Genomic DNA, 60,948 nt, shown 5'->3' with positions numbered 1-60,948 from the left:
GGTCTGCCGTGATTTAACCTTTAAAATATTTTAACGTTAACTAAGCTTTTGATGTGTCAGAAGATTCATCTTCGAAATCTATGGGTATTTATGTATTTACGCATGATGGCAAAGAAACTTATAAGTTGCATTAAGAAGTCCTTTATTATTTCTTCTCCTAGGATTTAAGTTTAATAAAAGGCTTCAAATTGTCATAATCTTGGTCGAATTCTCTTTGATCAAATTCTCATGTTATCAATATCTATTATATAGGAAATTTCTTAATGCACTCTATATATTACTTAAGCATCATGTGAAAATTCAAAAATGTTCTTCAGATTTCAGAGATGCATCTTCGAACGCACCTCATACACCACAACTCATTCGTTTTTGAGTCACAATCCATTTTAATAACTTAAATTATTCTGAAAATGCATTTTTGAAAAGTCTCCAGAAATGTCTTTCAAGAACTCACATAAACTTGTATTTTTTTAGTTAACGCTGGTGCTATAATAGTCTCTGCAATTATGGCATTGTATCTCTTATAATATTATGTCTAGAATATATTATTTGTCACTGTAATTATAATGCAATAAAAAAATCAGAAACATTTAATGAATCATTTAACATAATTATTTATGTTAAGAAAAACTATTTGTTGATATAAAAAATATTTAATAGATAATTAACTTAATTAAATAATATAATGCAATATGCAGAGTCATCTCAATTTTATGGGAGGCCATGTGGAGAATAGTCGTAGTTTAATCATGAGGTTCTAAATGAACATGTTTAATCAATATATAAACATTTATGAGGCTCTATCTATTTAATCACAAATTATAAGTGACTGAATGTGTTGAATAAGCTCATTTTAATCTAAGTGGAACTGTCTTTGGTTCCATTGCAAGTTTTGATCAGGCTGATAATCTTCGCAAGGCTGGAAAAATTAATATTCAGTATAGAAGGTACTATTCTAAAAATTATAATATTAAATTTATATTTACTTTTTCAATTGATCAATTTATATTAGTTTTAATATCTTCATTTTTCAACTTGTAAGGTTGCATGCTCTTTTGGAAATTCAATAGTCGAAAATTCCCTTCAACTTATCTTCGGACGCAATTCATACAATCAATTCATTTATTTTTGAACCACACCTCATTTTAATAACTTAAATTATTTCGAATACATTTCCGAAATATCTCCCGGCATAAACTTGTATTTTTTAGTTAACACTGATGCTAGAGTTGTCTGTGCAATTATCACACTTGATAAAATGATTTGATTGATTTATTTCAACTTGTACAATACCACCAATTCCATTTTCAAAAGAATTAAATCAATTCGAGAGAAATCAAGTTTGGGAACCTTATCCTAGGTCAAGTGATAAGCACATGATAGGTACCAAATGGGTGTTTAAAAACAAACTTGATGAGAATGATATAATTGTTCGAAACAAAGCAAGATTGGTGGCTCAAGGTTACTTTATATTACATTTGGACATAAAGATAAAGCCCCCTCCCAGATCTATATGAAAAAATAACTAGCCGTACCAAATGAAGCCTTTTCTAGTATATATACATTATATTGTCAACAAAGAAGAATCACCAAAAATGTGTGAAAATGTTATCTAGAAGAAATCATTTGACATAAAGAGATGTCTTACACTGGGATAAAAAGTTCAAAATTATTTCTCCTCATCACTGGCTTCGTCTTCATATGTCTTCTCCTCCTCCCTAATTTCTCCATCACTCTCCTGCATATCAACAGAATTTTCTCTTACCGGACTTGATTGCCTAATTATTGGTTCCTCGTCTTCCGATTCTGATAATGCCTGCCTCCGCCTGCTAATGGTTGAGGAAGGTCCAGCCTTGAACAAAAATAAGAAGAGAATTATTTCAACCAGCCGAAAACTGACCAAAAAATTGAAGTTATGATTGTTGCCCAATATATAGCTGAATTATTGGAAGAACTACTGACTCTTATTATCATGATTCATGATCTATAGAAGAAATTGGCTGAACTAACTACCAACTTAGTTGATGATGAAATTCATAGACAATGCACAACTATACATCTGTCATATGGAAAAATAATATTCCAACAAGAGGATGGTGTGTGAATAACAAGATTTTAAAAGTCATAATTCCAATTAAACAGTAAATTACCGGCTCATCATCTTCATCAGAATCCTCAAGTCCAGCTGCTGCAAGAAGGCCGTGGGGATTTTCCTCAGCATCATTCGTCAGAGCTTGGGGCTCCTCTCTAGAATTCATATCAGCATCTTCATCCTCCACTTCCTGTTCATCCATCATATCAGCCTCTGCTTCTTCTGTGTCATTCCGTGATTTTGAGTGCTTATCCTTCTTCCTCCTCTTCCCACCTTTTCTTCTCTTTTTCTCACCAGTCCCACCATCTTCATCGTCTGACCTATCCCTCCGTTTTGAATGTGTGCTGCTCTTCCATTGTTCCTAGAAATGCAAACAGAAGCTTAGAGTTTCCAAAGCGCAGTCGGATTTTTGTTTTGGATAAAATGTACGACAAAGGAGCAGAATTCACAAAGAGGACATATTTCTTTTGAAAGGAGAAATATGTCTAAGTAAAATATTGTATGCGCCATCATTATAAAGGGGCAGAATTAACACAACTCGTATTGTATGTCTTTATAAAGGCGAGGGATATCTCAAACTTAACTCATTTCCAAGTCATATCGTATTCAATGCCGGACTCTCAACATCAATATATTTACTCCCAAGTAACTTTTGAAATACCACAAATGAACTCTTACCTTAACACGGTTAAAATGTTCCTCCTGTTGTTGCACTTGTTTTAACTCGTCCTCATGCTTTCTTCTTTCCATCTATTTCAAATTAAAATACAAGAAAGCAATTTATAAGCAGAGCTTTAGATCTCAACTAACGTGATGTAGCAGTTACTGAGAAATTTAGAAAAATATACCTGAATTTTCCTTTGCTCTTCAGCCTTGCGCCTGGCTTCCTCAGCCAAAGCAACCTGACGAGCAACTTCTTGTCTCTGGCGTGTTTGTTGTTCCTCACGCTCAGCTGCTTCAAGATGAACTTTTGCAGCCGAAAGTAAGTGGCTGCAGTATCCAACATGAGTGTCAATCTTCTTCTCATCAAATCCATGGATATGCAGGTTGGAAGCAGCAGACAACTGACTAAATATACGAACAGCATTTTGCAGCCCTGCAACAGTTGCTCTCACCTACCATTAATAAATCAATATCAGTTAGAAAGCAGTGATCAAACTAGGTCCTGCATTAGATTAGTCTACTATATTTATAAAAAAAAATAAAGGGTAAATAGGGAAACACTCGACAATAAACAAATGTATGACAGAACTATCCCCTATGTTGATATTTGTAAATACATAGTGTTAGAATATTTGTATATAGAATAGTCCCACATCGATTATATCATGTAATTAGTTGTAATCTCTCTATATATAATAAAGTTTCCGTAGTGCTTTTAAAACATACGGTTTAACCTAAATGTCTCTTAGTCTCTCCTAATTCAATATGGTATCTAGAGCCTATTAAGAGACAATTTTTTGCCGTGCTTTACCTGGTTGACCCACTGTCTTTCGGTGATAATTTTTTTTTCTTCCCTCTCTACCTCTAGTTTCTTACCGAGTATAACTTCCGCAAATGGTTCTCAAACCCGATCCCAAGGGATTGGTACTGTTCAAATTTTACCATCTCTCTCTGTGACTTCTGTCCTATATGTACCAAATTGTCCATTTAATTTCCTGTCAGTCAGTCGTTTAACTCGTTCTCTAAATTGTTCTATCACCTTTACTAATAGTAATGTTACTCTGCATGATCGGAGTTCAGGACAGACGATTGGCGTCGGATGTGAGTCTCAAGGCCTCTACTACTTCTCTATGTCATCTACCACATGCTCCACCACAGATTCTCCACTCATTATACATGCACAGTTAGGTCATCCAGGTCTTCCCAAGCTACAAAAGTTGGTGCCTAGTCTATCTAAATTGTCCACTTTACATTGTGAGTCTTGTCAGTTAGGGAAACATACTCGTAGTCACTTTCCTGATCGAGTCAATAAACGGGCTGCGTCCCCTTTTGCTTTAGTTCACTCCGATGTTTGGGGTCCCTCGCGTACCGTGTCGACTTTTGAGTCTAGATATTTTGTAACTTTTATTGATGATTTTTCACGTTGCACATGGCTATTTTTAATGAAGAACAGATCTGAATTGTTTTCTATTTTTGAACAATTTTATCGAGAAATAAGAACCCAATTTGGTTTGTCTATTCGTACCTTAAGAAGTGACAATGCACGTGAATATTTATCCCAACAGTTTCAAACTTTTATGTCATCCAATGGTATTCTGCACCAAACATCTTGCCCTCATACACCCCAACAAAACGGGGTAGCCGAACGCAAAAATCGGCATCTTGTAGAAACCACTCGGACCCTACTAATCCATGGTAATGTTCCTCTCCGTTTTTGGGGGGATGCGGTGCTCACAGCATGTTACCTCATAAATCGCATGCCCTCATCTGTCCTTAATAATAAAATCCCTCATTCAATCCTATTTCCAAATTCTCCTCTCCACCCAATTCCTCCTCGAGTATTCGGGTCAACGTGTTTTGTACACAATCTCTCCCCTGGTCTTGATAAACTAGCAGCTCGATCACTAAAGTGTGTCTTTCTTGGTTATCATCGTTCCCAAAAGGGTTATCGTTGTTATTCTCATACTCTACAACGATACTTCATATCGGCCGATGTTACCTTCTTCGAGTCTGTTCCATATTTCGGGTCCAACCCAGTATCTCCGGAACCTCTTCAAGAAAGTACTTCCACACCTTTTCCGACAGTTATTAATGTCCGGCCTACCATTATCCCCCACCAGTCTATGGCTCCTGACCCCCCTACTTCTCGACCACTTCAAACATATCAGCGTCGTCGTCCAACGTCTGTCGTCCCCGTCCCTGAGGTCATACCTGTCCCTGAGGTCATTGCAGACTCTCCTCCGACGCCTCCGCCATCACCGGATCCGATCTTACAACCTGAGTTTGATCTTCCGATTGCCCTTCGAAAAGGTATACGTCAAACACGAAATTCGTCTCCACATTATATTGATTTATGTTATCATCGTCTTTCCCCTTTGCAGTATACTTGTTTGTCTTCTTTGTCTTCTGTTTCTATTCCTAAAACTCCAGGTGAAGCACTATCTCACCCTGAGTGGAGACAAGCAATGATTGATGAAATGTGTGCTCTTCAAAGCAGTGGTACCTGGGAACTGGTTCCTCTACCCCCTGGGAAATCTTTAGTAGGTTGTCGTTGGCTTTATACAGTGAAGGTTGGTCCAGATGGTAAGATTGATCGATTTAAAGCTCGCTTGGTAGCCAAAGGATACACTCAGATTTTTGGATTGAATTATAGTGATACCTTCTCGCCTGTAGCCAAGATGGCATCTGTTAGACTTCTTCTAGCCATTGCAGCCATTCGGCATTGGCCTCTTCATCAACTTGACATCAAAAATGCTTTTTTACATGGTGATCTTGAAGAGGAAGTATATATGGAGCAACCACCTGGATTTGTTGCTCAGGGGGAGTCATTGAATATAGTGTGTAGGTTACACAGGTCTCTTTATGGTCTTAAGCAATCTCCGAGAGCTTGGTTCGGCAGATTCAGCGCTGTAGTACAACAGTTTGGTATGGTCTGTAGTGAAGCTGACCATTCTGTTTTTTATCGTCACTCAGCCCAAGGGTGTATTTATCTTATTGTGTACGTAGATGATATTGTCATAACTGGTAGTGATCAGCAGGGTATACTCCAGTTAAAACAACATCTCTCGAATCAATTTCAGACAAAAGACCTTGGTAAACTCCGCTATTTCTTGGGTATTGAGGTAGCCCAATCTAAAGATGGTTTGGTGATTTCTCAGCGGAAATATGCTATGGATATTTTGGAAGAAACAGGTTTGTTGAATGCCAAACCAGCTGATACTCCTATGGATCCAAGTGTCAAACTACTACCCAATCAGGGGGAGCCTCTATCTGACTCAGGAAGGTATAGGAGATTGGTTGGAAAGTTGAATTATCTCACAGTCACACGTCCAGACATTTCTTTTGCGGTTAGTGTGGTAAGTCAGTTCTTAAATTCCCCTTGTCAGGAACACATGGATGTTGTTATCCGGATTCTGAGATACATCAAATGTGCTCCAGGAAAAGGTTTAGTGTATGAAGATAAAGGACATACTCAGATAATTGGATACTCTGATGCTGATTGGGCAGGGTCACCCATTGATAGACGATCCACCTCTGGGTATTGTGTACTTGTTGGAGGAAACCTTATATCCTGGAAAAGTAAGAAACAAAACGTAGTTGCAAGATCAAGCGCCGAGGCAGAGTATATGGCCATGGCAATGGCAACATGTGAACTTATTTGGTTAAAGCAGTTGCTCAAGGAACTTCAAATTGAAGAAGCAAGACCAATGACACTTATTTGTGATAATCAAGCTGCATTGCACATTGCTTCAAATCCAATCTTCCATGAGAGGACCAAACATATTGAGATAGACTGTCACTTTGTTAGAGAGAAGATCGAGTCAGGTGACATCGTCACAAGCTTTGTCAATTCTAATGATCAATTGGCAGACGTGTTTACAAAATCTCTGAGAAGTCCCCGAACTAATTATATATGTAACAAGCTTGGTGCATTTGACTTATATGCTCAAGCTTGAGGGGGAGTGTTGATATTTGTAAATACATAGTGTTAGAATATTTGTATATAGAATAGTCTCACATCGACTATATCATGTAAATAGTTGTAATCTCTCTATATATAATAAAGTCTCCGTAGTGCTTTTAAAACATACGGTTTAACCTAAATGTCTCTTAGTCTCTCCTAATTCAATGCCCTACAAAACAAGCCCTAGTAACTTCACAGCTTAATCAATGTTGTTGTAAAAAGAGCATATTTTGTGATTTTATGTAATAATTGTACTCGGCCCCTTAATCAAGCCCGTTAAGTTTTGAATAGTCTGTAAAAACAAATTAGTGTGTGTACTCTATCCAAAGATTTGAAATATATCAGAATATCTTCCACAAATCTCAATGAGAAAACATGGCGGAATGGATAGATTCAAGACAAATCTCTACAATCACCTAGCTTTGTTGCTCAAGGGGAGACTAGTCTTTCACATAGGTTATAACAATCCTTACATGGTTTGGAACAATCATAACTTGGTTTGGCAAGTTTAGCAAAATCAGCCAACAATTCAGCATATTTGTTGGGACTTGTGAGGCAAACTATTTTGTTTTCTTTAGATGGACACCACTGAATCAACTTATTTATTTTGTGTATATATTAATTGTCATTTTAGGTAACAACCAAGAAGGCTAGAAGGCATTAAAGACATGAAGAAGTATTTGTTCAAAACACTTTGAAACCAATTAGTGATGTCCATTGCGCTATGTCCTTGGGATTGAGGTGACCTAATCAAAGATGAGTGATGTTACTTCTGAAAAGAATTATATGCTTGATTGTTGTTTTTGAATATCCTGTAAGAGAGATAGGAATGCTTAAATATAAATTTGTCGATACTCCTATCAACCTAAATGTGAAACTTCTGACTAATCAAGAGGGTCTTATTCTGTATGGTTCCTTTTAAGGTAGACTGTTCTGTCTTCTTTAGATGCTCACCATTGTGTATAAAGAGGATATGTCATTGCGACTTGAAGCAACATTTGTTCCAAATGTTTCCAAACCAATGACTTACGTCGATTTTGTTATTTCCTTGGGAGTTGGGTCTAAGGTGCTTTAATCAAAGATAAACATTTCTAATTCTCAAAAGTAATATTCCCTTCATATACGGTAAGACAAAGGGATCTTTAACTATAAATTTGTTGATACTCCTACTAAGTTACTAACCCAAATTTGAAACCTCTACCTATACAAGGGGAGCCTTATCCTAACCCATGAAAATACAAAAGATTAGTGGGAAAGTTAAACTTTCCTTACCTATCAGTATAGCTAGTTTATTGAGTCTCCCTTTGATAGTCATCAGAATAAAGGGCATGTAAGATTAAAATATATCAGGAGTATTTTATAAAATCTTGTTATTTAAATTTTAGAAGATCTAAGATTAACTCTTAGAATTGATTTTCATATTTTTTATGATTTGTTTATTGAATTAAATAAGGAGTAGAATTCTACTTCTATCTCAAATAACACTACTGAAATTACAGGAAACTTCAACATAAATTCACCTCCATCCCTAAATATATGACCCTCTAGAGTTTTTCCTTTTTTCCTTTTTATAGACCCCTTTCAAACTTCCAATTGCATTAATTATTTCTTTACCGCATGCTCTTAATTATTTTATATCTGCTTCTGCAATTTGTAATAAATATTCTACAGAAAACATCAACTTATTCTCTCTCCTAAAGGATAAATTTGTAAAGGCAATATCAATTGTCAACAAACCTAATACAACAACCAACTTTCTTACTTCCTTACTTCCTGTGATTTACTTAACGGGGTCCTATATTTAGGGAATGAGGTGGTACTACATTAGGATAAAGTTTTCCACAATCAAACAAGGCATATATTGTCGTTACATATTTGTATTTTTAAAAACAACCCTAGGGTCGAACTAGACATCTTTCTTCACATAAAATAATTTCATCTATCTATAAGCATTTTAATCAAAAATTAATGAACGTACTAAAAAATATTGGATAAGAAAACAACCTCATCTGCAGTCCTCTTGGCCTTTTGAAGGGTTGATGCTGAAAACTTTTGCATTGCAACCCCTGCATCAAACCTTAATGTGTAGTTTGAGGGTGCCAAATGGATGGCTCTCTGTAGAGTTTTAATACAGTCTTGCCACTGCTCAGCTTCATAATAGGTACGAGCCAAGTATAGAAGTATTTGTGAATCTGTGTTATGATAAAACTTCCGCAAGCAATTCTGATACTGCATATTAAGCAAGGTCAACAGCACACAATTGCTGTCATAAAGACTTAAGTAGGAGCTTAAAGGGATTAGAGGATACAAAATAAAAGTAAGACATGCTCACCATTTTGACAGCCAAAGCAAAATTCCCCTGAGCAAAATAAACATGAGCCAGATTTATCCAAACGTCAGGCATCTGGACAAAAACACTGCCGCTGGCAGCTTCTTGAACCTATCATATCATAGAGTAATAAATTGAATTAATTCCAACAAATAAAAGTTTGTGCCTTATATACTCTAAAAATAAAGCTGACATCACAGAAACCTGAGTAAAGATATCTTTTGAAACATCAAAATGGCCTTTTTCCGCAAAAACAACAGCAGCACCATTGGCAGCATATAAATTAGAAGAATGCTGAATCATAACCTACAAATATTTGAAAATAAACAGATCATGTCAAATAATATAATTCTATTGTTAGAACAGGGTCTAAATGATGTAGAAAATATTGCAACATAAAATATACAAAACTTGGGGGAAAAGTAAATAAAGCAAGCGTATTAAATCAAGGTAGAATATACAAATAATCTCAGTACATACCATGTGTTGATAAATACTATCTTCCTCAAATAGAGAAAAGAAACAGTGAAGTGACAAATTCATTTATTTTGGTCCAGGAATATCTCACAGAAAAGCTTAAGCTGACAAGCGAAGAACTAGGAATGGTATATTCCGCTAACAAGTAACAACCCCCTTATGTTTCAACCTTTTGGCTTAAACAGAGATAATATACAAGCTTGTTTTACCTTTGTGCTGAAATTTAGCTTAATTGTGAATAATGGAGAAAACAAGGACCAAATTCTTGACTACTTGTTCATAAAATGCATACTATCGCAGCAGGTGGCCGCTATTTCTGTAGCAGAGCAACTTTTTTGTAGTGTCTGTACTGCCTGCTAAAGCGACCAAAATCACAGCTGTTTGAGACCATGACTGACTGCCTTTTAGAAAAAAAAATCAGGTTACATTAGCCGGTCTTTAACTTGAATTTTGATGTTTGGTTACTTTAAGCCTTAGATGCTTAAACCTGTTTGTTTTCTTGACTTTTTTGGTATTTACTTCTATGTTTTGGTTAAGACTTGTGACTTTTTATTGTCAATCATGAATACTTAGTATTATTTAATTTTCAGCATTTATATAGTGTTAATGATTTAATATTTATAAAAATTTAGAATAGTGGTTGTACTCTCCAAGGAGCATAAGCTGCTTGGTAGAAACTATACAATGCTGCATATCAAATAGATTCTATTTGTATGCATATCAAGTTGATGATATGCCAAGATCGATGAATTTCTTAAACCAAATCCATAAGTCTAGGGATCAAAAGCTTTAGAAGGGACCACATACATGGAAAAGTGGCTCCCATTCTTATATAAGTAAGAAAGATGAGAAGGCTCACTCTTGTATAAAGCTCCTTGGCCTTTTCCAAATGAGTAGCTTCTAGCTTTGGATTTCTCTTTTCATTGCGAACTGCAGCAAAGTAGTTCCAGTTTCCCTATATTCATTCCACAACCAGTGTGACAAAAGAATTATAACAATAACAAAATAATGAAGATAGCTGTATGTATTTTCCATTGATATTCTACAAAATGCTGTAGCAACAGGATTAAAAGGATTTAGCATACATAAACTATTAAGTGAAATGTGCACTGAAGAGTAGACTTACTAGTGAAAGTGTAGCATATGAATCCTTCCCATCAGTGGCATCACTAGCTGCCCGGAGAGTTTCTTTTGCCTTCACCCAATCGTCATTTTTCAATTCCAGCTCACCCAGCATAGATAATGCATTTGGACACTTGTCATTCACCTTCAGGGCATCATTAACCTATGAAAGAGAACATTAAATAGTTTGGTTATAAAACTTATAAAGAGAGGACTACTAGCAACACGCTCTCTAACAAACACTTCCCACATACTTTGTTCTATTAGTTAAACTATCTGGGTCCCGCTAAATTATGTGGGCCCCTATATATTTGATGAGACTCACATGAATTTCAACCAATAAGGAGTGTACTGTTAGCATTACTATTATAAACAAAACTTCAATATCTTGGATTGCTCAAAAGACACCCTCTTGGCAGTTGGCACTTTATTTTACAGCGCTGAAATATTTACATATCAAATACATAAATCCCTAAATTCTAGGGATTGATATAGTAATATTTTCTCATTCTAGTTGTATTCAATTCCTATTTACATGGGATATCAGATCAGTAATATTTGCAAACCATATCAACATTAACAATATCTACAATAACAAAGGAAAACAAGGAGCTCAGAGAATAATAGTAACCAGTTCAATGCTCAATAAAATGTTGTTCCGAGCCTTTGCAATAGCAGCTAGCCTCAGATTCGCATCAATGTAGTCCGGGTACTGGAGATACAAAAAAAAAAGCCAGTCATAAATCACATCCTAGTAGTACTACTAATAATAACATTTCAACATTTAACGGCCCATACCATGTTAAATTAAACGATAATAGATTGCTTCATTATACATTCATGATTTTAATAACATTTCAAACATCATAGTAGTACTACTAATAATAACATCAGCAATTAAAACATATAAAACTATTGGTTTGGTGAATATGAATCCAAGTATTTCCATAAAAAAGAAAAAATGTGAATCCAAGTACCGAGAGTTAACCTCTCAAGCACCTCACAAATCAATTCTCAAGTTATACCTTGAACAAGATTAGGCGATATAACATGCTTGCAGTTCCAGACTCATTTAACTGCTCAAGTAATCTGGCCAGATTAAACAGTACTGTGACTTTATCCCATGGTACTTCAACAAGGTGACCGTTACTTTCAAGGTCGTGAAATAATTGCATGTCCTTGAACTGAAGAGTAGAAGTAGCAGCATCAATGGAAGACTTATTTGCCTCGCTAAAGAAAGAAAGCCAAATTCCATCACTAAGAGCTTCCTTAAAAGTTTGTTTAGCAAGCTGAAAAGTAAAATAAATCAGAGCTTTCAGAGCTTAACTGTGTGGTAATGGGTCATAACATGAGAAATGATGCATGTGAAATAGCAGTACAAACCTCAAATTCTCCCCTTTCAAACTGAATGACACCAATATTATTGAGTAATTCAATTGGTACTTCCTGGCTTCCCTTCTTAAAAAGAGTGCGGGCCTGTACCAGGTTTGCAAAATCTCAATTACAACAAATTCTGAAAATTCAACAATGAAGTGTTTTTTAAAATTTCATAAGGATAACATTTGCTAACCACAAAAGAACAGCAGATGTTAAGTTCTTAGCCCCCTTACAGTTTTGAATGCATCTAGTGCAGCTCCTGTGTCGGACAAAATTAACAACTCTCCTAGTTCAAGAAATGCCTGTAATACAGAGAGAAAGTTCTAAGATTCTATAAAAAAAAAGAACTAGATGAAGAAATTGATTGCATCATAAACTTCAATTTTAGAGACATGAAAAGATTTGGATTAATTATTATTAATAAGATGTAAAACAGAACCATGTCAAAAAAAAGAGGAGTTCACAAAAACATTGATGTAAAAAACACTTCACCAAACACCAAGAGACACAAAATCTGCAATACTTCCAATTCACAAGATTTTGCTAATAGTCACGTATATAAGATAAATAATAATAATAATAATAATAATAATAATAATAATAATAATAATGATAATAATAATAATAATAATAATAATAATAATAATAATAATAATTGACCTTTATACTGTGAGTAAATACATGCACAGCAGAGAATATAGCAACAAGATATTTATGTTGCTTTAACATGCAGTAACTTAACATCAGCTTTTCTAATTTTTATTGGAACCGCTCATTGGACCTTTATAATAATTTGAATTTTGACTTAATTGTACTTTTAGTCCCTCTACTGAAATTGATGTGAGAGTTTGGTCCTTCAATAATTTTTTGAGTGGATTTAGTCTCAACTTTTCAATAGTTACTATTGAGTCCCTAAATCACTTTTCATTTTTTAAAAACCCTCAAACTCACATAATCAATTCAAAATCATAGCAAACTGAATCAATTAAATTGTTTTAAAAACAATTTCTACTTAAAAACCCACCAACTAAACAATCCAATTTTATTAAATAAAAAAACCCAGATTATCTCACTCAAACCCTAATCACACATCTTATGAAACCCACTAATTATTATCAAAGTATCACTAAATTTAAAATGTATGTGCTTTAAAAATTATTTTACTTCTCAAACTCATCACAAAATCTTTGGGAAAAAAGACAACTTAAGGGCTTTACGTAGAAAACAATTGACAGTACAACCATATTGCATGTTTTTTAAGTAGAGAGTTGATCAAAATTAAATGAAAAGTAGAGGCGCAAAGGAAACTCCCAAAAGAGTATTTAAGCCTAATTTTATGTCCCTTAATTAGATGTGTTAAGAGTCCCATATCGGACAATATATGGTCTGAACATGTGTTTATAAGTGGGGGTAGTCCTCACTCTACCAACCGGTTTTGTAGGGTTGAGTTAGGCCCAAACCACACATTCTTAACAAGATGTCTCTTATTAGGTGTTCTTGAGATTAACTATCCCAAACAATGAATATTTATTCTCAAATATCAATTTCTGTATTTTCAAAGAAAAAATATTAAATATCAATTTTCATTTACAAAGGCATAAATGACAACTTGTAAACTAAAAATGTTTTATACACAAGGCAGATAGTCCAGAAGATCAAACAAGCCTAGCAACAAAGACATGGTACATGATAGAACAGAGACTAAGAAACCCAGAAAATAAATTCTAGAATAGAAATGAAAGCTGGAACAGGATTAAAAAAAATAAGAAAAAAAAAAAACAGATTCCATAAAATTGTTAAACAAGGAAGCAATGCTTCTTACAGAACCACTGAATTGTCTATGGAGTAAAACTTAAGATAACTAGGCTGCTTTTTACTTGGAAAAGCAATCCTCACCATGGTAAAGCCTTATCTACCACCACTACCCAATATTCTCACGTTCCCTTAACCACCACCACCCCCGTCCTCTCCACTATATGGAAATGACTCCATCTCTCCCTCTCAAATCTTCAATTGCCACCTATCATTTTTGTTGCGCCCCCCTCTAAGTATTTTCTCTCCTTCCAATTTTTGTAGTTGATGTTAATTTCTTTTTTTTCTTCTTGGATCGACTTGCTGACCCACTCTTCCTGGCCTGTTGAGCTCCTCGGGGTAGGGTTGAAATAGCAGCCTTGTGACCCATCCCCTTGCTCACTTGCTCACTTGCTCCCTTCCCCCCCTTTTATTCCTTCTATGATAGACTTGTTATAATGGGTCTATAAGTAAAACACTTGGGACACTAGCAGAATTTAAAAAATATATCTTCGCAGAAAGTCGTTCAAAAAATTATATCAGAAGCTTTACCTGGGCATCACGGGGATCAATTTTTGTAGCTTTCCTAATAAATTCAAGGCCCTTGTCAGTCTGTCCAAGCTGAACATATATGTACGCAAGTGCCTGTAAGAAAAGACAAAAAAAAAAACACAGATAAGGGAGAAGGGAGAAATAACACAGTGCCATATAAAAAATAAAGATAATCGAGTCACTCTGACAACCTTTTGCTACATACATAAACAAGATTGAGTCTACTAATTAATATTTTTAACTAACATATGGAAATTTAAACTTCTATGTAAATTGTTTCTTATATTTGAGTTGGACCTAACTCAACTTCACAAACCCAGCTTAGAATTCCACCCTCATGGGTGTTCAAACTTTTATGTACATTATTTCTTGAATTTGAGTTGTGGGTCTAACACATGTTTAGAAAACCAGCTTGTAAGTTTAGGACTGCCCAAGCTTTATAAAGTCTACTAATTAATATTTTTAACTAACATATGGATATTTAAACTTCTATGTACATTGTTTCTTAGATTTGAGTTGGACCTAATTCAACTTTACAAAAAAACAGCTTAGAATTCCACCCTCATGGGTGTTCAAACTTCTATGTACATTATTTCTTGAATTTGAGTTATGGGTGTAACACGTGTTTACAAAACCAGCTTGTAAGATAAGGACTGCCCAAGCTTTATAAACACTATTGAGGTCGTATCTCTAAGCAATGTGGAACTAAATCTACATATTCACACCCCACACAATGAAGGTGTTGGAGGTTGCAATGAAGACAACACAAATGCCACAATTAGGTGGCTAGGGATGAACCGCAATAAAGACGGAATTTCCAACCCAAATCCTCACACTCAGTTCCAAAAGAGCTTGAAGCGTGAAAGAAGTGTGAAGCCCAACAACAAATCTAGAATAGGCTCTGATACCATCTAAGAATTTGGATTGGATCTAACTCAACCTTACAAAACCGGCTTAGTAAGTTTGAGCTAGCCCCAACCTTGTTAGGGTGTAATTATTTTATTTTATTTTCAAATTATTTTATTTTATTATTTAGTAATTTGAAAGGGAAAAGTAAAATCTAATTATACATGTCAATTTAAGTTTTTAAGAAGATTAGCAACTTCCCAGCAAAAAAGAAAGAAAAGAAGAGTAACAAACCTTTTTGCCATATTTTTATCAAGCAAATTTTTTCCATATTAGAAAGAGAGAAACTTTTTTTCTTTTAATGTTTATGAGAACTCGAGGGTTCCTATTTTCAGAGCTTATCCAAAATCCGTTGGACAACCTGCTATCAGTTTTCACTATTGAGATATAGATAGTCATGAAATTTGCAGTGATTGCTCTGGCATTTTATGGAATCTAAACCAATTTCTCCAAACAAAAGGACATTGGATCAAATTATATTTTTCAATCATGCACCTTAAGTTACAGCACACTTAAGAAATTATATAAAAGGGTGAAAGATATTATCCTTTCAATTTTAGTACTCACTTTCAATGTCTCACAATTATCCGGGTACACCTCCAAAACCTTTTCAAAGTTTGAGAGTGCACTTCTAAAATCTCCCAACTTAATTTGTACTTGTCCCAAACCTGGAAAGAGCATTAAAAAGTTAAAACAGTGGGAAGTTATCCCTAACCTATAAAAATGTCACTGAGATGATATTAATATCATAATAATGCAAAAGTTATAGCAACTTGTAACAATCTGTTAGCCTTCTTATATCATAGCAATGGGTAGTTTGATGTCAGTTATCTGTAGCAGTTATCAGCTATGTGTGTTTCTGTTTTAGAATAAATAGAGAAAGGAAACGAGAAACTGATTATGGAATAGTTTTTGAATGGTTTTGGGAGGGAGAGACCAAGCTCTCTAATTCTTGGAGGGAGAGACCAAGCTTTCCAATTCTTGGAGGGAATTTATCCCTAACTTTGGAGGGAGACCAAGACTCTCAAATTTCTTGGATTAGTTTACGTGTGAATTATGTATTCTCTATAGTATTTGTAACTATGGGTATGTTGTAAACATATTCTACCATAAATAGAAGTCAGTTTCTACTGTAAATATTTTAGTACTAGTTGCTATTGCAATCATGATCAATGTTGTCAAACTCAAGATCCAGCCAAGGATATATGTTGTGAGTTGTAATATTAACTTGGAAGTGAAAAAAGGATAACAAAGATACAGAAAGAAATTAAAAAGAGTGGTAAATAAAGACTAGAGGAAAAAAACTTAGTTCGGACCATAGTTCCCTCAGCAAAATAATTAAAAATAACAAATGAGAGAGATAGATGAGGAATGGGCCTGCATGACCCAGTTAGAAGTAAAAAACCTAGCTGTAGACACTACACGGAGAACTTCACACATCTCAAGCGCCGCCAGTCCCCGTCTTGTTGCAGTCGCAGATACTAGAAGCAGAGGAAGATTCCTCAACACAGGCATTGCATGAAAGAGGTGTGTTGCAGTTGCAGTTGCAGTGGGAGACGGAGGAAAAATGGGTTGTAGTAATACTTACAGATGAGGTTATGGTTGGCAAAAACTCCTAAAGCAAAGAAAAAATTGTTTTTCTGAAATTTGATTACACTTCAAAACCCAGCCCGGAAAACTTCACAAAAATTACAAGGAATTGGGAAGCATTTGATCCCACAGTTTTCCTCGCAAATCAACGGTGATCTTTGGAGCTTTTGATCCCATTAGTGTCAGCACGGAAATAGGGGATACGATCATAGAATGGTGCAATTTGAGTTGCCTTGCGATCCCGACAACATTGATCATGACACATTTTCATACCATTGAAACACACTAACAGAGCTAATCAAATCGCAATAGCAATAAAGTCTGTATAACTCCTAATCAAAGAAGCCTTACAATGTTTAAAGCGTCATTAGTTCCATAACTAATAAAATCTAATCCATTTACAGGCATATCATAAAGTTCCAGAAACAGTTAAGAATTTAAAATTTGATCAGCAACTGACCATAATAAGGAAACACAAATTCATGGGGCTTGCTAATTTCCTTGACAGATGCCATGTAATAAACCCCAGCTTTATCGTAGTCCCCCTGTGGTGAAGAAAAAATTTAGTGCCACCAGCAATGCTAAGCCAAAGGTTGGATATTTCAACCTTCCTAAAAAAAGGCCATTTAAAAAGCCAAAGGTTCACAAACATTTTCATAGTACAAAATTATATTAAACATGATTTATAAACATTTTCGGAATCATCTATAAAACACTAGGAGATCAAGAGGATAGCAAAAAAAGGCCTTCCAGAAAATATGTGTCTCAAACATAAGAGCTCTGTCAGATATAGGAAGGGACTAGCAATAACTAAAACCATCAAGTTGACCAACATGTTGGAAAATATCTGGCCTCAAGGAAATTATCACTGCACACATAGAGAGTGATAATACTAACACGGATATTTCACAAGAGCGCATATGGAAGATAGACACTGTTAAACATCTCCCACACTAATAGATACATAAACTTTTTTATGAAAGCCATCTGAGAAACATGGCAGACCAGAGAACCTTCTTACCCTGTAACTTATTCTCCTTCAACCCCTAACAAGGTCAAAGAAACCAAAGATACAGCTAAATTTCAAAATGTATAAAAGAGCGGGGTAAAGAGAAGTTCCAGACCTTGCTATGGTAAGAGCGTGCTAAATTGTAATAAGAGTGAGACTTTGTTGGACCATGATTAGTAACAGATAATGCAGTTTCTGTCAGTTGCTCAACCAAAAAATGTTGACCAGTAAAGAAGAAATGATTTGCAAGATAATTTAGAGCCATTGCACAGTACGGGTATATCTCAAATGCCCTCTGCATTTTTACCATTCCTTTCCTAATTCCAACAGCTGAAAGATGTTATACAGTATAATTATTAGTCCACTAAATTAGAAGCTAATATAGCTAAATAGATCATATACATATGAAGTGCACCAGAACATGATAAAGGCAGAAAAGGCGAACCTTCGTTAGAGCGCAAGTCCATTATTGCAAGTGCAACAAGAGCCTCGACATTTTCTGGATCAAGCTAAAAAAAAAATCATGAAGCAAACACACGTCAGTACCAGCAAATATGCTGAATGGTTGAGCCACTAGACATTAAGAGATTCACTTGCCTGCAAAACTCGCTCAAATGCCTGCCGAGCCTTTTCAAATTGACCCAATTTGTAGCGACATAGACCTATGCCAAGTCTAACAGCCGCAGGGCAATTGGGATACACTTGCAGTGCCCTCTTTAGGTTGCCATGTCAAAATAAAATAAAATGAAATAAAGAACTAGGATCGAGTAGTGTTTATAGCATGTTAGAACTGTCACAGTTCAAGTAATTTGCCAGGCATGATGATAACATCAGGCTTTTGTACCCTTAATGAACATTCATATCTTTCAAAGAAAAAATTTGCATGGCTTAAGAAAATTCACAAAAAGTAAATATCTATCATTGAATTTCATATCTTTAATCTGATACATAGAGTCCCTTATTAGTCTTTCACATGACAACAATCAAAAAGATGGGTTCCAGCCCGCTTAAAATTTGGCATGCATGTCAATGGTGTCATTAGAGTTACTCATTCCAAGAATGATTTCAAAGAAATTAAATCCTATAAAAGTTGGTGAGTGATTTAATGCTGATTTAATTTAGAAGTGCTGATATATTATATAGATGTAGTAGTATATAAGATAAGCACGCGGATATATGAACTGTTAGTCGTACATCACTTTTATAGTAAAAGAGAGGCTACATTACCAACCTTATACAACTCGAGGGAATCAGAATATCTTCCACGGTTGAACTCAACACATGCCTGTAGAAACAAAGTTAAAGGTTGTATAATAAATGTAGAACACATATGCTACAAAGACACCTAAAACTGGCTTTAGGTTTTAGTGCTCACGTTCAGAAAGACCATAAGATAAGTTATTAAGAAAGATCTTGAGATTAACGATTTGGAAAGAAGCATGGTCCTGGATAGAACATTATGGCGCAAATTGATCCATGTAGTTGAACCCACTTAGTGGGATAAGGCTTGGTTGTTGTTGTTGTTGTTTATTCAGAAAAACAGATACACGATGGATGGAAACATCTAATTTTCAAAACCCGAGAAAAAACAAAAGCATTTGAATTCCTAGATAGAAGTGACCTGGTAACACACTGATAGTTGCTTCCTTAATAGTGATTAATGTGCTATAAGAAGAATTGGAGAATACATTCCAACAAACCAGTACAACTGACCCTAAAATGAGGATTGTTGGGAAAATTGCCAGAGAGAAATATTGATAGGGGAACCATAATTTAACATGAAGCTCGATTAAGATGATTTTATGGGATTTATAAGATAGAGGAGAGGAAAGGAGCCTTAGCTTATAAACCAAAATTGTCGGTGCAATGCACCCAGATTTATAAGATAGAGGAGAGGAAAGGAGCCTTAGCTTATAAACCAAAATTGTCGGTGCACTGCACCCAGTGGTTGAAGTGTGTGTGTGTGTGTGTGTTATATTTAACCAGTAAAAATATACTATAACTGCTTGATAAATAATGGGTTTTTTATTTTACATTGAGGAGATTAACAAATTTTCTTTAATTAAAAAATAAGCGGCATAGTTGTCAAAAATAAATAAATACTACAATAAATATTTCAAAATCCCTATAATTAATTCCAAAATGCTTATTTAGAGTGTTCGTAATGATATTATTTTTTCTTGTGCCACATAAAACACATCAAAGAAGTGGAGAAAAAAAAGTATATTTCTAGTTTGAAAATGGTTTCTAAGTAGATGAGTGAGGAACTCATGTACTTTCTGTGATTGATTGATTTTTGAACCCTATCCTATAGTTTTTGAACCCTATCCTATGGCTTAACCAATACAACTTGTAAGCATTTCACAACTCTAACATCTAGGACTGTGGGTTTTTAAATTGCAGATGCTAAAATCTTTCGTGAATACACAAACTTAATAACTTATCTACTACTATACCTGGCCTAAAAGGGCCGGGACATTGTCACGATCTCCATCTAACACAATCTTAAATGCAGCAGATGCCTGTTCAACCTCACCCTTTGCTAACAAAAGCTGACCTGTAAGAATTAACCAGAATTAATTTTATTAAGTATAAATAGTGCACGACACATTCTGACAGCTAAATTCGGCTAACTTACAAGACACTATCAAAATCAACAAATATAAGCTAATAACTAGCTTGCACAAAAAATAACAGACTACACCCTGAGTTTATCTCCGTCGGAGTGTTGTCAATCATGGATCACAGAAATAGCAGTTTGTTCAAATTTTGCTATGCAACAGTGCTGTAGTGCTGCTATTTGACAATGTTTTGCACTAAACAGCTAATGCAGGACAATAGTGATTTCAGATTTGTCCAAATTCAGCTACGCTATAGTGCTGCTATAACCGCTATTTGACAACAGGATGTCTACAGAAAGCCTAAAGCTATTGCTATTGACCAATCCAAGATAAACCTATAAAGAATTATGTTGCTCATTGTGCAAATCCTATTATCAATTGTATTAAAAAATTTACATATTCTAATGCATAAGCAAAACTAAACATGAGATCAACCATATGATGAGATCCAATGGAATTCTTTCAAAATACCACAGAAAAAAAGAAATTTTAAAACATGGGTTCTATAAATATTGTATCAAAAGAGAGATTCTAAGTTAAGTTAGTCTGTCTACAGGATACCTAAAGCTGTTGCTATTGCTATAACCCAATCCAAGATAACTCTAGCGGGAACAATGTTGCTAATTGTGCAAGTCCTACTCAAAATCGTATTAAAACTTACACATAATCCACAAATACATAAGAAAATGTGTAACTCACCTTTTCCAACCCAAGTAGAGGGTTCATGCATGTCTATCCTTGATGCTTTATTGTAATATTGTGTTGCCAAAATGAAATGCTCCTCCTTCTCTCTTTGTTTTGTCTCTATTTTTCCAAGGTAGCTATAGTAAGCCCCAAGGGCATTTAAGATAGCAATCCTCTCATATCTTATATCAGCATAATAATCATCAATTTCTGCATAATTAGTCCCAAAAAAGTCAACACGGTTGGATTTATCAAACTAAATAGCAAATACAAACAGCTTGATACACCAAACCCATCAGTTCCAGAGCCAGTGTTTAAACAATTAAAGTTAAAAGCATGTGCACCAAAATCTGTAAAGGAAGTATACCTGGACTGGATCCTTCCTCCAAAATCTGGCGAAACTGATCAACTTTTCCCTGCTTAAAGTACTCCCTCTGCAACACCATAGCAAGTAAATATAAATAATTTGGAAAACAGAGTTGACAGTAGTTATAATCAAAATTCAAAACCAAACAAATAAAAGGAAATCTGGCAAATGGACATTTGTGTTTAAATATGGAAAATTATATGCGGGACATTGTCTTTCTTACCCTTGGCAAGCTGTTATAGAAAGAATAAGGTCATGTTTGAATGAACATTTATAAGTTATTCTTAGAATGTGTGGTTGGGCCTAACTCAACCTTACAAAACCGGTTTGTAAGGTGAGGATTGTCCCCACTTATAAACACAACACAGACCATATTTGTATGCAATGTGGAACTAAATCCACCTCTTCAAACCCAACACAGTGAAGGAGGTGTTGGAAGCTGCAATGAAGGCAAGTCAAATGCCGCAATTTAGGCGACTAGAGGCGGGCATCAATGAAGGCGGAAATTCCAACACACCACTATAAGATGTTTTCATAAGCTACCTTGAAAAACTCATGAAAGTAAGCTGAAAATAGCTCATGAACACGTCATAAGCTATTATTATAAGGTCTTCAAAACAAACTCACATATATTTATTATAAGCTCTTCAAAACAAACTCACATATATTTATTATATGCTATATATTTATGTTGGTATATAACATCAAATAAGCTAATCCAAAAACAGAACCTAAGTCGGAAGTGAAAAATCATCACACTAGAATCAGAAGAACAAACAATAATATCAAATGTAACTGAACAAAGCAAAAAAATAAAATGATCATATAGCCACTAAAATGAAGTTGTCATAACAGCACATTTCCACAAAAAGCGCGAATCGCAATAAGCTTCAACTAGAAATTGTAACTTGAGCATTATGCCAGGTATAGAAAAAGGATTGAAAGCGAGTAACGAACCGCGATAACGAGCCAAAGATCCAGAGGTGCTTGCTCCGCCTTGAGTATATCGAGGATATCAGAGGCATCCCTGGGAAGTTGATCGAGATTAACCCTAACTTCCTCTTCAGAATTCTGAACCGGTATGTAAACGGACGTCATTGAAGAAATTCACCGATAATGCTAGAAACGCAACCTACCTGAAACAGAACAGTGTGAAACCCTAATTGTGTTAGGTTTCTGAGGTGAAGAAAGATGAAGAAACGCGTTCACACGCGAGAATAGAACATGGAAAATAATCACCGGCTTTTGCCTCAGAATGAAGTAGCTTTTTTGAATGGTAGCCACCGGTGAAGTGACACGGCTTCGATCCCAAACCAAAGCACTATTTGTTTGTTTTGGAGTATTTTATTTCTTCAAGTAAAACATGATTTTACAAATTTTTAATTAAAACTAAAAAAAATGAAACCTAGGTGAAGTCAATTTACTTAGGCTATCATTGGATTGTTGGAAGATAATCAAGCGGAATATGACAGATATGATCGGCAGAATCGAGCAGAGCTGAATAAAATATAATTTATTTTATTATTTTATTTAAAATATTTTATTATATATTCTCAAATTAGATAAATAAAAAAATAGAGAATTGGACAAAACGGGTTTCATCATGTCCTATTTCATTCCATCCATTTTTTTTTCAAATCTAAATAATTAAATTTGCTAATAGGAATCAGAGGCTAATATGATTTTTAGTTTACACTATGTAAAAAAGATTGTAAATCTAACATTGCTACATGAAAATTTTGTCTTTTTAAACCTTGTGAAAAATGACTGACCATTTTTTATTAAAACTAATATGATGACATGGATTTTATTTATTTATTCTTTTAATTTCACATGACTTTTTTTGTTTTTTTAACTTTGAAACAATAAAAGATGAAAATATCAAAAAGTTGCATTCAATGGGAGTTGAACCAAGAACCCCTATGTAACACCATGTTATATTTAAATTATTTATTTAATTTAATTTATGCTTTATTTATTTAATTAAATAAAGTTTGTATGGATTGAATTAATAATTTAGTGTTTTTGCATGTTTATGATATGTTGAGGTTGGTAGAATACTGTTAGTTATTTAATTAAATAATATTAAATTAAATAAAAATAAAGATTTTTGGTGGAAAATAAGAACTAAGAAGGAATAAGGGAAGTAGTGAAAATTATAAGAAAATTGGACCAAGATGTAATTAACAAAAGATTAAATTAGGTTTTTAGAGATAAAAAGGGATTAGTGGGGCCTTTGAGGGAGAATAGCTTTTGGAAAAAAGAAGGTTATGATTTGAAGAGGGAAGACCTCAAACCACTAACCTTAATCAAATTCTGAATTTTGCTACTAGGGATCAGAGGTAAGGGAGATTACTCTAAATATGGTGTCAGTTGTATGATGGGTAGGGAAAATCTTTAATCTCCATTAGATTTTTCCCTGTTTTTCTTCGATTATTGAATATTTGATTATATGGATGAAATTATTGTGATAGCATGATGTGATTGCGATAATATTCTGAATTTTGTGTACTAATTTACCATGAAAATTAGGTGTTTGAATTCATAATAATGGTATGAGTTGATTTCATATGTTTGGTATGAACATGATGAATAAAGTGTTAAAAATTGTGAGTAATTGATGAGATTTCATGTTATTTGATAAGTATACCATGTTATATTTATAGCATGTAATTTCTCTGAGGTTTGTGGTCGATTTGAGGGCCTAGGGAAAAAAATTGAAGTTTTAAACTGAACTCCATAATAGAACATGAATTTTGCTTCTGTTAATAGGTAGACGTGTGCCACTTGCGTGAATACTTGTCGTCATGTGCTTTGGGACGTTGACTGGCATTAGCTGTCTGACGGGGAGATCGTCATGGTCTCCAGGCAAACGTGGAGCCTTGTTGGTCGTCACAAAGGTGACGGTTGAGAGAAAAGGGTGATGACGGGCGTCACCCTGGTGGTGGGCTACCCGTCATCGTGTCAGTGGACATGTTTTGGACTATTGAGTTGGATTTTTATGTGGTTTTGTCGTGCAGTTGATATTTGGTTGTTATTTGGTGCATTTTAATGAATATCGATTGATTAATTGAATTGTTTGATTAATCTAATAGTGTTACCTTTATTGATGATGAGATAGTTATGTTATGATCATATACTTGATATTGTGGTGAGTAAGGGTGTACATGGGTTTGGTCAACCCACAAAACTCGGTCAAATCAATCCAAAAAATCCAAAAAAATGGGTTGGGTCGGGTAATTGGGTGGATATGAGTTTAAAAATTAAAAAACTCATTTAAAAAATCGAGTTTCGGGTAAAACCAGATTCAAACACAAAAATACTCATTAATCAAATATTTATTATTACAATTTTAATGATTTTAATTTATATTAACTTAGTTGTTGCAATTTTAGTCTCTTGAACATTTACTATTTTAGTACTTCATGACTTTAACTAATTTTTTATATTTCACTATTTCGTTATTTTGATGTTATACAATTTTATGTCATGCAACTTTAGTTTGCTGCTAATATTTTATAATAATTTTTAGGGTTAAATATACGACACCCCCTGCAATATAAGCAATATTTGGTTTACACCCCTATAAAATATATATTTTTTAATTCCCCCTTGTAATGTGAAGATTCTATGTCTATGTCCAGTAGGTGCATTATTTGCTTACGTGGCTTATTTATGTGTCATTTAATTTAATTTTTTATTATTTTCTTAAAATCCACATGGATTTTATTTATTTAAAAAAAATCTTTTACAAAAATTAAATTTTTTTATAATTTTTTTTTCAAAAAAAATTTTAACTTTTTTTTTCCATTTATATTTTGTGAGTGACGAATTTTCTCCCACACTCACATCATTCCCCATGTCTCTTTTCCTTCTTCTTCCATGAAATTCACCCCTACATAACCATAAAAACCTCCATGATAAACTTCGCTCGGGGCGTTGCTGAGAGTGACAACTGTTGGTTATTCGTGTGTTATTTTTTATTGGATGACGATTTTTTCCATGAAGAAACCTTCTTCCAAGTTGGAACTCTTTGGACTTCTTTCACTTTCTATTAGTTTTTCTCTCTTTGAGTCGCTTATAGAAGAACCATATAGATGAATGTGTTGCTTATGGAAATGTTGAAATTGTCTAATATTGAAATGAGATATCATTATGATGAATGAATTGGTGGGTATGTATGGGAAATTAGGAGAATGGAGGATGCATGCCATGTGTTTGATGGAATGGTTGTAAGAAGTATTTTGTCAAAATTATGTGTATCTCTCTCTCTCTCTCTCTCTCTCTCTCTGTGTGTGTTTGTACTTTTACTGTTGTTATTCTGATTCTATTTAGTATTTGAGTGGCTTGTTGATCTATTTATCTATCAGAACTAGTTTGGATATTGGAGAAGTATCAAATAGGTATAAAATTTTGATTTTTTTTGCAGGTATAATGCAGTGCGTGTAAATTGCATTCTGCTATAAAGCTTTGGCTGTTGTGATCTCATAGTATTTGAGTAGTTAATTGGCAGATGGATAACATTTTACAGTGTTTTTCATCTAGTTTGGCTTAAGTGGTTAAAGTTGACAATAACAACTTTTGTTTTTAGGGCTTAGATTGTTTTGTACATTTTTTAGTTGGCAATTAATTAACCATAAAATGGTGTTCCTAAAGAAGTTTCTCATTGCTCTTATGTTTCAACTAATGGAAATTGATAGGGTAGTAATTAGTGGATATGTGACATTAGTTGTCAATTTTGGATGAAGTTGGTTAGCTGGTGTTATTGTTAGCTAATGTTGTGAATCATGGATTGCAAATAGTAGGTTGGTTAGTCCACAAGTTAACAACCGAATTGCATTCAAACTACTGGCTTGATCGTTTTGCTGCTGAAAGTGACAATAACATAACACATATAGTATGGAATCCGATATCTGAATTTTTATCATGTGATTGTTCGGTATCACTATTTGTAGGGAACTCATTTGGCCAATTAGTAGACATTGGAAAATGTTTGATATTCAGTAAAAATATTTGCTTGAATGGATGCATTGGTTTTCTATCACTTTGATAACTTATTTATCATGAAAACAGAAGAAAAAAAATATTTTACCCCTTACAATAGGAGCGGATTTTCATTTACCCCTCTCGTAATAAAAAATATTATGACAAAAAATTAAAAAAAAAAATTAAAAAATTACAGGGGGGAATTAAATAAAATAAAATTCATGTCAGTAAATAGTGCACCAAGAAGTCATACACCGTGAATCTTCACATTACAATGGGGGAAATTTAAAAAAAAATCTTTAACGGGGGTGTAAATCAAATCTCGCTTGCATTGTAGGGGTGTCGTATATTTAATCCAAATTTTTATTAGTTTATGTGTCATTTATTATTTTATGATACTAAAAAAATAGTAAAAATAGTATAAGATATTGGATTGAACTCTAGTATGGTCAAATGATAGTTTCTTGATTCGACAATTCAATAGGATCATTAGTATGTCGTTGAAGTTTGTTCACACGTTATAGTCGAAGTATGCTAGAATTGTTAGCATGTCGAATTGGACCTGATTGTTATGCCCAATTGTTTAAGTTAGCTTATTATCTAAGTTAGCTTGAGTAATGGGTCTGTATGTAAAAACCCATTAGGTTAGTGTGTTAGTTTTCTTATAAATATCATACTAGTCTCTTATAAATAGCCTAATTAGGGTGAGAGAGGTTGTTTGTTATTCTACAACACTTGTAATCTTGTTTCAAAAAGAAAGTAAAGAATAACAATTTATAACTAATTTCATTGTGTTTTTATTATTTTCTTCTTTTCTACCCTTGTGGGTTTCTTACCGATCAAGAAACCAATTATACTTTATAATCCCGACATCATTTTCACAACAAATAGGTTATCTAATTTTTTTAAGAAGATAAAAACGTTGCTTAATTTTTATGAAAACAATGACGACTCATAATTTAGTCATTTAATATTAATAAAACAGAAAAATTTACTCAGACAACCCAACTCAACCTAAAAATTAGTGGGTTTGCTTAAACCAACTCATTGGTGTAACGGGTGGTTATTTTACCTAACTCAAACCAGAGTTTCCTATATGGATTGGGTATTGGGTTTGGTCAAACCCAATCAAAATTGGCTCATGTACACCCCTAGTGGTGAGTAGTCCGGTTGTGGGGATTACTTTGATGTTGTTATTTACAGTTAGATGTAGAAATATAAACTTTTGGTTGAGTTGTTGTGGTTGTGTATTATATTGTACATGCATCATATGTTGTCCTTGTTGTGAAAGAGGTGAGTCACGAGTTTAAATGTTGGGACTAGTGGCTTGTCCCAAGCTTGGATGTTGGAGCTTAGAGCTCAGATGTTGTGGCTCAGGGTTCAGATATTGGGACTCACTTCATATGAAGAATCTTTGCTGAGTTGGTACCACATGCATGAGTTGAGTCATTGTTGCATTGCATTACATAGAGGTTGTACATGTGAGTTATTTTGGGTGTTGTTGAGTAATTGTTGTAATAATGTGTATAATTGGAATATATGAAAGTTGGTTGCTTGTCGTTAGGCTACCCTTGCATTCTTTTGCACTCTTATATATTTTGAGTGTATTCTCCTTTTGTTTTATTGTGGTGTTCTGTGCTCATTTCTGGGGTACAAACAAGTAGGTAGATGCGTAGCTGTTTTAGAGCTAAAGGATGACATTTGAGGTTATCCTTCTTTTCCAATTTTATGCGTTTTTAGATTATCATTGCTTTAATCTGTAACATTGGATGAACAATCTTTATGTTTTGTTTTATTCTGAGTTATTGTTGTGAGATTGAATGATATAACTCATAGTTTTTGAGTTGCTTTGATGTTGAAGGCATATTGCCCTGATTGAGTTTAATCTCAAACCTGTTGAAAAACAAGTGTTAGTTGTATGGAGAAACAAGTGTGAGTTCTAAATCTCATATTGCTCAGAAAAGTGGAGGTTGGGCATTTTATAAGTAAGATGACTCATACATCTATCCCCTTAAGGTTTTGGGTGAATATGTGGTGTCTCTCTCACTTGCTTGGATGGGTCTTTGACCTGTAGGTGAGTGTTTGACACAATATGAATATTTTCTCTTCATGATGACCTGCCAGTGGTATCAGAGCCTGGTTCGAGTAAGGGTCTGGCTCCTTGTGTCAAAAGTATTCCTGACATAGTGGTCAGGCAGCGTGTTCCATTGAAATGCCCATGACGAGATAACAGTATCTGTCAACAGCGGTATAAACATGTGTATGAAAAGCTTTCGCTTAAGGGGAAGCATAGTGGATGGAATCACACTTGAGGGGAGATTGTTGAGAAACAAGTGTGAGTTGTATGGAGAAACAAGTGTTAGTTCTAAGTCCCACATTGCTTATAAGAATGGAGGTTGAGCACTTTATAAGTAAGAGGACACATACACCTATCACCTTAAGGTTTTGGGTGAATATGTGATATCTCTCTGACTTATTGGGGTGAGTCTTTTACCTTTAGGTGAGTGTCTTACACAATGTGAATGCTTCCCCTTCATGATAACCCATTAAAACCAAAGTTATGTTTGAACTTATTTGATTGAGTAACTGTTTTAATGTTTAATTTTGCTGTGACGAGCCTAATTAAAGATGAGCATGTGATGGCAAGTGTTTTAAATTAAACCATTTATATTAATAAGTATTGCAGAGCATGTTGAATTTGGTGATTGTGTGACATCCTAAATGAAATGGTTGTTATAATTGATTTATTCCTTATATTTTCAAATGTGGAGTTTTAAGGTGTTACACCTCCCAAAAATATAGGTCTCTTACCACTTGAACAAGTTTGTTGTTTTCCGATTTGTTCCATTTTAATGTATATATTACATAACTATGTATGATTATTTAATATATAGATAAGTATTATTTTAAAATAAATTATTTTAAATTTAATTAATCAACTACCTAACTAATAACTGAACATGTCACTAATCACCTTATATTACCCTTTAACTCAAATTTCATTTACACTAATTGACACCCTTTTATGTAATTCACTAAATACACCTTTCATTTCCCAATGAAAAGCAAGATTTTTGCCAAGCGGCAACTTTATCCCATTTGCAATGGTTCCTCTCTCCCTTTCTCGTTCCTTTTTAAAAAGAAAGTTGATTCATTCTCACCTTCCCTCCATTTCTCGTCTACACTCTTTCTCTTTGTGTTAATCCTCATTTGGTTCCTCTTTCTCCCTCTTATTATCTTTCTTTTTCTCTATCTTTCTCTCTTTATTCTTCCTCACTCATGGTCGTGAGCTGTTTGGTATGGTGTTGATGTTTCTGTTAAAGTTGTTGCCCAGATCAGAGAAGTGAGCAGAGGTTTGAATGGTGGTTGTGTGTTGCTTCACAGTTGCAAGGTGTGTGGTTTGTAGGGTTCATGGTGGTTGCAGTTTTATTGTTGTTTGTAGTGTTCTAGTGAAACAAGTGGTAGAGGATGGATGGTTACACGATTGTGGAATTTGTTAGAAGATGGTGAGTGTTTGAAGTGGTTTTCGACGGTTTGTGGTTGTGGATCGAGAAAGAAGCAGTGGAAGTTTACATAGTACGCTAGATCTGAAATTTCACAACTATGACTTTGTCATGAATAAGAGTTATTCTTATTCGGATTTGATTGTTTCAATTCTGCATTTCAAATAAAAGAAAAATGTGATGCCTAGATGTATGAATTATGTGTTGTCTCTTGCGTGTATTTTTTTATTCTAAAACTATTTCACATTTCAATTGTGTTTGTCCATGTTGATTACTATATTTTTTGTCATATAATTGTTGGATATTTTAAACATATTGTGCTTAATGAATTTGTGTTAATACAATCTCAGTTGTTGAATGCTTCCAACTATCATATTCCTGCTGAAATCACTATGGTTTATGGGGTTGGAAAGCATATTAGTGTCAGGAGAATCACTAGTTAAAGCATTGGTTAAGGAGATAAAGATGAAGATGGAAGGTCCACTCAATATTGAATAAAAGAAAGATGGTTGCTTTGTTGTTGAAATTATGGCCAACCTATGTGTACTTGTGTTGACCTTTTTTATATTGTTCTGACAGTGGTATCATGTGTGGTTTATGAATTGGTGAAGGATTGTTACAAATATCAATGTTTTTCACTTTGCTCACCATGTGTTCCATGAAAGGTTTCCGCCGAATTCTTTTTCGTTTTTGTTTTTGTATATGTATTACAAACGTCTTCGATGAAAGGTCTTCGCCGAATTCTTCCCATTTTTTGTAAGGTAATCCCTTGTCTCACTTTTTTTCTCGTCGCCATTTGTGATGTTATCACGGTTTCCATCTTTATCTTCAATGGGGATTTTCTGAAATAAAGTGTGATGCACATTTCGTGTTCATGGTTTCATTTCTGCCTTTTGGATTCATGTCAATCTTCCTGCTAACTTGCCTTTAAATATTGAAGTTATAGCTCATTCATTCATATTGACACCAATTGTTTTGCACATGTAGTTTTTCTTTGCACATTCATCCTAATTATTTTTATTGTTTTAATCATCATTCTGATTATTTTAATCTTTAAAAATATAATGTTTCAGAACCTAAAATAATGAGGTCTATCTTTCTATTATCCGTTGGGATTTGATATTTTCCTGCAAAATATATTAGATTCATGATCTGGATGACATGCTCCAATTTTATGCAAAATGATGGAAGTCCTCTTTGTATCCCAAATCAACAAAACACCCCATATTTTGGAAATCCACCTCTTATTCCAAATCCACACCATAATTCAAGATTTCAAAATTCTCTTTTTATCCCAAATCCATAAAATAATTCACCCATTGGAAATTACTCATATCATACATCACCTTACCCAATGAAAAACTCTCTTTTAATGTATTTTGATATATTTGAATCAATTTTTTAATTATATTTTATATAATATATAGTGGGATTTAGTGGGGCCCATTTTCTTAGCCCACTTTAATTATTTACCATCATTTTCTTGTACAACTAAATGTATAAAGATTTGATATTCTTATTGATTTATTACAAATCATGCATAACATTAATTATCTTACGGCTGGATTATTTTAATACTCCACTGACCTAGCCAATAGAAAGGAGGCAGTGGACATAATTATTCATTTCAACCCCCAACTATATTTTGGCAAATAAATAATTTAAATATGTTGAGTTATAATACTATATATGATGACGTGAGATTGGTAAAAAGTATAGTTGCATGCTTAACTTAATCATTTCAAACAAACAATGTAGGTTTTCCATTACCAATCAAAAGACAATTCACTGTATATGATAATTATACCTTGTTTTTTTTATAAATCCTTAATTCAGTTGAATGCAAGATTCAAACATTGCTCCAACATTTCTGAACTACCTGCAATTTTAACATATGTATTAGACTTTGAAAAAAATTGTAAAAAAATGTGTTTCTATGTGTTTTCTATAATTAGTTTTGAAGGATTTCATAATAAATTTTTATGTAATTGTTTTTTTAATTTCTAACACCATTAGGCATGCTGAAACCAAATATGACATGCAATAATCTATTTATAATTTAGTAGTATACACATATTTCATAAGATGACAACGTATTTTGTTATCAATCTAAAATACTTATTAACATTTGAAGATATGATACTCATATAAATTTTGTAGTTGAAAGAACACACAAAACACAATGTTCAACATAACAACATAGGATTTTGAATAATTTCACACACATGAATTAAATACTCATTATCATCCTTTAAACCATACATGAAATATAAATGTCAATTGTAATCCCACAAAATAAACACTTCAAAAAAGTAAGAACACATCCTACAACCAAAACATATCATGTTCTTAACAACTTCATACTTAAACTCATTCTGGTGCTAAAAAGATCATAAAATATATTTCAATATCAAATTTCCGAAAATTCTAATTAAGAAGATGGTTCTATCTTTAATTTCTTGGATGATTTGGTGCCTGATAATTGCGTAGCGCCAGACGCTTCAAAATCAACTTCTTCACCCTTGTCAGCAATTACAACATCCTTAGCCGGAGTCATTAGAATGATTGATTCTGGATCATTTTCACCAGATGCAGATAATGTTTGCTTGCAATATAAAAAATTAATTGTCAGATATAAAATGAATTATAATAATACAATATTTATCATAGAAAATTATTATGTTAACAAATGAAGATACTTACTGCGGAAGTTTCCAAATTTTCTTTGTTATGGACCAACTTTGCATATTCCGTTTTAGATTGATTCTGCACATTGAAACATCGAATATTTATTATACTTGTTAAATGTTTAAATAATACATGAATTAAGTGAATATTATATGTCTTCTACTATGTAGTCATTTTCAATCTCTTTAACAAATGCTTCATCATCACAAAGCTTCCAAACAGACGCTTGGGAAAACGTTGGCTGCACCTTAACTCTAAAAGCCATTTTCTTATTCAACAGCATTTCAAGCTCATCAGGATAAACCATTGGATCATCTTCTCCATTCTAATGGAAAAATAAAATATCAACCATGAGTGATAATCTGAACTTTACAACTCGATAAACTATTAACATGTTAACTTATGTATAACAATGTACCTCCACCATAGAGTTATGCATAAATTCAGCAGTCATTCCAAGTATAGCAGCACATTCGGAATCCCAGAATACAAATCGATATTTTGATTCACCATTGCTAACATATATCTCAATCTTGTACCTATAGTATTTTAAACGAAGAAAATAATATGATTAATAACAAATCCATTACCAAATTTATTTGCAATTCATCTAGATTATATGTACCTTGGTATAGGCTGTTCGACTTTTTGCCCACATGAACATTCATAAGCTTTTTCAGGATTAGGTGCCTTCGAAAAATACCTTGTGCAGCCATAATAAAATCATCCATACTTTGAGACAGCAAATTTCAATGTGGTTGCTACAGTAACACATAAAGTTTCCTAAAAGCAAATAAAAAATGATATTAGTTTCAAAAAGCAAACGATATAATTGTAATAGTAAAGATAAATTCGGCTCTATAGTATTCAACTTACATGTTTGATTTTGCAGAACTGACTTAAGGACATACATTTCACATTATGAACAAACCTTTCTACTGGCGAATACTGAGAACCACCAGACCAATTAGAAAGAGATTTTGCAGATTGAGTAGGCTTCTCCTTCTGTTCATTAGTAGGCAACCTATAGAAATAAGATTGTTTTTGAAATTAAAAATTATGTATAATAATCTGAATATAAATAAATAAATAAAATCCATACTTAGACATAAAATCTTGAATTTCAGGGATGTCTTTATTTATCAACAATTTGGAACCACTCCATGCATTTGACAATGTAAATTGTATAATTAATATAAAAATTATTGAACATATAATGAAAAATACAAATCAGCTATGTATTTATAAAGTCTGATAGTGTAATACCTTGGCCATCTTTTATCATTGCATGAGTGAACAAAATTACAATAGCTTCATTGTTTTTAGGATCATTGTAGTAAGCCAAAAATTTTGATCCATAAATTTCCCATAAATTGCAATTTATGCAATTACCCCTATTTTGCAATATAAATAAACAATATTATATGATGGGATTCAGTGATGCAAAATATATAAATTTATCAAACACATAAGTTATGAAAACAATGCGCATTACTTCAAATCTTTCAGCACAACAGAAACAACAACTTTCTTCCCCAGAGTGTTGGATTGGATATGGTTTATCTCACTAACAGCACCAATAATATCTACATTAAAGTAAGGTTCATTATTGAATGTGTTTGCAAATATATAAGTTATATAAGTTATAATAGAATTTAAATTACCTTCCAGTCTATCGGTTTTGCATTTGCCTTGAAGTATCTCATCAAAATCTTTAAAGAAATATCCTTTAGGTGGAATATTTTGAAGTTCGATTGCCTTCATTGTGGTACCACCAAGAAACACAATTTTTTTTGAATGATCACATACCTTCCACTGAAAATCATTGTTATAGACATTGCCATTGTTTATAATGCAGGTTATATTCTCCTTAATGACCTCTTTCCATTTCAGTAAATAGTCATGACGAATAAGGACCTGAATCCGATCACCCTAACAAAATGAAAATAATCTTCTTTTTATATGTTATACAAAAAGCATTTTGTTGTAATTACTAACTATCATACAAAAATCTATACTTAAAAAAAGAAAAACAATTTACCAAGGAATCCATAACAATCATCTCCAAATGTTCAATACCCTTATTATTCACAAGACTCCAAACATCCATTATTCGAACAGCAAGACGCCAAGTTTCTTTTGAGTCATTGATGTCTTTCACAGAATCAACCTTTCTACTCATTTTCACTGAAAAAAAATTCAAAAATTAATGTAACTGCAAATTTAGATGACTATAAAATTACAAACCTAATAACCTGGAAAAAAAAAAGAGTATATAAATTTGATAGAGGTGTGTGGCAAAATGCTGAAAAGGATCCAACCTTTGATGTTACACATATATAACATCGTTTTGATTGTATAATTATATGTTATTAAATTATAACTTTAAATTAAAAATAACTATTTAATATAGTTGATTAATATTAATTGAGTAATTTAATATTATTGTTAATTTACCTACCAATTAATTATTATTATTGTTATTATTATTATTGATATTTACCCGCCATATATGATAAGAATATTTTTAAAATTTAAATAGTATATTTATTATTTGATTTGATTTGATTTAATTGAGATCCAAACTCTATAAATTAAAATCGGTTACTTATGAACAATAATATAGGGTCATTCCAATGTCAATCTATTATTAATTGAATTTTACATAGATGTAATTTTACAATAACACGCTGGCATATTGAATCTTATACCGCTGTTATCTTTGCACTAACATATTTTATCCTTTCAACAGAATAATTATAGTAAATACGTACATTCTGTATACCGAATTATAATAAAAATGTATTAAAATCAAAAGCAATAAAATTATTTACAGTAAATAAAAATATAGAATTAAATAGTTATTTTTAATTTTAAAGTTATAATTTAATAACATATAATTATACAATTAAATATTCATTTTGTCATTTAAAGAAAATCAAGTAACGATAATATTTGGCAAAAAAACTACAATAATAATTAATTTGATTTCAGAATATTGATTTCATTTTGGAATGATAAGATTGCAACAAAAATAAAATAAGATTTCAGAATATTGATTTCAGAATAAGATTTCAGAACATGAAAGTAGCTGTATTATGGATTGTAATTAGGGTAATTAAGTAATTATTATGGTAATTAACTTTTATATATTAAAAGTAGATTCCCATTATTTTAGTTTCATAAAATTGTCAAAACTTTTTTATAAAGTTTATTTTTAAAAATTTAAAAGTAATTCTCAATTTAAAATATAATTTTTTCATAAATATATATATATATATATATATATATATATATATATATATATATATATATATATATATATATATATATATATATATATATATATATATATATATATATATATATATATATATATATATATATATATTATTTTTATTTTTAGTACCAACCTTTTTTTTAAAGGAAACAAATTCGTCTTATAACATGCTTCTTATAAATATATATATTTAAAAAGTTTGCTAACTTGTTATCTATTCAATATTCAAATTTCATTACTTGTGATGACGTGGTTCTTTTTATTATTAATAGTTTTTCTTCAAAGAAGAAAAAGGAAAAAGAATCACATTGTCATAATTAATGTAATTTGAATTATTGATACTATTTTATTTTAATAACATTAAATCAATAAATTTATTGGTATAGAAAAATTGTAAGTTATGATCTATATATTTTAAATTTTGTTCTTAATATGTTTAATTAAGTATTAAATTTCAGCAATACACTATTATGTTCACTCTGTCCAGAAAAATAAGAAAAATTATATTAAAAAAAACTAAAACATAAAAATTTAGAGTATACAGTTTTTTGTCTTTTTTTTAGAATTATTTGTTGGGTATTTTTTTAAAAAATAATTGGTTATTATTATTGAGAAGAAGAGAGAGAGAGAGAGAATTCAATTTCAATTTCATTTTATTTTTAAAAATATGTATTTTAGAATTAGATTGATCAAATAGAATAAAAGTTAAGTTTTTTCTTATAATTTTGAACTAATAGAATTAAATTGTATTTAGAATTAAAGTTAGGTTTTTTTCTTATAATTTTGAATAAATAGAATTTTATAAAATATGTATTTTAGAATTAAATTGATCAAATAGAATTAAATTGAACATTAGTATTAATTTTATAATTATTTTAAAGAGATGAATGATAATTTTATTGATTATATGATAATATTAAAAAAGATCATGTATATTTTTACACAAGAAATTTTCTTTAAAAGTATCTATTTGTTTATTCTAAAGCATGCTAAAATGATAAGTATTTTATTAAAATCAATTAATCATATTAATTTACAAGACATCAAATATCCATAGTACAAACAAAAACTAATCAACCATAAAAGAGATATCAAACAACCGACACAACAATCACAAAACAAAAACAACATTAGGTCAAAACAACACTAACACTAATATCTGATAAGATTCTCGATGTTTGAAATTCTAATATTTATATTTTTATATATTTATTTATCTTTAATAAAATTTCATATATTTACTCGAATATTTTAATATAGATGGTAAGTATGGAAATGTTGGTTCAATTTTATTTTTTATTGTTATATTTATTACTTTTTTTTTGTTTATTTGTATTTTATTCAAACCTTAAATTAAATTAGTTGAGAAATTTTTTCTCTAAAGATTGAATTACGTTATGATTTAATCAAAATTGAAGCTTGAATTTAATATTTATTTAGTTTTTTATAAGATAAATAATTTTTTTAATTGTAATAAACTTAAGAGGTTGGAATGCAGGTTGAAATTGAAACAAAAGGGAAACACAAAACTCAAAAACCCATTTATATATACTTGCGAGCAGGCATACTAAAGTGTAGTATAGCTTTTCATAAATTGTCAACGATGTTTATATCTTCAACTTCTATGTTTCATGTGATAAATATTGATGATATTAAACTTTTTAAAATACAATAAAAAATATTGCACTTATATTCTTTATATGATTATTTTATATTAAGAATATATGATTGCCCCCATTTATAAACACATGTTCAGGCCATATATTGTCCGATGTGGGACTCTTAACACACTCCCTCACGTCCAGAACTGGACATCTAGAGCGTGGAAATAAATGGTGGGTGGCCCGATAGCGGAAACCATTGTAGGTGGCCCACTGAATCTTAAACCAGGCTCTGATACCATATTAAGAATGTGTGATTGAGTCTAACTCAACCCTACAAAACCGGTTGGTAGAGTGAGGACTACCCCCACTTATAAACACATGTTCAGGCCATATATTGTCCGATGTGGGACTCTTAACATTTTAAAATAAATAACTTTTTTTTTAATTCACAAAGAATTTATAAATAAGAATTGCATAAAAATGTAAAATATAAGATAATCGGACAATAAATTGCATCATTACTCATTTGATTGTGTAAAAAAATAAAATAGTAAATGTGATAATTTTTTTAAAAAAACCACAGTTTTTAACCCATTGTCAACCATGTAACCACTGAAAGTCACATTTGAGTGAATCTTGTACTTTTAATGATGCTGGCAAATCAAAATCAGTTGATGTTAAATTTTTTATTTTATATTTAAATTAATTAGTTTTAATTTTAATATTGTAATGTTATATTTGTAAATGATTTGTTCATGGCGACGACAATAGGCCGTTCCTGACATTAATATGATGCCCTCAAGGAGGTACACCTCGCCCCCATATACTTTCCTAACGCCCCATCATGGAAGACGTTTTTAGGGCATAGGGAAGTCGGGACGAGTAACTGACTCACCTCTTGAAAATAGGGATTCAAGGGTCCACCATTTGACTAGGTGGGCAACGACCTTTTCAAAGGAACCTTATGCCCAAAAATCTCTAATAAATACTTCTCCCCCATGGAGAGAGAGAGAGACAAATCTTAATTGATACAGATCACACCCTACACACTTTTAAACCTAAGCCTCTTCACATAAGAGTCTCTCACCTCACGTGAGCAGGTCCTCTAAGCCACCACAAAATACCATCATACATGGCTTCTGACCTTCGTGGGCAAACCCTAAGCACCATACATCGTAATATACCTACTAATGTCTCTGGTTGTCTATGTCCTTTGCAAGAGAAACATGCATCTATACTTTTTGACCAATAAAATGGTGTCCACCGCGGGGCACCGGTAAAACTAACATGAGACACACTTTCTTCATTACCATCAATCATCATACTCGTTGTCACCCCCACTCATACACCTAGCCACTTCTGGCCATGGTTAACAGGAGATCTTTATCCCTTACGCCAGAAGGTAACAGTGACGTCGACCCCCTAGCGAAGATGTGTGCCGTCATGGACGAATTACACTGTCATAACCAGACACTGGAGGATGATGTCCACCATATTAAACAATGCCAATAGGAGTTCAATCCCCCTGAAAATATGAAATTGTTGGACCCTCAGGCACTCTCAGAAGAGATATGAGGGGCACTTGTCCCGGAGGGATTCAAACTTCCCTCATTGGCGAAGTTTGATGGATGTAGTGATCCCTACGACCATGTAGCATCCATCAACACATATGGTCGTCATAAGAGCGTATGACTCTCTGAAGTGTAAGCTGTTATCCAACACTTTCAGAGACATCACCCTGTGGCCCTTGCCTCCATCGCCAACTATCAGGAACTGGTAATGAAGCTTGTGCACTAGTTCGCCGTCACCCATCACATAAAAATGCCCACCATCAGCCTGTTCAACATATGCCAGAGTTCATCAGAGTCGCTAGGGGACTACCTCACTAGTTTAATGAATCCACCATATGATCGTCCCACCAAACCAAGAAATGTTTGTGGGAGCGTTCCAAAATGGACTCAAGGTGGGACATTTCAATGAGTCTCTTTCCTAGAAGCCGACGCTCTCGTTGACAGAAATGGTCACCAGAGCATAATTCTATATAAAGGAAGAGAAGAGCAACACCAAAAAGAATGTGCGCGATGTCAAGGAACATGTTCCTAATGCCGAGTGTTCACATCACTAAAAGAAGAACAATTATACCTCTCTCATAAAGGATAAGACTGCGTATAAGAGGGTATGCAAGACGACAAAGAACTTCACTCCCCTAAACACCCTTCGTGAGCAGATCTGGCGCGAGGTTCTGCACATGAACAACACCCATACACCGCCTTCTCTAAAGGCGGATGTAATGCGCCCTGAACTGGGAATACGGTGCAAGTTCAATAGAGTCAAAGGACACCAAAATGAATATTGTTACTAGCTCAAAAAGGAAATCGAGAGACTAATCCACGAGGAACACCTAAATAAATATGTAAAGGGCGACTTTTCCCATGCGTCATACAAGTCTAACTCGCGAGGGAGGAATGACGTAGGAAGACTTAAGCCCAAGAAAGAAAAAAAGGTATCTCAATGAGAGGGAAGTAAAGTCGTTTGTGACATGCTCAATGCCATAGTAAGAGGATTCACCGGGGGAGGAGAGACTAGCTTCACACTTAAAAGGTATGCTCATCGAATTTTGAATATAGAAGACCTACCAAACGTCGAAGGTTAAGGCAAAGCCCAAGCGCCACAGGCCATAATCGTCTTCTCTAAGAAATATGTAACTGGCATCCACCATCACAATGATGACCCCATGGTCATTATCATTAGATCTAACGAGTGGGAGATTAAATGATTCCTCGTAGACCACAAATGTTCTACATACACCATGTATTGGGAGGCGTTTGAAGGGCTTCGCCTCGACCTAGAGGACCTAAAACCCTTCAAGGGTTCACTGGATGGATTCTTTGGGGAGCATGTGCAAAAGAAAGGATACATCACGATGAATACCACTTTCAGAGAGAAAGACTATGCGAAAGAGATAAAGATCAAGTATTTGGTTATTGACGCCCCCTCTTCGTATAATATGATTATAGGGCAACCAACTTGTAACCAGTTGGGTGATGCCTTGTTCACTTTGTATTTATGCATGAAGTACACAGTCTCAAATGGGTGAGTGAGAGTTATCTAAGAAGATCAGGAGATCGCCAAAAAATGTTACGTGAAGAGCCTCAAATTGAAAAGTGTCAGCACTCTGAACGTAAAAACTAGGAAAGTGGGCTCAGGAATAAAGGCACCAGGAGGAACCTGCAAAGATGAGGAGGTTCCCCCATCAACCACTGAGGAGATTAGAGAATAAAGGTCCAGAAGGAATGCCCTATAAAGACAAAGCATAAATCTCATTTATTTATTTTTCTTTATTACTACTTGGCTACTTTGTTGTTAATTTTTATAAGTGAATACTGCATCTCTATCGATTGTAAAGAACAAGTTATTTCATGGGGTGCACTCTTTTCCCTTTGTGATTTTTCATAGGGCGAGAGTTTTTAATAAGACACCTCATTTTTTTATCGTAGAAATTCCATGCTTGTTGGTTATTCTTTCTTTGCAAGAAGCCTAAAGGTTCAAGTGAAATTTCCATAAATTCAATCAAAATTATTGGATCATTAAGTGGGATACTTGTCCCTCATAGAGGCGATCAACTTGATGGATCCTTAGGTGGGGTCCTTTCTGAAGGAGAAGCGATCCAAAACGCAGCAGAATTTAAAATTTTCTCCTTTAGTGATCCTTACGAATCAACATGATCAGTGATAGAATCGTTACCTCTTGTGACGATTGAAACCTTTGATGCAGATCTACGGAGCGATCACGAACGTTGAACGATGACAACGCCTCTGCTCAGTCCATACGAACGGATTCCTTCAATCTCAGTGCTAGCTGCTACGAATGAAGGCTTTGAGTGAGTGAGAGAGAGAGAGAGAAAACGAAATTGCAACTGCACAAATGCTTCTGCACAAGGGTTCTATTTATAGAACCACTTGTGTGTGCTGCAAGCTAAAAAGCCCACTTAAGTATATGTGACCCATATCTTATAATATGCCAAAATCACTTAAGCGCGTGGTACATTACCATATTTCATATTCTACTTAAGTACATCGTACCTTACGATGTTCTACAATTCACTTAAGTGCACCGTACCTTATGGTATTCCTTAGTTACTCTATCTCTCATCAATCCGTCCTTTTGTGTGTGACCCTGTAGGTTTTCGCGACATTGACAATTATATTAAATCATGCATTTAACATAATAAACAATGAGCAGTATCTAGCAACACATCACTGCTACCCAAGACACGAAAATATCATGTGATCTGACAAATCCTTCTGCGATAATACTTATGTGTATAATTACCATTTTGCCCTTATGTCTATATTGAACACAAGGCATAGACCGTGTCATCCTTGTCCAGTTCAATATTGGGCCCATAAGCATTTATCCTGTTACGCAGGATGGACAAATTCCATCTAGGTCACTCATGTCTCTTAGCATGCTTCGTGGAGTACCCATCAACTGTCTTTATGGTCATCCAATTACGGACAATGTTTGATCAGCAACAAGGCACTCGACTCTACATCTAGGGTCCATAGTGATTTCAGGTCGAAGGGGTGGTATACACCATTATCACCATGAGAATAACTTATGACACTTTGCATAACATTCTATATAATATTCTCATAGCGGGTCAATCCAGTATAAATATTACTCTTAATATTCATACCTATGTTTAAGACTTGATAACTCCTTATCTATGATCCATGAGATGTGATCATCAGTCTATATACATAATAGTCTTTATGCTTTAATGTTATCCCACTTCACAATAAAGCTCGACTACGGATACTTTAAGAATAATGTCCTTATGTTTAATGTGATCTCATGATTAAGTCACACTTGATACATTAAACGGACTAGTTATTCTAGGGACTTTATTAAACATACATAATAAAGAAAAATCCTTTTATAATTAATAAATAATTCGATACAAGTACCAAAAGTATTGGCCTCTAGGGCTTACATCAACAATCTCCCACTAGCACTAGAGTCAATCAAGCATACCCCTAATGCCCATAAATCTAGTATGGCCATCATGCTTCTGCTGCGCAAGAGGCTTTGTCAGTGGGTCAGCAATATTGTCAAGTGTAGGTACTCTACATATTTTCACATCTTCTCTATCTATTATCTCTCGAATGAGGTGATAACGTCTAAGTATGTGTTTGGATCGTTGGTGAGATCTAGGTTCCTTAGCTTGTGCGATAGCACCATTGTTATCACAATAGAGACCAATGGGATCCACAATGCTAGGAACCATACCAAGTTCACTAATGAACTTTTTGATCGAAACAACTTCCTTTACTGCACTTGAGGCAACAATATACTTGGCCTCGGTTGTAGAATCAACAACTGTATCTTGCTTTGAACTTTTCCAGCTCACAGCGCCACCGTTTAAGCAAAACACACAACCAAATTGCGATCTAAAGTCATCCTTATCTGTCTGGAAGCTAGCATCGGTGTATCCAATTACAACCAACTCTTCCTGACCTCCATATATCAAGAATGAGTCCTTAGTCCTTCTCAAATACTTAAGGATATTCTTCACAGCTACCCAATGAGCATCACCAGGATCAGATTGGTACCTACTCGTTGCACTCAAAGCATACGAGACATCTGGTCGAGTACATAACATGGCATACATGATATATCCTATTGCAGATGCATATGGAATCTTATTCATGCAATCCCTTTCTTCCTTAGTTGAAGGGGATTGTGTTTTTGATAGACACATGCCATGTTGCTTAGGTATGAATCCTTTCTTGGAATCATGCATATTAAAGCGTCTAAGCACTTTGTCCATGTATGTACTCTGACTTAGGCCAAGCAGTTTTTGTGATCTATCTCTATAGATTCTGATTCCTAATATATAGGCTGCTTCACCTAGGTCCTTCATAGAAAAGCATTTCCCCAACCAAGACTTTACTTGTTGTAGGGTAGGGATATCATTTCCAATGACTAATATGTCATCTACATATAATACCAGGAAATCGATCATGCTCCCACTAACCTTCTTGTAGACACAAGACTCATCTTCGTTCTTGATGAATCCATATTGTTTTACTGTTCCATCAAAACGAAGATTCCAGTTTCTGGAAGCTTGCTTCAATCCATAGATTGATCTTTGTAACTTACATATCTTTAAGGCTTCTTCAGGTATGTCAAATCCTTCAGGTTGTGTCATGTACACATCCTTAAGAAGATTCCCATTAAGGAAAGCAGTTTTGACATCCATCTGCCATATTTCATAATCATGATATGCAACGATAGCAAGTAAAATCCGAACAGATTTAAGCATTGCAACTGGTGAAAAGGTTTCATCATAGTCAACCCCATGAACTTGTTTATATCCTTTTGCAACCAGTCTTGCCTTATAGGTATGTACCTTACCATCCATGTCAATCTTCTTTTTGAAGACCCACTTGCATCCTATAGGGTTAACTCCTACAGGAGGCTCTACCAAGGTCCAAACCTGGTTTGTATACATGGAATCCATTTCAGATTTCATGGCTTCTAGCCACTTCTCAGACTCGGGACCAGTTATGGCCTCTTGGTAGGTCACAGGCTCATCTTGATCCATGAGTAATACATCACCTTGATCAGTTATGAGATATCCATATCTCTCAGGTAGGTGACGTATCCTGCCTGACCTATGTTGGTCTTGTTCTACTTGAGCAGGTTGCTCTTCCACAACTACTTGTGTTTCCTGCTCTAATTCCTCCATAGGTGTATCAATGCTTTGTGATTCTTGAATTTCTTCAAGCTCTACTTTCCTTCCACTGATTCCTTTGGAAATAAAATCCTTTTCTAGGAAAACTCCAGTTCGAGCGACAAACACTTTGCCCTCAGAAGGATTGTAGAAGTAATACCCTCTTGTTTCTTTAGGATACCCCATAAATAAGCATTTGTCAGATTTGGGCTCAAGATTAGTTGAAATTTGTCGTTTCATATAAACTTCACAACCTCAAACCTTCATGTAAGACATATGTGGTTTCTTACCACTCCATATCTTATATGGTGTCTTCTCAATCTTTTTGGATGGAACACGGTTAAGTGTGTAAGCTGCTGTCAATAGTGCATGTCCCCAAAAGGAGTTTGGAAGATCGGCGTGACTCATCATGGATCAGACCATGTCTAACAGGGTTCGATTTCTTCTCTCAGATACACCATTCCATTGGGGTGTTCCAGGAGGAGTAAGTTGGGATAAGATCCCACACTTTTTCAGATGGTCATCAAACTCTAGGCTTAAATACTCACCACCTCGATCTGATCGAAGATTGTAATATTCTTACCTAGTTGGTTTTGTACTTCATTCTTGAATTACTTGAACTTTTCAAAGGACTCTGATTTGTGTTTCATTAAATACACATAACCATATCTACTGAAATCATCAGTGAATATGATGAAGTACTGAAAACCTCCTCTGGCTGGTATGTTCAATGGTCCACATACATCAGTATGTATGAGGGCCAAAAGATCATTCGCTCTTTCACCTTTTCCTGTGAATGGAGACTTTGTCATCTTTCCAATTAAACAAGATCTACATGTCTCATATGATTCATAATCAAAAGAGTCAAAGAGTCCATCTTTATGGAGTTTGGAAATGCGTTTCTCATTTATGTGGCCTAATCGACAATGCCAAAGGTAAGCTGGATTTAACTCATTAGGTTTCATCCTTTTAGTATTAATGTTATAAATAGGCATTTCAAGATCAAGGACATATAGTCCATTGTTCATTTGTGCAGTAGCATAGAATATATCATTCAAATAAATTGAGCAACAATTATTCTTTATTATAAATGAAAAACCAAACTTGTCCAAACAAGAAACATAAATAATATTCTTGCTAATTGTTGGTACATAATAACAATTCTCTAACTAAATTATTAAACCACTAGGTAAAGTCAATACATAAGTTCCTACGGCTAAAGCAACAACCTTTGCTCCATTGCTAACTCGTAGGTCAACTTCACCTTTTGCCAAATCTCTACTCCTTTTTAGCCCCTGCACATTTGTACAAATGTGAGAACCGCATCCAGTATCTAATACCCATGATGTAGAAGTAGATAAATTAATCTCAATAACAAAAATACCTGAAGTTGAAGTCTCTACTCCATTCTTCATATCTTCCAGGTACTTTGGGCAGTTTCTCTTATAGTGTCCGGTCTTACCGCAATGGAAGCAGGTGTCTGCCTTTGTTATGCCTCCACTAGGCTTTAAAGCAGCAACAGTGGGTCTGAGTTTGGCAACTTCCTTGCCTTTCCCTTTATTACCCTGCTTGGTTGGTCTTTTGTTTTGTCTCTTTCCATTTCCGATCATCAGAATGGACTTCCCTTTTGACTTCAGATTCTGCTCAGCAGTTCTTAACATGGCTAGTAGTTCAGGAAGAGATTTGCCCATGTCATTCATATTGAAATTTAGGATAACTTGACTGAATTTATATGACAACGATTGCAAGATCAAATCAGTCGCAAGTTCCTTTCCGAGGGGAAAACCCAACCTTTCATGGTTTTCCACATACCCAATCATCTTGAGCACATGAGGACCTACAGGGGCTCCCTCAGCTAACTTGCCTTGAAAAAAGGCTTTTGAAACTTCAAACCTTTCATGCCTTGCTTGCTCTTGATAGAGCATCTTCAGGTGTTCGATCATATCGAACGCTGCCATGTTCTCATGTTGCTTTTGCAACTCTGAGTTCATGGTAGCTAGCATGAGACAAGCAGTTTCATTGGCATCATCGACATGCTTCTTATAAGCATCTCTTTCTGCTTTAGGTGCAGAACTAGGAGGTTCCTCTTCAGGAACAAGATTCTCCAAGACATACAACTTTCTATCATGTTTGAGGACAATCCTCATATTTCGGTGTCAATCCAGAAAATTTGTCCCAGACAATTTTTCCTTGTCAAGGATTGATCGCAAAATGATGTTAGAGGTGTTTGTTGTCATGGTAATCTACATGAAATTAATGAAAATATAAGTATCAATAACATATTTAATTAAGCCTTTAATTAAATATGCTCCCACTATTTTACTCAAAACAAATGACCCTCACCATTTGATTCGGAAAATCCCGTTGGAAGATTTTCTAGTGGGTCGAGATCCACATTTCACTTTGTTTTAAGTCCGCGTAGGCGGATTACACAAAACTAGGTTATTTAGGTAGGAACTCCTTCCAATTGTATCTAATACAACTCTCGAATATTTTAGTTGGGTGAATAACTCCTTATTCCAATCCATCACATGAATCATTTCCAACTCTTGCTTCTAAACACATATAATCTTATTATAGTTTGTTTAGTTAAGTTTGAACCATTGTTTTAGCAATTGGATATTCCAATTATCCCATCACACCTCACTAATATAGAACATGCACCTCGCGTAGGCGAAACCTACATTATCTGATCTCACCGACTTATTTATCATATAAATCGTCTCTCACATGCATCAACATACATTCACATGTATCAATATACATTCATAATGAAACAGTTATGGCCCCTAGCGCAATTTTTCTCCCAAGCCAATGAGAGAACCTAAGCTAACCTAATAACGATCTAAGCTTCTCCAAGCAAGATCTTCAAGGTTGTCCTCTTTTGATATTGAATTCTTCTCTTTCTTCATAACATTACATTACATAAAAGAAACTCGTTTTACATACGAGGGAGTGAGATGAGAGAAGAAGTTACATTAAGAGATTAAAAGAGAGGCACGACACGCAGGTCGTATTTTAAAAAATCCAAAACAAAATAAAGGAAAACTAAGACCATAACCGATCACCACAAGACAATAATAAACACATTATTATTATTAATTTTAATTCCTTTAATTAATTAAAACCAAATTAAATTTCGGCGACCGATCATACTATGCAGAGTTAGTCGGGGTCCGCTGCCCGGTCATTAAACAAAAACGCCGAGAATTCTGACTCTGTGAATGTGACGACCGTCACAAAGCATGCTACGACTGTCACGTCCAGAATGTGACGACCGTCACAACCATTAAGTGTTTGAATGAACGAAACAGAAACAGTATATCATATATACCGTATTTTGCATTAGGATTACTTATATCATATATATAACTTGATCGATCTCAATTGCGTAACCTATGGACGATCGATGTATCACTGCTTCACCATACTAATGTCGGATACCGAAGCATAGTCAATATCAATCATCCAAATCGTACACACATGATGCCAAATTTAATTACTCGTTTATTCTTTGATTCATTCTGTCTTTTATTCATATTAATACAAAAAAAACAGCTATCAGATGCATGGTTTCGTAAGTGGCTCTGATACCACTGAAGGAGAAGCGATCCAAAACGCAGCGGAATTTAAAATTTTCTCCTTTAGTGATCCTTACGAATGGGCATGATCAGTGGTAGAATCGTTACCTCTTGTGACGATTGAAACCTTTGATGCAGATCTACGGAGCGATCACGAACGTTAAACGATAACAACGCCTCTACTCAGTCCACACGAACGGATTCCTTCAATCTCAGTGCTAGCTGCTACGAATGAAGGCTTTGAGTGAGAGAGAAAGAGAGAGAAAATGAATTTGCAACTGCACAAATGCTTCTGCACAAGGGTTCTATTTATAGAATCACTTGTGTGGGCTACAAGCTAAAAAGCCCACTTAAGTGTATGTGTCCCATATCTTATAATATACCAAAATCACTTAAGCGCGTGATATATTACCATATTTCATATTCTACTTAAGTACACCGTACCTTACGATGTTCTACAATTCACTTAAGTGCACCGTATCTTACGGTGTTCCTTAGTTACTCTATCTCTCATCAATCCGTCCTTTTGTGTGTGACCCTGTAGGTTTTCGCGGCATTGGAAATTATATTAAATCATGCATTTAACATAATAAACAATGAGTGGTATCTAGCAACACATCACTGCTACCCAAGACACAAAAATGTCATGTGATCTGACAAATCCTTCTGTGATAATACTTATGTGTATAATTATCCTTTTGCCCTTATGTCTATATTGAACATAAGACATAGATCGTGTCATCCTTGTCTAGTTCAATATTGGGCCCATAGACATTTATCCTGTTACGTAGGATGGACAAATTCCATCTAGGTCACTCATGTCCCCTAGCATGCTTCATGGAGTACCCATCAACTATCTTCACGGTCATCCAGTTACGGACAACGTTTGATCAGCAACAAGGCACTCGACTCTACATCTAGGGTCCATAGTGGTTTCAGGTTGAAGGGTGGTATACACCATTATCACCATGAGAATAACTTATGACACTTTACATAACATTCTATATAGTATTCTCATAGCGGGTCAATCCAGTATAAATATTACTCTTAATATTCATACCTATGTTTAAGACTTGATAACTCCTTATCCATGATCCATGAGATGTGATCATCAGTCTATTTACATAATAGTCTTTATGCTTTAATGTTATCCCACTTCACAATAAAGCTCGACTACGGATACTTTAAGAATAATGTTCTTATGTTTAATGTGATCTCATGATTAAGTCACACTTGATACATTAAACGGACTAGCTATTCTAGGGACTTTATTAAATATACATAATAAAGAAAAAGCCTTTTATAATTAATAAATAATTCGATACAAGTATCAAAAGTATTGGCCTCTAGGGCTTACACCAACACTTTCCGCGCATATAGGCGATCAAATTGTTGTATTCTTAAGTGGGATCCTTGTCTCCCATAGAGGCGATCAAATTGTTGGATCCTTAAGTGGGATTCTTCCTACCTATAGAGGAGATCAAAATCACTGGATCTTTAAGTGGGATCCTTGTCGTCCACAAAGATGATCAAAATCGCTGGATCCTTAAGTGGGATCCTTGTTGCACATAGAAGCGATCAAATTGTTGGTTCCTTAAGTGGGATTGTTATCGGCCATAGATGTGATGAAATCGCTGGATCCTCAAGTGAGATCCTTGTTGCCCATAGAGGTGATCAAATCACTGGATTCATAAGTGGGATCATTTCCGCCCACAGAGGCGATCAAAATCATCGTACTTCATAGAGAAGATCCTTACTGCTCATTTAAGCAATAATTGTTGGACTTCATAACGAAGATCCTCGCTTCCCTTTGAAAAAATACTTGATGGACTTCATAAACGAAGACCTTTACCGCCATTTGAGGTGATACTTGTTGGACTTCATGGCGAATATCCTTGCCTCCCCATGAGGCAATGTTCACTGGACTTCATAGCAAAGGTCAATGTTGCCCCTCAAGACAATACATGTGAGATATCCAACACCTCGCCTGAGGGATATGCAATCTCATCAGTTGGGCTACATACAACTTTTCATGAGGGACTTAGATCTTCTAGGATAATTAAACTCTCACCTAAGGGACTTAATGTTTCTTCGGGGGATCAGACAAAAAAAATCACGCCTAAGAGGCGTGACCGAAGTCTCTCCTGAGAGACTTAATCATAAGTCTTATCTGAGGGCCTAGAAGTCTCGCTCGAGAGGTCTAACACCTCGCTTGAGGGAGCTGCACTCTCGTTAGCCGGGCTACATATATCTTCGCTTGAGGAACTTAGATCTCTCAAGCTAATTAAACTCTCGCCTGAGGGACTTAATGTTTCCTCATGCAGGATCAAACACAAAAAATCACGCCTAAGAGGTACGGCCAAAGTCTGGTCTAAGAGACTTAATCATAAGTCATGTTTGAGGGACAAATTGAAGTCCCGCCTTAGAGGTCCAACACCTCACCTGAGGGACTTGATGTCTTGTCATTCGGGCTACATATAATGTTGCTAGAGGGATTTAGTGTTTCTTGGGCCGGGATCAGATACAGGAAATCACGCCTAAGAGGCGCGACCAAAGTTTGGCCTGATAAGCTTAATCATAAATCTTGTTTGAGGACCTGATAGAAGTCCCGCCCGAGAGGTCCAACGCCTCGTCTGAAAGAAATACGATCTCATCAGACAAGCTACATATAACATCGCCCGAGGGACTTAAATATCTCAGGCTAATTAAACTCTCTCTAGAGGGATTTTTGAGTTTCCTCAGGCAGACCAAGCAATATGACATTTTGTAAATAAACCCCCGAGCGTAACAGGCCGCATAGGAAAAGTAGGGGCCTCGGGATACTCCCATATCCAGGATCTAAAAACATTTCTTCCTCTATCAAGGACCCCGTGCTTAAGGGACTACGTAGTGTTATATTTGTAAAGGATCTATACAGGGCGACGATAATAAGCCTCTCTTAGAAGGCGACATTAATATGCCGCCATAAGGGAGGTACACCTCGCCCTCAGATACTTCACTATCGCCCCATCATGGGAAATATGAGATAAGACGTTCCTAGGGAATAAAGAAGTCAGGATCACTAACTGACTCACGTCCCCTTGAAAATAAGGATTCAATGGTCCACCATTTAACTAGGTGGGTGACGATCTTTCCAAGGGAACCTTTGGCCCAAAAGGTCCATATAAATGCTTCTCCCGCATGGGGAGAGAGACATATCTTGACTGACACATATCACACTCTACATACGCTTATACCTAAGCACCCCGTTCATATACAAAGTCTTCCACCTCACGTGAGTAAATCCTCTAAGCCACTATAAACAACCATCATACATGACTTCTCCCCACCGTGGGCAAATCCTAACCACCATATACTATAATATACCTATTAAAATCTCTGAATGTGTTTATCCTTTGCAGAGACAACATGCACATTTGTACTTTTTGACCAATATAAATACCTATGTGTTTTGTTCAAATCCTAAAATTAGGGTTACATTGTCTTGGACATGGTTAAGACTATTGATTAAGTCCAGAAAGTTTGAGGGAGTTAAGGTGGACTACTTGTAAAAGGTATTAAAATGAGTGGAATATTGGTTATAATGCTTATCCTGATGTTTAAATATAATAATGTATTTACTTGGATGTTTCGTAGCAATAAATCATCTAGGATTCAATATTAGTGTTCTTGAGTATATTATTTGGGGAAGTTTTTCGTAGCAATAAATCATCTAGGATTCAATATTAGTATTCTTGAGTATGTTAGTGGTTTGAAATAATAGTCATTAATATTGCAAAATAGTTGAGAAAACAATACATAAGATAATGATGAAATAGAGTCTTCACTCATAAATTCCTAACTCCAGCTTTTAAGAATGCTTTTAAAATCGATTCTCATTAATTAAGGGCCCGTTTGTTTTGGCTTTCTTTAAAAATAAATTTTATAGTGTTACATGTTTTAGTGTAAAAAAAATTTACAAAGAAACTTTTCATAAAAGTTTCAAATAAATTTTTTGTTTGAATAGTTATTCTTAAAATGTTATTTTAGGTATTTTATCATTTCATCAAAACTTTTTTTGGATATCAAATTTTCAAAAAATCACTTAATTTTGAAGCTATTTCAAATAGTTTTTCATAAAAATCATTTTTAGGATACAACTTTTTTAAAAAATTGTGATTTTTGACTATGTTTTGATCTTCAATAATGTATATTTATGTTATAGAATGAACAATTCAATCTTTTAATTTATAAAAAATAAATTTAAAAAAATTTATAGTATTTTTAAAAACATTTTTGTAGAGTCCATTTTCTTTATCAATGTGTCTTCCATGTAATCCTATGTCTATCTTGTGAGAGAATATAAAACACTATGCACAAGGCATAATATGCATGACCCTAGTACATGAAAAATATGTGAGGCATATAAGGGAAGAAAGAAAACTATAATAAGCATCATCGTCAAGAAAAATAATAATAAAGTGTATAAAAAAGCGAAGAGATTTAAATGTTTGTCATAAGAGAATTAATGGTTAAGAACAACATTAAAATAAATGATGTTTTTGCAAGCTCGTCTATGATAATGTGCTTTATGTTATATTCTATCGAGTTTGAATCATTAGTATATAAATAAGATAGAATAGATAGTCTTAACTCCACCACACATAAGCACTAAATCAATCGTCTTAAATAAAAATAATGTAACTTTAAACTTGGAATTTAACAAAAACATATAGTAATGGAAATTAAAACTAACAATTCAACCTTAAAATCAAATGTTTAACATAACCATAACTCTGGTTTGTCATAATTATTAGAAGTACAAGAGTCACTCAGTGTATGCCTATAACAATTACGACTTTAATGTATAAAAAAGGAATAGCAAATATTTTTCAAGAGTTGTCAACATAATACATGCTACACTTTTATATTTTCCTGTAAAGAAAAATGGTGGCCACTTCAATTGTAGAACTTTTATGCCAAAAATATATAACTATTATTTTAAAAGTGAACCTACATATAAAATTATTATTTTAAAAGTGAACCTACATATAAAATTAAGTATAGTTGGAATGCTATGAGAAATTGAAACAAAAAGGAAAACAAAACTTATCTTCCCATTTAAGTAGGGGTAATAAAGTGCATTTTCATTGTTGTCAATGTTGCTTATATTCCCACTTTTTAGTTTCAAGTGTTGAATATTGAATATGTTACAATATTTTAAAATACAGTAAAAATAGATACTTGTACTTTCTCTTTATGTGATTATTTTTAAATAAATAATTTTTCTATTTTACAAATGATTTGTTAATAAAGATTACACAAAAATGAAAAATAAAATAAACATAAGCGGACAACCAAATGCCCCATTACCATATTGATTGTGTTAAAAAAAAAAAACTAAATTGTAAATATAAGAATTGATAATGTTTCGCCAAAACATGACATCAAACTTCATATTGAGATATAATCTTAAAGACAACAATTTAATGTTTTAACCATGGACGACATTTTTCTTTATAATAAGGAAAATATAATAGTGTAGTATACAAAAAATTTACAACTAGTGAAAAATTATTTTTAGCCATACTTTCTTTATCTATAACAGGGAGTTTAGTTACTAAAAAAATTTATCCATGAATTTTGTTTTCATTTATCACCTTTCTTAGAAATATATTGTAATTATATATATATATATATATATATATATATATATATATATATATATATATATATATATATATATATATATATATATATATATATATATAAAAGAGAGGTTTGATCTATGTGCTTATATGTATGATCATCCGTTGATTTTAATAGTGATAATTGATTAAGCAATTTTGAAAATGGCAACTCCATAAGACAAATATCTTTTGGATGTTGAGAATTCTCTATATAGGGATTTAATTTCAACTGTTAAGTAAAGCTTCAAATGATGACATCTGTTTAGATTAGATCTCAAATCTCATTAATTAGAAGATTCAAGTTCCAACTGAAGTGTTAAAGCATCATTGTATCTAGCAAAGAAAGTTGAAGATATGAAGTTGTAAAAGTGTAAGAGATCGTTTGATCTTGCGCTTAATGTCTAAAATTGATTAGTTAAATTGTAAAAGGTTAATAGTAAGTCTTGAAGTACTACACACACATAATACTTTGTCAAGAACAACCCGTTTTATGACCACAAGAAAGATCTCTACACTACATAAATTGAGCGTAAGCAGTAGCATCCAAAAAGATGATTGGAAAACCTGATTCCGATCCTGATCTAGCCTTTCATGTATCATTAACGATTGATGCACTCTGGAACGTTACTTTGTCTGATGATTCACACTTCTCTGATAGCTTCTTACTATACACTGATACAAGAGTTCAACAAGTTGATAGATCATACTTAGGATTCCAAGGTAAAGAAAAAATCAACGGAATCGTAAACTCTGAGATGTTGTTGGTCATCGCGACCGTCATCTTCAATGAAGCCTTGATAGGACTTCTAATAGATGATCAAAACTCTTGCAACATCCTTTATGAAGACACATTGGAACAGCTAAATCTTGAGCAAACAGATCTAGATTCGTCTGACGAGGAAGATCTAATAGCCTTCAATGATTTTGTTCTCATCCTTGTGGAGCATTAAACCTGACACAATCGATTGGAGAAGGAATACATAAAAGAAAAATGACTCTCATGTTTCTCGTAGAACAGTGCAAGAGCTTCTTCAAAGGAATTCTAGGAAGATCCTTCTCAATAAAGTTAGACGCAGTCGCTTTCACTATTCATTTGAAGGTAGCTTATCACGACTACGAAAGAGAATCAGTGGCGCGACGCAAAAAATACCCGAGCTCGGAAACGCTCAAATGATAATGAAGTCACCACCAAAGTTTTATTTTTAAAGGGAAACGTCGATAAAACCTTAGAAAAACAAAAATAAGGTCATCGCATCCAAATTTAGGCCCGAGGGTTGATTATGCACGAGGAAGATATTAGCACCTTACTACATCCGTTGTAATCAAGGGGAATCGCTTAATTAATTTTGAAAGAAATGTTAGCTTGAAATGTTTGGTTTTTTCTAATTATTAAAATTATTTACAAGAATAAATAAGAAAGGACTAAAAAAAGAGATTTTATTAGGATGTTAGACGAGACGTTGAATCTCGTTTCTACGTTTCCTCAGGTACGATTGGGAACTAAAAGCTACACAATACTTAGTAGAAAAATTTGTTGGTTGGTTGATTTTAATTGTAAAAACGAGTTTAGTTGCGCTATGACGGAAAAATACTCGTTGATTTAAAAAAGACTCGTGCTTGGGAGGTAAACACTCGTTTAAGAAATCGTTTGGCCGCACACGTGCGAAAAAGGAATTTGATTGGTTTTAGTTATTTTTATGTGGAAGACAAGTATTTGAATAAGAAAAAGGCGTACATCTTGCGTTCGCTTACTTGAGGATAAAAGGGTGTGCACCCTGTAACACCTCAAAATTTGCCCTCCTCTCTTGGGACTAGCATTATCATTTTGCATATCATTTTAGGTCATTAGGCATTGCATATTGCATATCATGTGGTTACATTGTGCAAGCCATTCTCCCAAGTCTTGATCAGAAGATGAGGAAGTCAAAGTGCAAGTTAGGGTTTTGTTGACTGATCATTGGCCATCTGAGGATTGGGCTGTGAATTAGGGTTTTGTGATTCTCAAAGGATATTGGTATTCATCTTGATTACAATGATTCATCATCATCATCATCATGATTTGGTTTCATCAAGTGTTGAAGCAGATTCCTTGAGATTAGGGTTTTGACCACTGGTCAACCCTAATCAGTTGCATTGGGCCAATCAGGGCATGATCAGGAGATGGGGTTTATGATGGAGATGAGGATCATTTTATGATTATATGAAGCTTATTGAGGCTAGGGTTTCATCCTTGAGCCATTGCAGTTGAGGATTGGAGCTCAGATTGATCTATGCATTGCCAAATTCATCTATCAGTTGAAAAGTCAACTGTGGTAAACTGTGCATGATTTTATGGATTTGGAGGAGGAAATGAGTTGGATACACTTCATTCATGTTGGAACAAGTGTTATTTGATATCTCAAAGCTTAAGAATGAAGAAAATCAAGTCAGAACAAAAACTGCCAAAAATAGAAAGTGACTTGTAATAGAAGTTTCCAAAAATGGAAAGTTTTTGACCTCATAATTACATGTCTAAGGAAGCTTCAAATGAAAAATTGTTCAACATGAAAGTTGTAGATCTTGTTCTCACCTTTCCAAAAAGTCCAAGAACTTGAAAATCCCATGTATGGTTGGCAAGTTATGGTCCAGTGAATTTCAAAAATGACCCATAATCAGGAGGGCATAACTTCCACATGGATTGTCCAAATTGGATGTTCTTTATATGCACAAACTCCATTTGACATGTACTTTCATGGTGCATAATTGGATTTCGTCAGAAATGGTCAAGGCAAAAAGTCAAATTTCAACTGGACAGTTAAAAGAACCAAGGGCAAAATTGTCCAACTTGAGAAATAATGGGAATTTTTGGATGGGGATTTTTGCAACACTTCACAAATGGAATTTGAAACTTGTTGGAATATTCATAACATGCCAAGGCTTCATGGTTTGGAAATTGGCTTTTGAAATGGACTTGAAAATGAACACATAAGCCATCACATAGTGAAAATGAGAAATATGCATCCAATCAACATAAGCCAAGTTGCAACAGCTCACACATGTCATTTTGAGAGTGTGTGAGCTGTCCATGAGCTGGCAATGAGTTGGCATGAGAAGTTACATTTTTGCCCTTGGTGTGAAAATGACATTTTTGGTAATCACTTGGCATTTGGTTAATTAGTGTGATTAAGCATGGATTAAGCCAGAGTATATAATCCTAATCATCACTAAATCATAACAGAAAATCACAATTCCCAAAATCACATCTCAAATTCTCCAAATTCTCCAAATTCTTCAAGAACACATCAAAGCAAAAGTCACAAAATCTCTCTCAATTCTTGATCAATTTCGAAGATTCTTTTTGTGTTGATCTTCATTCCTCTCATACTCCAACTGTTTTGGCAAGGCAAGATCAAAGGAGCTCCAAATCGCAACTGTCACATGTGATGCATCAATGGTGAATTGAGAAATTCGAGCACTAGGAGCAAAATCAACTGAACCTGAGCATTGCATTCACCTTATTGGAGCCTATGCTGCATCTGTTTCGCGTCAAAACACCTTGAAAGCTCCGATTCCAACGCTGCCATTTCAGGTGCTCAAAAATTCGAATATCTTGATTTTATGAATGATTATATGCGTTTGGTAGAGTGTGTGATGTAGAGCATCGTGATGCAATTGGTTTTGAAAATAGCGAACTGTAGCTCGAGTAATCTCGATTCAAAGTTAGAACACCAAACCCTAAGTCGTTCGATTTGCAAGATTTAGAGACAATTAGGTTAAGCCATGGACATATTTGGATTCTACATGTTGAGACTGTTCCAATGACTATACGCATGAGGATTTTGGTGAAACTTTTATGTTCTTCGTGTTTATGCTAATTCTGGAAATTTCTGGGTTGAGGACGATGATTTTTGGGCTCAAAAGGCTGTTCAATCCGTTTTTCTGTTTGAATTTTTGAACAGGATGTTTCCCGCGCCCGCGTGTGCTTATTTACCATTATGCCATTAATGAACCTAATTAATTTATAATATATTCAAATAATTATTAAAAAATCATAAACATCTTAGAAAATTCATAAAAAATTATTTAAAAGTCCAAAAAATGTGAGGATTTTTTCTATGGATTCCAAATTCCCTGTAGAATTTTATGGACATGAATTTGCAAGTTGTGCTTGGTAAAAAATAGGTTTGACTTAGAGATGTTTGACTTAGGTCATTTTTGTGCACATTTTGCCATTCCTATTGTGAAATCCTCATGCTCTAAAAGAAATTCTTGAAAATTTTTGTGGTAATTGTAGACATGCTAATGGTGATTTACATGTACATTTTGTGAATTTTGGATACCTGATGATTGAGTTATGAATTTTTGAATCTAGGTGTGACAATTTGTGTCACACCTAGTTAGGTCATCTTTCTGGATTTATTTTCATGACTTATGCTTGATGGTTTGACTTGAAATTTTGCATGGATGTTCATTAACATGTTAAGATGCTATGTGTATTTTTCTGGATTTTTCCATTGCATTTTCAATTTGATTGGTATTTTTCATCTCTGTTGGTCAAATGTGCAAGCTTGTGTGACATGTGTTTGGAATATCCTTGTGAAATGCTCATATGGTATTGAATGATGATGAAATTTGGTATGCTGGTTGTAGACACATGATAGGACATGATGCTTTTGGTCCCATTCATTTCTTTATTGTTTTCATTGACTTATGATTTTTTGAAGTGAATGAATGTGGTGATGCTATGGTTTGGCTCATATAATTGTGTCTGCTTTTCTTGATTTTCATTGACATGGTTCCTTCTGTCCAATTGAGCTGAAAATTGACATGCTATACCTTGAATATGTCCTGTTTAGGTGTAAATTATTTGAGGATTTTTGGAATTGTTTTGAGGTGGAATTGAATGCAATAGTTCTGTTTGGATGTTTGGTGTTATGTTTGACCTAGTTTGAATTGTTTTATGCATAAAATGAATATGGTGAATGATATAAACATGGGATCAATTGCATTTGCTTTTGTTTGACATTAATTTGAGTTTGGTTGAATATCCCTTGCTGTTTAGACATTTTTGTCACTTTTGGACCCTAGGCTTGGCCTAGTGGTCTAGTTTCTTACATTTGCTTGATTTTTCAGGATGAAAAGCACAATGCTCAAGGAGATTGAATCAAGTTAATTAAATTGACATTGTTTGATGTTTGTGAACTAACATAACTTTGTCTTGTAGGTTGTGAAGCTTGGGCTTGAGCTTATAGCTTGCTTTTGTGTGCATTAATCTGTATAGTCTGACTGATTAACATTTGTTGTTTATTGTTGTCTGTCTGCGTACTGATGATACTTGATTGTTTTCAGGTACCTTTAGTTGCTTACAGTTCTTTAAGAACTTGCTTGCTGCTGCTTGGTTTTTAAACCACTTGAGGTAGGACTTCTATTCTTCATGTAGTCTGGAGACCCGGTCTGTTATTTGGCCGGGCAAACTGTCTGAAGTCCTCCTTAAGAGGCGATGCTTGTGATTGTTTAATATTGTGCCTAAGCAGGTGAAGTCCTCTATGAGGCAATTGGTGGAAGTTAGGGATATGCAATCTATCCCCCACTATTCAGTGAGTCGTCCCTCTGCTCACACGGCTGTGTGTTGATGCATTGGGACACAAACCCAAGATCTTGTGCTGTTGCACAATCGAGTCAGAGTCTTTGAGCGTAGAAGGGTCCCTCTATTCTGGACCCACGCTCCTTTGTCAGAAGCTCTCCCTGGTCAGGGATAAGAGCTGTGAGGTCTCATCCTCACTTCACCTTTTCATCTGCTTCACCTTAGCCTCGTAATGGCAAGGTTAAGAGCAAATAATACCCATGTACAGATGGCTTGCTTCGGCAGTCAAACCCATTGTTTGAGCCCACTTGACTGGTTATAGTGTGTGCTATGTGAATATTTGTTTGAAATGTTTGTTTTGATCTGTTGATGCTTGTATGATTGTATGCTTGTATGCTTGCTTTCTTTCCTGGATAGGATTAGCTTGCTTATGCAAGTAGGATAGAAACCTGAACTTAGGGCAACGATGCATGACAACACTAGGCTCGAGTCCAGCTCCCTGGTAGTGTGTCGTCCCGTGGTTTCTGGCTGGATTTTCTTTCCCTTGAGGGGGAACTACATCGCCCTGATCCTCGTTCCAGACGAGGTATGTAGGCAGGAGACCGTGCGAGGTCTCTCCGGACACTTTTTTCTTTTTTGTGTGTGTTTATTTGTTATCTGATTGTGTTTTGGTTCGGATGCCGACGTAAGTCCAATGATTGGCTGTCGGGCTCCACGTTTGCCGTTTGGGTGTGTTTTGGTTCGGATGCTGACGTAATTCCATCGAGTGGTTGTTGTCGCATCGCGCGAAAAACCGGCGGGAAAAGAAAGAAACAACAGAGCCGCCACCGTGCGTTATTTATCCCGAAAGAGGGAAAGGAAACGCTCGAAGTAAACCTAGGAAAAAACATGGTCTCGCGACCAAAGAGGATGGGTTCGGGAGTCGGTTATGCGAAGGGAAGGTGTTAGGCACCCTACGCATCCGTAGTACTCTACGGGATCCACGCACAAAAGGAAGGAATATGGTTGCTAAACACTGCTCAAACACACACACACTGGCTGAAAGAGACAAAAGAGACTGACTGAAACTGACTCGGCAGGATGTCGCATCCTGGGCCTACTTAGTCTATCAGGCATAGACATCAGAGTCGAAGTAGTTCGGACTGGGGAAACGACACATGCTCGCTAGGATATCGTATCCTATGCATACGTATCTTCTCGGACGAGAGAAGAATCAGAGCATTCGTAGCTCGGCTGACACGCACGCAAACAAAACAAAACACAGGCAAACGTGGAGCCCGACTGCCAATCACTGGACTTATGTCAGCATCCGAACCTAAACGACACGCAAAAGAGGCAAACGTGGAGCCTGAATGCCAATCACTGGACTTACGTCAGCATCCGAACCTAAACAACACAACAGATAGAGAGGGAGTCTGGGACTCAGCCTATAACTGTCAAACAAAACACAAAAAGAAAAGAAAAGGCGCCCGGAGAGATCAGCTCAATCTCCTGCCTACATACTTCATCTGGTGTGAAGATCAGGGCGATGTAGTTCCCCTACGCAGGGACAAAGGATCTAGCCTAACCAGATAACAGAGGGAGACACAACTCTAGGGAGACTACGACTCGAGCCTAGATGTTGTCATGCAAAGTCAACCCTAAGTTAAGGTTTCTAGCTAAATGGCACAAGGGCCAACCTATCCTAGACAAGGCTTGCACAGGAAGCAAGGGATCTCAATTGCAACTAGTGGCAAGAGAAAGGGGATATCTCAATCACAACAGGGGTGAGAGAAAAGAATTAGTGTTAGT

At 34.5% G+C, this 60,948-nt stretch overlaps 1 protein-coding gene across 2 annotated transcripts; it reads right to left on the bottom strand.

Moving 5' to 3' along the window:
• Positions 1-1,391: 1,391 nt before the first annotated feature.
• On the bottom strand, positions 1,392-22,941 carry LOC127135621 (protein CTR9 homolog). 2 transcript variants are annotated; one of them, XM_051062286.1, is made up of 25 exons: positions 22,784-22,941; positions 22,502-22,680; positions 21,545-21,611; positions 21,193-21,387; positions 20,329-20,429; positions 19,104-19,157; positions 18,470-18,586; positions 18,318-18,381; positions 17,988-18,202; positions 17,324-17,408; positions 15,841-15,941; positions 14,368-14,460; positions 12,258-12,326; positions 12,031-12,123; positions 11,673-11,936; positions 11,279-11,359; positions 10,652-10,810; positions 10,385-10,480; positions 9,253-9,354; positions 9,052-9,159; positions 8,724-8,948; positions 2,941-3,207; positions 2,771-2,842; positions 2,151-2,453; positions 1,392-1,852 (listed from the first exon to the last, which is right to left on the bottom strand). In XM_051062286.1, the coding sequence occupies exons 2-25, from the start codon at positions 22,640-22,642 to the stop codon at positions 1,670-1,672; spliced, it is 3,255 nt and encodes a 1,084-aa protein (XP_050918243.1). In that variant the 5' UTR covers positions 22,643-22,680; positions 22,784-22,941; the 3' UTR covers positions 1,392-1,669. The 2 variants fall into 2 exon arrangements, with proteins under 2 accessions (XP_050918243.1, XP_050918249.1); XM_051062292.1 differs by lacking the exon at positions 22,784-22,941 and having other exon boundaries at positions 22,502-22,777.
• Between the last annotated feature and the right edge of the window lie 38,007 nt (positions 22,942-60,948).

This window comes from Lathyrus oleraceus, chromosome 1 (assembly GCF_024323335.1).
Source record: "Lathyrus oleraceus cultivar Zhongwan6 chromosome 1, CAAS_Psat_ZW6_1.0, whole genome shotgun sequence".
Taxonomy (NCBI): Eukaryota; Viridiplantae; Streptophyta; class Magnoliopsida; order Fabales; family Fabaceae; genus Lathyrus; species Lathyrus oleraceus.
This window is presented reverse-complemented; position numbering and strand designations above follow the sequence as displayed.

Bases quoted from the DNA above. Each gene is read 5' to 3' on its own strand.
- LOC127135621 (XM_051062286.1), bottom strand. From the start codon at position 22,642: ATGACGTCCGTTTACATACCGGTTCAGAATTCTGAAGAGGAAGTTAGG. The intron at 3,208-8,723 runs GTTGTTTTCTTA...TATTAATGGTAG, and splicing joins CCAAGAGGACTGCAGATGAG to GTGAGAGCAACTGTTGCAGG. The intron at 2,454-2,770 runs GTAAGAGTTCAT...TTGCATTTCTAG, and splicing joins AACATTTTAACCGTGTTAAG to GAACAATGGAAGAGCAGCAC.